Here is a 72,089-nt window from a genome sequence, read left to right as displayed (position 1 = left end):
CTGTCCGAGTCTTTCAGTTTGGTGTGGAAGTTTTTTAGTTGGGTTTTAATCCAGATATTTATTGGGGATATTCCTGTATCATTGTGTATTTGACGATTCCTCATATACCAAGGTGCTTTAAGACAAATCTAAGGAATTTGTTTTGGAGAGTTTGGATTTTTTTAATTTTAGTGTTTGAGGCTGCTGCCCAGACAGGGCAGGCATACGTTATAAGCGGTCTGATTATTGAGGTATATAGGAGGAGTGATGACTTAAGTTGTAGCGTTTATCTATAGTTGACTAGAGGGTAAAGAATTCTCATCCTTGTGTAGCCCTGTACGAGTTTTTTGTTTATGTGAATGTTCCAGCTAAGTTTTTTATCTAGGTGGACACCTAGGTATTTGACTGCGTCGTCTTTGTTATTCCATTGAATGACATGGTTATTTATGTAAATGTTTTTGGGGTTGGTATATCTTTTAAGGGTGAATATTTTTTATAAATCGTAAAATTCATTTTCCAACTGACGTAAATCGAAATTCACATAAAAATTATTTTGGACATAAATTAGGATGAACGTCTTAAATTTTTTTTTATATGTACATGAAAATGTCGTTTTAACATTTTAAGCGAAATATAAGAATGTGATTACGAGTATATCCTAGAACTGTACGACTTTTTTGTTCTTTGAATCGTCATGGATGAAAATATATATTGACGACGGGTGTCTTTGTAGTAGCTGAAATAGAGCTTTTTAGAGTCTTGGACATGACAATTTTTTAGTTTTTTCTTTATGTATTCGACTTTTAGACAAAAGTCAAATATCAAATCAAGCTTAAAGATCAGGAGATTCTAAAAATTATAATTAAAATGTAGGAATTCGGTGTGTACCAGGTTTATACCGATAATTCTGGGTGGTAAATTGCAATTCGATGCATTCGAAATCGTTGGATTCCTACACTTACAATTGGTCGACCGATGTTTCTTTTTCGACATTCAAGTCGAGATCCACAATCTATATTTCACTATAATCATGCGATCTTTGCTGCTGCTGTTTAATATTTGTACATATTACACAACGAGTTGTAACGCAACACGATAATATGCGTTATCGAGACGGAATTATGTGGCGTATACTTCTGCGGCTCCCGATGGAAGAAAAAATCATAATCAGTTGTCTGCTTTTATCGGAAATTGAAACATAGCCATTATTAAATTTCCAGACCGATTAAATTCACACAAACATTTGAAAACCGTCGACGGTGGTCTTGTTTGCTGTTTTCGTTTACTTTTATAACTTTTTTCGCTTTATTCGTAATAACCACACTTATAGTCCTTGACACGACAGTTGTATTGCGTTTATTGAGTTTTTGACGTGTACCAAGTGAACCATTAATATATTGTATACGGTCTGCATTGTTAATTGTTGTCATCATTATTGTCATTATTATTACAGTAATAAATCATGTCGAACGATGACGATAAGTCGTGTTCCGTCTTCACTCTTGTACAGCGGTTCTCAACCTTTTTGTAGTCGCGTACCACCTACACAATTTGAAAATTTTTACGTACCACCTGACCATTTTTTTGCTTATTAATAATGTACCTATACGTTTATGTTATATGTATGTATAGAATTTTATTTCATTAGGAATTACAAAATTCAGATAATATAAAATATATAAATATATAATAAAAAATAAAGTATTTAATTGAGTATTTAATGCACAGAAAGAAAAAAACTTAAAAATATAAAAAAAATTAAATATGTAAAATTATTATAATTATTATGGTTTACTTGTTACTTCAATGAGACGATTGGTGTTGTTTTGAACGGACGATGACGTCAATATCGGGCTCCAAATTGCTAACTTTAAGTCTTAAATTATTTTCTACGTTTAATCTACTTCTATATTTATTTTTTGTGTACAATAAGTGTGTACGCGCCGGGAGCGTAAATTAATATTACGCGCGCCCGGTCGCTAATAATCCGCGTACGCCGCCTTTACGTACGATCGCGGCCGGCACACTGTATGTATGTGTGTGTGTTTATAGATCGGACAGCAGTGGTTGGGGTCGCCGCGCAAGTACTGTCCGACTATGTGGTGTGGTGGGTGTGTATGTGTGTATGTATGTTGTATGCTTAATACTAATGACAATAGGTAACTCAATGATAAATAAACTGGTATAATATAGTAACTATGTTGTTGTATTGTAAAATAAATTATAAGAATCGGCCCTTCTGGCCCAACAATAAATTATAAAATTTAAAATATGGTAATAACAAAAAATAATTCACAGCAACACGTAAATTGTATAAATAATAATAATATATACTCTGGCTATTTGAGCCTAACTAAAATGTCGATTTGGCACAACCAATATAATAAATAATAATAATAATAAATGGCCCTTATGGCACAATAATAATTAAATAATAAAATAAATATATAAAAACTTACGGTTTGTGGAGCGCAGACTGGCCAGCTGCAGCTACCTAAAATCTATACCTTAAAATATAATATAAATAAAAAATACAATAATAATAGTGGCGATTAGCGCACACACAATAATGATATAATAAAATTCACAATATTCAGTGGCGATTCGCGCACACGTAAATGTGTATAAATAAAAAACTACCGGCGATTAGCGCACATAAAAATATTATAATAAAAATACAACAATAATAATACTGGCAATTCGTGCCCATAACAAATTCCGTAAAAGAGAAAAAATGTTCGCAAACGAGCAACGGACAATTCACGACGACGTGCAGAGAGCGACAAAAATTGCAGCGGCCGTGTTAAATTACCCGCACCGGCGACGCAGATAACGCGCCGTTAGCTCATTATCATATGATATAATTCACAATATAATTTAATAAAGATAAATACAAAAATAGCGGCTAATGTACGCGAGTGTTTGTGTATGTGTGCGTGTGTGTCGATAGGCTGTGATATCCTCGGGTCGTCGACCGGCCGCTATTTTACGGCGGCAACAAAGTGAGAAAATGTATTTTCGCACAGATATGTTGATACAAAAGGGATTAGAAACTGTAAAGCTTGTGTGGACAATGCCGAGTATTCTTGTTTCACGTCTAGCCAAAAATTAGTGATATTTTTGGTTTTGAAAGCGGTTTTTAGGGTAGAGTCACTGGTTAAGTCAATAAATAATTCTTTTGCCAAAATACCATTTGGAATGTTTTTAATATAATCATCTTCGAAAGGGTTTATGATCCATTTCATTTCTGAGTTATCCTCTGGAAAATATTGTAAAATATTGGATTTTAGTAATTTTAGGTGTTCCGAAATGTTTGTAATTATATTTGAATTTGGCTGAATTTCGTTATTTTTCCAAAATGTATTTAGTGTCTCGAATGCTGAAAGATCATTCTTAGATACTTGCGAAATAAATAAATCCAACTTTCTCACAAATGCATTAATTTTATCACTAGCATAAAACATGTTTGTGTTTAATCCTTGCAGACTTAAATTTAAAATATTTAAACGGTCAAATATGTCAGCCATGTAAGCTAGTCTTGACAGCTATTCGTCATCACAAAACAATTTGGACTTTTCTTCATCAATATCAGTCAGAAGTAATAAAATTTCTGACCTTAGCTCGAACAGCCTGGTAAGAACTTTTCCTCGTGAAAGCCACCTTACCTCTGTGTGGAGAAGAAGGGATTTATGAGTACTGCCCATTTCGTTACATAATACTGTGAATAATCTTGAATTGAGAGGTCTGGCTTTGATTAGATTTACGATTTTTACAGTACTATCAAGAACTAATTTTAAACTTCTAGGTATGTTTTTAGATGCTAATGCTTGCCGGTGAATCATACAATGCATAGTTTTACATAATGGGGCAACTTTTTTTATTCTTGTTGCAACTCCGCTCAGCCTTCCAGTCATTGCCCTTGCTCCATCAGAACAAAATCCCATACATTTACTCCACGGCAGATTTATTTCAATCAAATATTCATTAATGGTTGTAAAAATAATTTCAGAAGTTGTGTGGGTTTGTAAGGGCTTACAAAACAAAAACTCTTCAATAATTTCATCATTGCGATCAAAACGTATAAATACCATTAATTGAGCCATGTTAGCAATATCAGTACTCTCATCAATTTGTAGAGCAAAGAAATTACAATCTTTCAAATAAAGCAATAATTTATTTTTTATATTTGACGACATATCATCAATTCTTCTTTTGACAGTATCGTTTGAAAGTGACACTTTTTCTATCTCTTTTGCAGCCTTGTCTCCAAGAACACATCACACGATTTCTTTTGCTGCTGGCAACACTAGTGTTTCCCCAATTGTGTGTGGTTTTCCATCTTTAGCAATAATTAAGCTCGCTAAATAAGATGCTTTAACGATATTTTCATTAAAGTTCGTAAAACTAGACATGCATTTCGATTCCTTTCGGAAAGTAGTAACTTTTCTCTGAAAAAAATCAATAGGTTTATTTTCTGTTTCTGGATGCTTCGATAATTGGTGGCGCTTAAGTAGCGATGGCTTCATGCTTTGATTTGAAAGTGTTTCTTGACAAATTACACATTGAGGTAACGGAGTAGAATTTTCAGAACCAAATTTTACAACGAATCCAAATTGTAAGTAACTATCGTCAAATTTGCGATTCGCCTGTGTTTTCTGTTTTTTAGTACTTGAGCTTTCACTTTCTAAAAATCTTTTCATTTTACTTAATTTTATATCAAAATAATGTACGAAAAAACTACATAAAAATATAAAAATTTAATATGAAATACACTTGAACAACACGTATGACACTCGTGAATAAACCGAAGGAACTCACGAAACTAAGGTAAAAACACATTATTGTGAATTAAGAATACGCTTTGTCGGGCTTATCCGATAAAGTTTATCGATTTATATTATATTAAAGAGAATATCGTTATCTTAATTGCTACGATTTCACACGACCTCCACACCATCAAATAAACATTAAATAAACCAAATAATATTTAATGTTAATAATAATTCGTACCAATTTTTTTTATAAAGGAAGATTTTCTTCACGTACCACCTTTGAGCTCTCCGCGTACCACTAGTGGTACGCGTACCACAGGTTGAGAACCGCTGCTCTAGTATATATATATATCTCCGCGTTCACAGATTTCAAGTCCGTTTCACTCACTCTAAGTTGTGAGATAACGATCCTCGGTTAGTGGCGTGAGCACTGTTTATTTGACAAATATGATCAGTAGGATAGGTAATGTATAGGATGTATAGGATGTATCGTAATGCTGATTTTAAGAATTTTTACCATTTCGAAAAAAGGTTTACCAGTCTTGTAGTTAACGAACATTTGTTACGGAACATTCAGCACACGTACATGATTTAAAAGGTCCTTCTCAGGACCAATAAGTAACGACCAATCACAGGCCGTTATTAAATAAACACGGAAAACAATAACTTAAACACAAACCATAATAACAGGGGTGACATCAATGGATAGGGGAGGAAAATACCTATCCGGAGATATTACCAAATTCACCGAGAAAATAAAACACTGTCACCAACAAAAGATGGAAGATATGGGAGAGTCTGTAAGAGAGAAAAGGAGGAAAAGAAGGACAAAGTCGAGAAATGACAAAATCGAGGGTGGGATCATCGGATAGGGGATGAAAATACCTATCCATAGACACTACCCACGATGTAATTAGAACAAGGGAAGAAAAGTTATTAACAGAAACTTAACGCAATCAGACACCGGTTAAAACTAGGATACATAGAAAGTTTATTAGTTGGTACGGCAGTGTGGTTATATACCGGCATTCCGATACCGATTAAAAAACAACTTTTTCCAGTTCAACATCTACTCTCAAGACCTCAATTACACTCTACGACAAGACTGAATTGAATATTGAAAAGGAAGAACACCGAAGAAGACGTACCACCGCAACAATCTTAGAACCATTCAAAAGGACCAATCAAGACACCGGAATCAAAATTGCAACCCGGCATCGACGAGCTACCGTTACGAAATCAAACTATAGCCGTGACGGACGATTGACCACACTCACCGATTCCACGTCAATTGCTAAGACCCAGCACGGACTGCCATGGCAAATGTTCGTGTATATGAACTGCATATACGGTATCCTATGTGGCGCCGTGTCCTGAATTACACCGCTCAGGATTAGTCGGTTACTAAATCTTAATATTTAGCGAACGTCCTCGACGGATAATCAAGGTTTGCGATCCACGAATACGTACGTAACCTTTCGGTGTGGCGTTGGACCGATTCCACGACCAACGACACCAAGTCCGAGACCAGATTCCGGAGGATTGTGCTTCCGACTAAACAGACAAGCAGGAAGCCCAGCCATCAAAGACCGTATGCTGTACGAATAATCGCAATCCGGGAACTTCGCCTACCAGCCGAGAAATCTCCGCAGTCAGACCACTATTCGATCTATAATCCGCCGTAGTTAAAATAGCACTTTTCAGCGCTGACAAATCACAAGGCACTTAATTAAATTGTCCTTCCCGGATTTGATTCACCACCGGAGTACCGCTTAATCAAGCTTGTACCGGTGACGGTCAATCCCTATCCACATATTACTTATACGAACGTATATCTATGATAATCCCATAATGTAAAGTTAGGGTCCGACTAACTACCCAAGCATCACCGACTGCTCCGACTCACTTTTACAAATCTGGTCGGAACAAGCCGACGCTTTACTCGTCCTTTCATATTATGTGTGTATATATATATACGAGTATATATCTAAGTTTTATATCAAAATATAAAAAACGTGAATACCTACAAATTCGAGCGTTTTAATTATTTTACGATTCGGAACTCTGACACTCCGTATCACATTTAAATCGTAATATTAAATTATTAAATGTTTTGTTTGTTGTCCTGTTCGCTACTGCATTTGTATATTTGGATAATAGCTTAGCAAAGTTTCTATATGCATATATTTATATATTCGTATAGGGTTAAATTATTGAAATAAGATAAAAATCTGTTTCTTAATGAAAATATTTTGAATTTAATTATGTCTCATCGTTTAAGGTATTAAATAGTGTCAGACATTACGTAAAGCTATACTGCAACGCTATTTAAATTTACTATCAAATACGGATTTTTTTTTTTTTTTACTATTGAGGACAATCATACTGTTGTACACTTTTGTTTAAAACACTATAAAACCAAAAACAGTTTATACATATAGCAATCATCTTATTCGATCTGTTTACATGCAGGATATTAGCTAATCACCCAATAAGAAATATTTTTTTTTTATATTATTATGCTTACTTGTGTATTTTGAAATTTCGCCATAAAACCCGAAATCTAATGATAACATAATGTATATTCAGATTCTTATCATTCTCTACTTGTACTGTATTACATACAATTATATGAAATATGTAAAACGAGGCGTTATTATAACATTTTACCCTTTCAATAACATAATATATATGTTACGACTTAAGTCCGAAATTGGATTATGTGCACTTTACCGAAATTCGGACTTTAGCTGCGAACAATAACTATTTAGAATACATTATAAAGTGACGGGAATGGTCGTATCCTTCTGCGAATCTTATAATAATATACGATCCGAGATCCATAAAGACATTATTTACGCGTTTGGATAAAAAACCAACGATAGAGTGACGGCTATAATAACAGATTTCATTGGATCGTCGGAGCAATTATGCAACGTAGAATTTTGATAACCCGGACGTCGGTAAGTTGAGTTTTTCGTAACTCAAAATCATTCGCATTGACATATTCAAATTAACTTTATTTTCGATTAATTTTTTTTTGTCGTATTACCGGAGTCCGGCACCAATTGTTTTTCACTGACCCCGACCAATTTTGAACGTAGACGACGTGTGCCACAACACAATGTAGACGGTCTCTGTCCGTTTGGCTTTTGGCGGTCGCGTACGTCGACGTATCTGACGCGAAATCAACACTATAATTACAACAACAACAATAATAATAACAACGTTTTCGCTAGTGCGGAAACCGCGGACGGACGACTGACGATGACGGTGCCGTGGCGCTTCCTTCGTCGTGGGGAGGTACAACGCTCGTGGACAAGTGCCGCTGCCACCGTAACCGCCACTGCCGCCGGTTTTTTTCTCAGTCGCCATTCGCCATTCCTGCGGCACGGTCATATCATATTTCGCATGTACGGTCTCGCGTTCCATCGTCATCGCGATTTCGTTTTCCGTTTGTTTTCCGGTCTTTATCGTATATTTATTTTTTTTATTTTTTTTTTTTTTTGTCTCTGGTTCGTTTTCGAAAACCAACCGTACTACGTTACGTTATTTTGTTTCGGAACGGTCGCAAACGATTGCGCACGCACAAACATGGCATCGTTTTCGTCACGCGAAATGAATTCGACGTGTACTTTTGAACGTCTCTTAAAATGCCGGTAAGTATACACAGGGTACAATATTATTACTATCATCACCGTTTATACGCCTGCGATGACTGCCCGGGCTGACGGAAAAGGCTTGCGATCAAAGATAAACCGCAACGGACCCGCCGTGTCTGCGGATCACGTTCGAACAAACGACTGCCGTTGCATCGTGAATGATGTAGGCGTACTTCCCGGGGGGGGAGGTGTTCGGATACTTCCTCTTCCCTCTGAATGTTGCGAACGGAGCTCTGCGATTCAAGTCTAACAGTAAGGGGCCTGTATTTTAACCGATGTTCTTTAAATATAATTTATTCTAAAGTATTTGGTAAAAAATGAATGACACTTTGTCGTAGAAAAAATGAAACAAAACATTCTAAATTTTCGCGCAAAAACTTATTATAATAATATAATAATTCTTATCGAATACAAAAGTACAAATCGTGAATTGAAGCTGCCTGAAAAAAATATACGAATTTCATGGAAAACATTTTCATTGTTATTTATATACCACAATATTAAATAAAAAATTAAAGTTAGGCTTATGTAATTATTTATACATTATAATTCATTTAGTATACCAACACGTATTGCTATGATAGGACCCTAAATTATTGTACCGTTGAAATACAAGTCTTTGCAGGCCTATGGTGATCGCCGATTATTCGATATCCGTGGTGTCGTTAGGGCCCAAAGATTTGAAAATTACTAAATTATACAAATTATATATCGAGCAACATGGTTATATTGTCTGTATTTATTTAAATTTTTCTTTTTGTCAACGAATACACATCCGAACACCATAGAGATTCACTATCAGATTTAAGTGTTAGAAAGTCAGGTCGCAACTATTGATTGGAGACCCTTTTTAAAAAATTTAAATCAAAATCAATTTGCATGAATTTTATCTATTTCTTCGATCAAGACATTCAAATGAAACAATAATAGAGATATGCATGGTTTCTTAATTTTCTTTAACATTTGTGTACAGTTGGCTGAAGCATTAATCACAATTATATAATAAACGTTTTATTTTATATTTTCGCATCATAATTTATTATTTTACACCGTTAAGATAATTTAGGGCCCGTACCAGTAGCCATTAAAAAAAATCTCAGTCTTGAGACACCATTGCATCCCCACTATCCGTCACCGCTTATGTTCGCTACACATTCCTCTCGTCGTTTTTGATTTTGAAAATCGTTCGTATACTCGCGACCGACAGGTATCGACAAGTATTTTATCTGAAAAAATTTTTCATCGACTTTCTGAACGATTCGTTGTCGGAGGATAAATCGTCTGTGCGATGGAAAATGCGTGCGAACAATGTCACAACGATCGGCGCAGGATTACAAGACTTTCGTGTACAATAATAATATCCGTCATATAAGTGTTTTGATGTTATAAATTGAGTCCGCGAACGGTTCAATCACACACACACACACACACACACACACACACACACACACACACACACCAGGGGCGAATCTAAAATCGGGGAACTATGGGTCAAGCCATTTCAAGAGGCCATTTATCAGGGATGAAACTAAATTAGAAATGAATACCTTGTAAAAAAAAACACAATATGCTCATAAAAGTGTATAAGTATATTTATTTTACATTTTAGAATTAACCATACCACTGATAATGACATATTTATGATTATTAAATAAAATCTAATTTTATCAGCGCAACAAACATACGAAATAAAATTAGATTTACTTAAATTTCTACTAAAACGATACAATTTAAAATATAAATTATAAATTGAAAAATTTTAAATTTTGAATATATATGGCATTCATTTTTTAAGTAACTCCGGTGGGCCAACTGTCCAAGAGTCCAAATCAAGGTCTAAAAAGAGAAAAAAATTTCCAAGAGGCCAATTCTGTCAACAAATATTAACTGTGGGTAAGCTTACCCCCTGACCCCCTAGATCCGCCCCTGATACATATACATGTTGTACACGTTTGTTGTGTGCGCTTATGTAATACGTAAAGTAGATAGGGGTAAGATAACGCACTTTTTTATAAAATGTGTTTAAATAATATAGTATTATATTTTCGGTACAAAAAAAAGTTATTTTTGTATAGCAAATATTCATTTCATTTCATTTTTTCAATCAAAGCTTTAATAGTTTGAACAGATTAGTTTTAAAACGTAGAAAACTTAACATAAATCATATGCGCAATCTTACTCCGACACTGGGGTAAGATTGCGCACATGGTGGGGTAAAAGGGTGCAAGCAAAAGTCTTTATTTTAAATTAATCTTTTTACGGAAAATAAATTCTTAAATATATATTTTACCAATTGTAATAACTATAATTTATTATAAATGTCTATTTTAATTATATTTCCTTATAAAATTAATAATAAGTGAAGACTTTTTAAGACATATTATATAGTTATATTTATATTAAAAATGATAACATGTTAAAACATAACAACACAAATAAAAACTATTGAACAATTTATTGAACTTTATTTAATCATAATATAACAAAAATAACAAAATAAACAAATTTAACAAGTAGATACTATAGTAGGTACTATAGTAGTAGATCTAACCAAACAACAATTATCAATATTTCAGTTCATGTATAAAAATATGTAATACCTTACGTAGTTTCTAAAAATATACACAAGTATTTAGAATATTTAGATTCTCTAATTGTAAATAATATGAATTTTATAATAACTATGTAGGTACTAATACATATAATTATAATTTCAAACATATAAATATGTAGGTGTCAACATCATATGCTGAAATGCGCACTTTTACCCCAAATCGAATACGCCATCTTACCCCAATATACTTTTCATTGTTGAAAAAATTGTATAAAAATAAGCATTCGTGTTATCAGAACATAATAGATGATAAATAATAGCCAATATAGTGTAGAAATGGTAAAAAAAAAAGATTCCTATATAAATAACTTTTCCAGTGTGAATAACTTATTTTATTCTATCTAAATATTACATCAAAAAGTAAAAAATTAAAACTTATCTCATTTCGAGCTGTTGTTCAAGTAAATCTCGTTTTTTTTGTGTTACTGATAAACATAGCTGGTATATTGATAAACACTTAACAGTGTGTCCATAATTAAAAATCTTAATAATTTATTGGTAATAGTTTATCTTACCCCATGCGTCATCTTACCGCAGGTTACTTTACTGATAATACTACATTATCGGAAGGGACCGTCATGGAAATACTATCGGAAACCGGATTTATGTAATGTTATTTACCATGACTTGTTAACCAAAAATTCCATTTGATTAAATATTCAACTCGATCAAAGCAGATTGTACGGATTAATCTAATTTACGTGTACTAATAAACTATAATATAATAACAGTAATCCATTACAGAAATTATTGAAAATGGAAGTATATTGTAAACAAAATATTTAAGAAGGTTTTTGTGTGTTCGTATTCGTTTTTCGTTCGGTTTGTACGAGATATTTTATGATACTACATAATAAGTAAGACTTGAATACATATGCCAAATCGACACAAGACGCCAAGCTACTTCATATTATGATCTATAATCATCTATAACAATTTTTTAATCATCGCGATTAAATTTTCTCGAAAACTGGTAAAATGACTCAATCGTTGAAGTGTAACTATGTGAATCGTTCGACCGATAAATCAATGTTATATTTTTTACATATTATTTGAAATATCATGCACATCATATTAAAATAAAAATCGACTGATACATGGATTCAAAATTCTAGTAAACAACGTGTGGTATGAATTAAAAAAAGAAAATAATTATGAGTTAGTTTTGTTTAAAATAATATTTTCTGGTACACATAAACTCGAATTATGCGGATAAAATTAATTTAAAAATTTGTATTTTATTCGAATGATATGCAAATTGTTCTTATATTAATTATTTATATGATAAAAAATTAGCTTTTTATCTATAAAGGAATTAAAAAAGTGGAATTTATAATTAATCGTATTTAAAAGAAGCTGGCCAATAAATGAAATTGTTCTAATTCCCAATAATGTATTTATTTATTTTATATATTATAAAATAAAACTAGAAAAAGTGCAGTGATTTATTTGACCGTTTATACAACAATTCTAGTTCCTGAAATGTATAATTTTACTGGAAATTTATATAATAATGATTGCATTTTTTTTCCTGTGATTCTTTAATAATTTTTGCTATCAGATTTTAAATTAAACTCGTAGTTCGAGTACTTTTTCATCATTATACGACTGTCTTATACATTCGACTTTGTGAAAATTCTGACAGTAAATATTGCATGAATATAATGAAAAGTTTTTCAAAAAGTGCGAAATACTTTTAAAATGTCATTGTAAATCATTTAATCACCGTTTTTAATTTGTGTTTGAATTATTACAATGGAGTTTAAAACGTCGACAGAGTACTATATAGTTCGAAACATCGAATTTTGTATAAATGAACTCTGCAACACAATTTTGTTAAAAATACTTTCCAGAAGTATTTCAAATAGGTATTTAAATACAAGGTCTTCAATTAAAAGGTATTAAAACATTTATTTAAAAGCCTTTGCTAATAAGAATTTAAATAGAAAAACAAATATATTCAAAAAATATTTCAAATAATTTTAAGTACATTTTTTTAAGCTTTGTTGTTGTCAGATTTTTAATTCTTAAAACATTACGACAAAATTACATTAATATCTAGTGAGTAATTACTAGTGACTAACTTAATAAATTAATTTTAATGATTATTTATAGATAACAAGTGTCGAAGTATGTGAGTATGTGAGATACTGCGATTCGGGATGTCGCCGTATTACGATATTATAACATATAATATAGATATACGATACACGGGAAATATTATTTTCCCCGTAATATTGTTAAATATTTTTTGATGATAACGACATTTATAATCGTCACTTCTTCTCGACGACAATAAGTAATTTTTTAAAAATCAAAAAACCAAACTAAAAATCTTGTTCGAAAATGCTGTATTTAATATTTTTAAATACAAAATATAATAGTTAATATTTAAATGCTAATACTTAAATAATGAACAAGTATGCTACAACAGCACCATGAACCAATCTGTCAATTGTAATATTTAATTCGGACATAACTATAATAAGATATTATTATCTTATATACTCATATAAATTGACATTCTGACGTAAGTATATTTATATTGAATTTAACATAAATTTAACACGTTTCCGAGTTATCATCTGTCATTAAATTTCTGGAGCATGAATCCTTAGTGTAATTTTTTATACGAACTATTAGGATCTTACCGGGTTTTAAACTTGTAGTGATCGTTGTGCAGGACACTACGATCGGTACAACATTAATTATTTAACGACGTAGCACGTTGTATGTTATCTTGAGACGTTGGGTTGAGAGAGATAGGTAGGTGAATAATTAAACACTGGTATATTAAACTTATAAACTTACTGTTTTTATTAATTTATCACAATAAATTAACAAACAGTTAAAAACATAAAAAATTAAAATAACAAGTTATTCTAGGTTAAGAATTATATACTCGCGGCGATGTGGCTGTAACAAAGTCCACGACGAGCAATAATTTATTAATACGGGAAATGGCCAGTATAACACTGTCTATTAGAACTACCTATCTACATCTGATTAATATCAAATTTTCTACCTGTATTTATATCAGTCAAAGTGGTGTAATTCCAATATTATTCCCTTCCACTGATAATGAAATGATTTAACATTATCATGTTAAGAGGTGAAAAACTACTTGTTGTTTTCACCTTTGCCCTGAATTTATTTCGCCTAACATCTTTTTTAATACTTATACTATTTTATATCACATTATTTATGTAATATTTATATAATTTTACATAACATTGTATAAGCAACATATAATATTCATATAATTATTTATACAACATATTTATTAATAGGTTAGCTTACTTCAATACAGATTGAATATTGAATATTGATTATTAAATACGCCTAGCCTTGGGCTTACTACAAACTTTACATATTTTAATAACTTCAATTTTATCCGATATGTAAATATACATTTTTAGATTTATGTCAAATTTTAATTTTTTATAGAAAAAATATATTAATGATAATACATTAATTGATATTTTTAATGTATTGTACACGAAAATGACACCATACGTGCTATATGTGATAAACATTAATAGTTTGACCTGACAGTTTTAACTATTCTACAATCTCAACGATTATTATAATAAGCTGTATTTATTTGTTTTTTTTTTTTTTTTTTATTGTTTGACTGTTAACGCTGGGTACCAGGGGCGTATTTAAGGGGGTGATATGGGTGTTAGAACACCCTCCCACCACCCATCGACCTTATTTTATGGTATTTCATCAAATTGTAAACTTACTTTGATCATTTGAATAAACGTTGTATATAACTTGTAGGTTTTACTTATGCTGTCTTAATCTGTTTAGTCCGAATGCATAAATAATATTGCTTATTATATTGTATATTATACAACGTTAATCGGACTGCTGAAGTAAATCGTATTGAAAATAGCATGAACCATCGAAATCCGGACAGAAAAATTTGAAATTTTAAAGAAGACTATTTCCGATGACAAGAAAATGTATTGTTTGTTATGATTTTTCTGATTAGCCAGAGTAATAGAAAACTTAAAATAAGTGCCGAAATATTTGAGTTGGCGTCAGTTTATGAAGAAAGTCTAAAACCATGATTTGATGTTATTATGTTATTTACGTTCATCGGTGTGTATATTTATTTTTGAATAAAAATATCCATGTTGTGGATTGAGAAAATATTTTTGTGTCCTATTTTTGTCGAAACTCTTCAATAGTGTTCTGACGGAAATGTAAACAAATTTAGCGGTCACTGAAAAATATAAAATCTAAGACAAAATATCAGAAATGTAAAAACTATAGTGACCCGTTATAAGTTTAAAATTTGGGTCTTATGCACAGTATTGCGAATCCAAGTTATACGTATAAGTGCTTAACATCGCTACGCATTAACTGTAATTACACATTGACACGTAACTATAGATATGCGTGTATTTTTTTTATTTTTTAGTATTAACGGCCTCTAGGACCATCTCATCATAGCCTTCCATCCATCCCTGTTAGTTGCACGCATTTTTCAATCTGTTTCTCCTCTTAACTCTTCCATATCATCTTTACTACATCTTCCTCTCTTATTCTCGGTCTTCCAATGTGTATTTTCCCTGTTGGGTTCTTTTCTTTTATAGTAGTTTTTTTTTTATTTTTTCAGAGTAGATATGCGCAATAATTTATTACAATAAATCAACGAAATTTATTATTTATTGCAAAACAAAAGATATATATTGTTACAGATATAAATTAGCATGTAATAAATTAAAAATCGATTACGATTAACAGAGGGGCATTAATTAGACTGTGTGCTGCGTGCGATATTTAATGTCACTTATGTAATTATAGCTATCTTCGAATGTATGTATATGTTTGTGTGTGTAAGCTTTTTGAGAAAGAAGTTGGTCGTTTGTATAAAGTTAAGGTTTATTTTTATTTTACTAACCACGTGACATGATGTATAAACCGAATTCAGTCACACACGGTCCAAACATGTGTTATCGTTAATTCGACGTGTCAAATTTGTTTCGTTATCTACCGAACGGTTATATAAAACAACATTTGAGGATGGGAGAAGGCACACGTAATTTTAAGATTTTTTCGCAGCGAGGACAAAATTACAAATGGGATCTAATATATTAGGCCCTTATCATTATCCGAGCTCGTACACTTCTCTGCGTGCATTCAGTTACGACCCGACTGTCCGGCAAAACGTTCATCTTCGTGGTGTATTTTTCCGCACTACACAACAATACCACTTGTAACGGTGTCGTGGACATGGGATGTACTATACGGAACTTTTCGAGAGATATATGTGCTGAAACGGTGTGCCTATAACTCACAGCACGTTCGCGCCAATCGACCCGAGTACAGGGCCAACCGTTCCAGTGTGGTTAGGTGTACGAGATGGTTTAATAGCGAACGAAAATCCGATCGGCACCTACAGTAATAAAATTCCCATGGGAACTAAAATCAACCTACCTGCGTCTTGGTGTAAATTGTTTGTTTTATAATTAAATTATTTTGTTATAGAATAGGTATTGGGTTTCACTGGAATAGTATGCATTATGTAATTCGATTTCTCTGTACGCCATGTTTTCTATGCAGAAAATGTAAGCATTTCTTCAACAGTAATTATACCTACTGCAGTTTGGCTTACCATATATTCGAATGAGACATTCCCGAAAGCTCTTTCCATATTATACCTACTCATCTTAGTTACAAGCATTGGAATCGTAATGATGTTTTTAAAAATGTATCCAACTAAATTACGTCTTAATGAAGTACAAATACCCCACATGTAACAAGCTAATAAAGAATCATATGAAACGAGAAAATTTATTTTCGATTGTTAAATAATCATTAAATTTCACAGACGTGAGGAGGATCTGCCTTAGTTTGATGTGATTTGTCTTATAATCTAATTTATTGACTAAATTAATAAGATCATATTAGTTTAGGTGAAGGATAGTGTATCTTGTTCTTTTCTAGAATTTTAAAATTTGGTCTTATATATCTATAAATGAAATACTTGTTAATAGTTCTCAATTACAAATAAACATATCTTTATGTGGTATTTGAAAATTGTTGAATTTTTTTTATGCTTAATAACATTTTTACTAAACGCGTATTAGATATAAGTATTTGAATATTTTTTAAGTCAATATTTATTTTTATAACATGTTTTAAATGATTATGACTCAGGGAGTTTTTATCGTCATATTTTATTTCATGAGTTAAATAAAAAGTATTAATTCTACATTATTTTTAGTCGAGTATAATATCCTCAAACTTAGTTGTAAATATAACATTTTTCAATATTTTTCCATTTTTTTTTTGTAATATTTATAAAATTAAAAAATTTAATGTAACTTTAAACTGTTTAATTTTAACTATATTAATAACTATGCATGTATTAAAATAAAAACCAATTAATATTTTAAATAATAAAATAATAAAAAATTAAATAAAAATTAAAAATTATTAAATGGTTAATATTCGTAAATTAATGTTGTATAAAAAAATAAACAAATTGTTTATGTATAGAAATAAATAAATATGTTAATTAATTAAAGCTTAGCCTGGAATATTATTGTATTTGTAATGTACGATCGGTTTGGAGTTATTTCTATTTTTTTTTCAAAACTTACTCTTAAGTATAAAAAGAAAATACTCCAGGCTCAGCTTTTATTTATTTTATTCAATTATTTATGTATAAATATTTTAATTTAAAATTCTGAGTAACCGAGGATTGTATTGGTTTTATAATGATTTGTTTTTTTTTGTGTCTGTACTGGATTACGACTAGTAAAATTTGATCATCAAAATTATGGAAGGTTTCTAATTAGAAATGTTGTCAAATTGATACTTCGAGAGAAGTGCAGATAACGTATGTTAGCTCTAAAATATTTTTGCACAGAGACTTTGTAAAATTGCAATTTAATATATGGTATAGAAATGTATTAACAATGAGCGAATGTCCGTTAAGGGAGCCATTTCGCAGTCTTAACATTGCCGGCACGTATCAACCGGACTCGGGATTCGTTACACCGACACTAATGGTCGTTTTTTATTTTATGCTACATGACGAAAAATCTAGAAGTTGCGTGTCGATAGAACGACGGGGCATCAGTCGTGTGACACTTTGATGAGTGTAAAAAGTATCGTCGGTGAAGATGATTGATACCTATTAATTTTCTGTCCGACCACGAGACTCACGACGAACGACTCAAAAATTTACGGTACTGAGTACTATTTATGGATCAGTACTTCTGTAATCATTACTTATTAACGGTTACATCGAAGAAACTAGTAGAAACAATTAAACTTGATCGTTACATGGTCGTTCCGTCAGTATGACAGTTACAGTATGTACTACCACGTCCTATAAGACTATAGGTACTATTATTTAGGTACCATAGGCAGAGGCTAAACTAAGAGGTGGAATATAGGGATTCATCCCCGGGCGTAAAATTTTAGAGGGTGTAATTTTTGTAACTATTAACAACTAATTTGATATTTTCAACTTTGTTAAATATTGATATTAGGTTAAAACTCAATAAGTATGATTGTATATTAATTATTAGAAAAAATTCTGGAGAAGAGGATTTGATTATTGGTCTATAATAGAGCGTAATTTTAACAATTTCTCAAAAATTTTCCAAAAAATTCCTGGTTCCACCTCTGACTATAGGTACTATAGTATCTAGTGGTTAGAAGGAATGAGCAACGGTAAATTTTTCGTGTGTTTGTGGTCAATATTAGGTAACTACGATAAGGTTACTAAGGTTATAGTAGGTTACTAGGTAACTTACTGATTGCTACTAACTAATCAGCATTCGATGATTTTAGGTTAGTTAGTTAGTTGTTACTTTGAAACGAATACAGCAGTTGATACTGACTACCGACTGTTGTTGACTGGTTATGATTTATCACGATACTATCGGTCGTTGGATATGCAAATAAAAATAAAAATGTACCGAACTTTACCGATGTAACGAGTATTTTAGAATCGGTACTTTATCGTAATTATACCGATTGAGACCACAAAAGGAGTGATAATAATTATACAACATTTCGTGAAAATATGCGATTATCGCACCATAAATCCTTATAACAATTCCTCATGAAAAAATTTTTCCCTACTTTCATGACGTTACGGAATGAACATGACCACGAATCACGCGACGTCGCCGAATAAATACGTGAGTAATTTCCCTTATCTACCATTCCGGTAGATATTAATGTGAATTGTTATTGGATTTGTTTATTAAATTTTTTTCCCCATTTTATAAACCTTCTCCCCTCAAACAACGTCTCGTGATACGTTAAACGTACGGCACTCGTATTACACCACCAACACTTAGGCCATGTGTAGAAATTGCGAAAAAGTCAAATTTGAACATTTTGCATCGAAAAATAAAAAAAAATATTATAATAATAATTGCACGCTTGGACAGATTAATGTGTATGTCTGGGCTTAAGGCGTCTTAATTTCAAACCTCACAAGGAGTTGTTGGTGCGATTTCGCTGACTACGTAAGCCTTAAATAACGATGACTGCTTCCGTTAGATTCTAACGGTTAGAATAACTGACTGCTGAGCTTAACGTTATCATTTGTACCATCGTCAACGTCTGAATAAATATTATTGTTATTATTATTACTATTTATAAGTAGTTTTTATTTTGACACTGAAAGTGATAAAATGTTAAATGATGAATGCTTTTAACAAAAGAGTTGATTCGTTATAATATAATATTATGTTAATTGTTATAAAAAGTAAAAATTATAATTATGATTGTTTTGCCGATATAACTGTGGTTTTGAGAATATACTTGTATATTGCACTTACAAATTATAAAGAAAGAACGTTATTTTTTGGTTTTAAAACGCATAAAAAACTATTTGAGGTTTGAAAATGTATCAATCCAATTAAATGCATCATTTCTTTTAAACACATAAAATTGACCCTTTTAAAGCTAGCATTATTTTCATTTAATTACTGGGCATATTAGTTTAACTATTTAACATTTTAAGTTGATTAACCTTTCCAACAAATGTTTAGTAGATATATGTTTTATGTATTTACGTTTTTACTATAATATAACATAAGCATAAAAAATATATTTTAATGAAATGGGATAATCTAATGAATTTTGCATATACCATGAAAATTGTGATGTTAATCTATAAATATTAATTTCGTAACTCGAAATATTTACTAAATATTTATATTAGTTTTTTATTGACTTTTCATAATTTTTGAAGTATTTTAATGAAATTATATTAATAAGCTCTTGAAATTTTCGATTAAAACTCAAACTTAAAAAATTCGGTGTACTATTATATCAATATTATCGATCTTTTGAAATATAAAGCCTATAACCGATAGCTGACCTATCACTGAAAATTTTTTTTTTTAGAGTAATGGTACCTACATTTTTTAGTATAGAAAACAAATACGGCAATACAGCAATATCATGCAATATCATTTACTTGACCAAGAAGTTTCACTCATTTTTTAATTTGGGAGGGAGCTTCAAAAATAATTTATATATTTTTTTTAGTATTTTAATTATTTTTTGATTCAGTTTAAGTACATTTTTTAGAGTCTCATAAAACTATAAAATCCTTCTTCTTCTTCTATTTCGCTATTCTTCCAACTATTTGGGGTTGACCATCTTTGTCCTTAATCTCCACTTCTCTCGATTTTTTACATCAAACTATAAAATCCTAATTCTATTAATAATCGATCGAATCTTGAGCAATAGTATTTTATAATTTCCTTATATTTTGGCTGGATATTTTCTATTTTTTTAAGGGGCATTTCGAGTTGCTAATTGTAGGAGAATCATATAAAATAATAGTTATTACTATAATTTACTATTAAATAAACTTTTTATATATTTTTTCAAATACATTTTATAATTTTAATATTTGATTGCACATACGTATATAGATGCATCCCATACAAATAGTCTAGTTCATCGATTCCATGGTGAAATAATCTCAAGAGTTCTGCAAGATGTATGTGAATATTGAGAGTAGTAATTGAAACAAACATCAGTCATGAGTTATTTTTAAAATATAAATTTTGGTTTTGGATAATTGATTTTTCAATAAATAACTGAACAATCTAGGATTAAGTTGGAGTTCGTGACATTGAGGTTCCACAAAAAACAATATATTTTCTTAGGGTTCTATTATCGTAAAAGTTTAGGATCCACTGGTCTAGTAAACGAATGAATATATATACGTATGATACGAAATTATGAACAATTTTTTTTTATATTTAATGTATTAACAAAAAAAAAATTGATACTGTTTATTTGAAAATTTGTTTTGTTCGTATAATTTACAATTAAAAAAAGGTTTTAAATATTATAATATTAAATAAAAACAAAAATCGTGCACTGATAAAAACCAAAAACACATTTTCATAATTTAGTTCTTAATTTTATTAATATTATATACATTTTCCAAGTCGTGACTTTGATAATTTTAATTGTTTTATTGACTGGATTTATTTTATTGGATTAAATCTTGTAATGATTTTTGTTGTACGTACTTATAATTTTCCACTTGATTACTGAAAAAAAAACATTTAAAACCCTGAAAATTTCATTTGTAATCATATTATTTATTTACATTTATTATTTAAACTTTGATTGTTAGATAATAAATTAATAATTTGGGTGTATATATATATGTAATCGCAGTTTTAATATAATAATGTTGTTTAATTTTACACAATTATTACATATTTTATATATTTTAAATCGTAATTTAAAATTATTATTATTTGATAGGTATTATAACAATATACGATGTTATGATCACAAATAAATTGAATTATAATATTAATTTAAGATCATGAAAATTAATCCGATTAATCGATGTACATATATTTTCAACCTTAAACTGGTATATGTTTTATGCGCACTAATCCATGTTCTTCTAATTCATTGATTAAGCACTTGTGCGAATAAATGTTAATACTCGTCTTTGTTTTTCGTATCAAATATTATCCACTTGATTCTACAATAAACACTCACCATGAGCTTAGTAGTTGTATTTGAAATTGAACCCTTTTCGTTATTATACTGTACTCAATGAAAGTAAATATTACATAATTCATTGATTACGCTTAGAAATTTTCCCAGTCAGTATTCATATTAAAAAAATTAGAATACTGAAATTTAATAAGTGTTAACCTAAAAATAATAATAGCTAAAATTATGTTTGTGATAGGAGAACAATATTGTAACTGTGTAAAAATAATTAAATGTATATGCTATTTAATGTTTTACATAAAATTGAGAACTTTTATAAATTAATAAACTATTCTAGTTCCGCGCAAGCAGTCCGACAGTGCGCACGCTTTTCGATGTTTCTCTCTCGGATTACGCTCCATTGTACCTGTTACGCATCTGAAAAATCTTACTTTGCTCCATACGATTCTTCTCTTTCTATACTTGCCAACGGTCAATCCACACACTACGGGTAAAGATACATCCCCAAGTACCTACAGTAATAAACTTATTTACTAGTCCTACTTAGTTGTAAGCATCAAAACAAATAATTTTCGTTAAACCACCACACGATTACATAACTATTACGCAAAGCCATGGTCGCCGTATCGCGCAGAGACCTTTGGACCTCGGATAGCAACAAATCTGCGATATGCCTAAGCCAACCGTATCCCCAATCAAGATTGTGAAAAATAAAATTGTCACTAGTAACAATGAAAATAAACGTTCCATTTCATCATCATCCTCCTCTCCATCTCAATCGCCGCACGTCATATCAACTAAGAAAACAAAACTTTTCTTCGCACCAAACCGGTTTGCGTCACTCTCCACTAACGACAACGATACCGCCGCCGACAATGAAGCCGAGATCGACACACAACCAGAGACCTCAAATCAGGGGCAACAGAATACCACCAATGCTACACTTAAAATAATTTTGCCTCCACCTATATTTATTAAAGGCGTCCATGACTACCTTGGACTACGCAACCATCTAACAGAAGTCACCGCCCCTGACAGTTTCTCGTGCAATTCGACCACCAATCACCTTAAAATCCAAGCAGACACTCCCAACAGTTATAGAAACATAATACATTACCTAAAAGAAACCAACGCACAATTTCACACCTATCAACCACAATCTGATAAGCAACTAAGAGTAGTTATCCGAAACCTCCATTTCTCAACTCCAGAGGAAGACATTGCATCTGCAATAGCAGAAATTGGCCACACTGTAAGAAACGTCACTAATGTCAGACACCAATAAACTAAAACACCGCTACCTCTTTTTTTTGTCGATGGTAATACACTCAAAGCGCTAGCAAACATAAAAAAATACAAAATTCACGCCCCTCCCTCTCCAACCTACTGGCCCTCCTCACCCATAAAAAGTCCGGACATCCTTGACATTTTCATAACAAAAATACCAAACAGTCCATATTCTACGGTAACCAACCTAGATGACCTATGTACTGACCACTCTTCTGTCCTTTTCACAATTTATACAGACAGCTCCTCTTCACAAACAAGATAGACCTAGTCTTATCCAAGGCCAAATGGATTGGTGTAAATTCATATCAACCATTGACAGCCAAATCAACCTCAAAATTAGCTTAAAATACATTATCGACATTGACGATGCCGTAAACCATCTCACCAAAACGATACAAGATGCAGCCTGGTAATCCTCTTCTCCAATTCCTCCTAAAGACCATGCTAGGAACCTACTCCTCCATATTAGAGCCCTAATTTCAAAAAAACGAAAAGCTCGCACTACTTGGCAAAGAACAAAATATCCTTCCGATAAACGTAAATTCAACAATCTAAAGAATAAACTAAAAAGAACTTTGGCTTCAATTAGGTCAGAAAACTTTACTAGGCACCTTGTTTCTCTATCCACTACTGACAATTCACTGTGGCAAACTACAAGAAAAATACTTCGTTCCCAACCTCATCTTCCACCCTGAAAAAAACTGATGGATCATGGGCCATCACTGATCTGGAAAAAGCAAATATATTCTCCCACCACCTCGCCTCTACCTATCAACCACACAGCATATGTCCAACCCAAATTGAAACAGTAAGCTACTCACTCTCCTGTGCATTGCCTATGACCCTCCCACCTAAACATATTCGCCCGAGCGAAGTTGAACATGCAATACACCACTCTCCTCGTCGCAAAACCCCAGGTTATGACTTAATCACATCTGAAGTAGCTATAAAACTGCCAAAAATAGCCATACTGATGCTCACGTATATATATAACTCCATGTTGAGGCTCTCGTATTTCCCAGTCCTATGGAAGTTTTCTGTAATCATCATAATTCTCAAACCAGGGAAACCACCTGACTCACCTAAATCATACAGACTAATTAGTCTTCTTCCGCTGTTCTCAAAAATCTTTGAAAAAATTACTCTTAAGCGCATCCTGCCCATCATTGAATCTAATTTACCCAACAACCAATTTGGGTTTCGACATAATTATTCAACTATTCATCATATCCATCGCCTTGTTGATAACACCTCTTATTCTTTGGAAAAAAAGCTAATATGTACAGGTGTATTTTTAGACGTGGCATAAGCCTTTGACATAGTCTGGCATAAAGGTCTCCTCCTTAAACTTAAAACCATTCTCCCTCCTTATTACTATCTAATGTTCAAATCTTACCTTCTAAACAGATACTTCTCTGTCCGTTCAGGATCAGCCATATCTAAAATTTTTCCGATCTGTGCTGGCGTCCCCCAAGGAGCAGTCGCAGCTCCACTACTGTTCAACATATTCATCTCTGACCAACCTACCACTGTCCATACAACTACTGGAGACTTTGCTGATGACAAGGCACTCCTGGCTTTCCATTCAAACCCTGAAACGGCCTCAAACTTTATCCAAAACCACCTTAATATCTTATCAATATGGTATAAAGATTGGGGGATAAAAGTTAATAAAACCAAATCCGTCCTTTGTACGTTCACGCTTCGACAAGCTGTTTGTCCTCCTGTATACTTAAATCATCTCCCGATCCCACCTGCCCAAAATGTTCGCTACCTAGGTCTTTACCTAGACCGCCGGCTAACCTGGGCAACACATATCCACACCAAACGGCTTGCTCTAAACAATCGTTCCCGTCAACTACGTTTTCTCTTAACATCTAAATATCTTAACCTTAAAAATAAACTTTTATTATATAAGTTACTCCTCAAACCAATATGGTCGTACGGCATCCAATTATGGGGTGCCGCCAAACCCTCCAATATTAATAAAATTCAATCTTTTCAATCCAAATGCCTACGACAAATAACCAAAGCTCCATTTTATATCTCAAATGATACTCTCCATAAAGACCTTTCCATTCAAACAGTTAAAAACGTTGCCAAAACTTTTTACAAACGCATGCACCTCAACCTACAGAATCATCGTAATCCCTTGATTTCAAAACTATCTTCTCCCACTATTCCTGGTGACCCCAGAAGACGTCTAAAACGAACATGGTGTCGTGATCTACTTTTAGACTAACCCCCACCACAACATGTCACGAAGTCCCATCAATGGATGGTCTCTTCGCTCAAACCCCCTGTCTGAATAGATGTAAATAGTAGTAATTATTTGACTTGTCTGTTAATTTACCCACTATTTGTTTTTATTCTATATTAACTCCATTATCACTTGTGCTTATTGTAAACCATAATTTTTACAGATTGTACAATTATCTAGCTTAAAAAAAAAAAAAAAAACTATTCTGTTCATCACATTCATAAAAATGTCCAATGATGTGCATATATAATATATATATATATGCAATGGCGTAGTTGTTGGGGATGGGTGGATTGCTCCCCCTCACTTGAAATTTTTTATTAGTGATGTTTTAATCATTACTTAAAGCCTAAATCCTGTATGTAATAAAATAATGTAGTATTTATACACGTGATCGCCCCCCCCTTAATTGAACTCAAACAGCGTCTGTATTAAATCGTTATATAATATAATATAATATAATACTATAATTATTAATTTCAGTTAGCAAAAAGAAAACAAGGGCATTTGGTGTATCGACCGTTCGTATAAATTTCATAATAGCCGTGTATCTGTCTTCCCTATATGTCAATACATTTGTGTTAAAATGGAAGAAACGCTTCAAAAGTGTCATATAACTTTTCTGTCGATTGAAAATTGAATGCTGAGAGTATTTTATGGATGTCAATTGAAGAATTCACCGGCTTCTAGAAATCTGAGAGAAGAGACTTGTGCAACTTCTCTTCTCCTCTTAATCCTACATACGTTTTCTCTCTTATTTTCGTATATCCTTACTGAACTTATCATAAGTACTTATTTACCCGTCTTGTAGACTTTGTATTGCTCGTCCTTAACTGTCGTCAGTTTGATTATCTGTATTATAAATATATATTAATACAATCGATCGATCGAGATAGCTGCGACGGACATACTTACAATAAATAAAATTATATGTATCTACGATTAGTTCGATCAGTTTTCATATCGAATATCAATTATAAGCTGGTAAATACATATTTATAAAACAATTTATAGATTAATCGTGACACATTTAAAGGGCGCTCGCGGCACACCGGTTGGGAACAACTGATCTATAAACAGTGGCGCAACTAGAAAAAAATTTCTGGGGGGAGGGGGTTACAATGTTACATTACTATAATATACATATAAGCTAAAATCCTGCCTGGTTAATAATATTACATAATTAATGTTAATATATACACTGTATACATTTATCAATTAGTATTGTCATATATATAATATTGTTATATATCACAAGAAATAAAACAATAAACGTCGTATTTATAAAAAAAACAAAAAAAAAAAAAAACACTTATAGATTAATATTGAGTCTTAGTTTTGAAGATTTAGCCATTTCATCAGTTATCATCAATGGATCAACATAAATATCCTGGTGTTTATTGAGGACTGCCAATCCATTTAGTCTTATTTGACCAATAGTATTTCTCAGATAATTTTTCAGTCGACGCAAGGAAGAAAAAGACTTCTCTCCAGTAGCTGTTATGACTGGCAGTGTAATTAATATTTGCAATAACTTTGAGATTACAGAAAAAAAATCAGGATTACAATGGAAAAATACTTCAGTTATTGTTAACGACGAATTTGGTGATTTGAATGCGCAACTGTTATACCACAGTTTAAGTTCACCATAACCTACTTCTAGGCTAGTTAAATTGTTGCTGTTACAATATATCAGTATAAAAATTGTACATAATTTTGAAGTCTTCAAAAGTTTCTTCAGATATTTGTTTGCTAGTTTTAGGTAATAAGCAATTGAAACTTTTTAGTTTAGCCCTATGTTCAAAAAATCGTCCATGGAATTGTTCAATAAAGTTATCAAGAAATAGGATGAATATTGAGGCTATAATATTCTGTTGGATTATTATTTATAACATTACTCCTATTTTTTTGTCAGCTTGTTGTTCTTGAAACACTAACAGTTATACCAAAACTAGTACAAACATCTTCAACATTTTTAAATATATTATCAAACTCAACAATAGCATTAACACGGATTTGTTTTATAGTTGATTGAGTCATATCAGCAAATTTTAGGGCAGATTCTAAATCTAAGTTTTCAGTTTGAAGAAATTTGCTCAAAGGAGCAGTTATTGCAAATACTTTTACTAATATCAATAAGGCTACTTGGAACCTTAATTGATGGATGGAGGAACTAATTTGGTTAGCTAAAGCAGAAGTCTCAGTATCTTTCCAAGTAGATATTTCATTAAGTGCATCCACAAATGCAGGTTGAAGTTCATGAAACATAAGTACAGTGTCATGGCGCTTAACCCACCTTGTAGGGCAAAATTTTTTTAGTTTTTTAAATTTTGATTCATGTAATTCATTTTGAATTGATATTTTACGAGTAAGTACATTTTCCCTTTTAGGATAGCCAAAAAAGTTATATATAGATTGCATTGTGCCCATACAGTTTCGAATATCAGTTACATTACAACTAAATGAAATAGCCAAATTTAGGCTATATGCTCTACAGTGGATATATAAAGCCATTGGATATTTATCATTGATATGTTTTTGTGTTGCATTAAATTTCCTGGACATAGCCGCCGCTCCATCGTAGCCTTGTCCAAATAAGTTATTCAATTCGAGTCCCATGATTTCAAGATTTTGAAGTATTGTTTTTGCTAATGCTTTGCTACTTACATCAGTAACTTCCACAAATTGTAAATAATCTTCTCTTATTTTTTTTTTGTTCTAAATTAACATAACGGATACAGATGGTAAGCTTTTCTTTATTGGAGATGTCATTGGTTATGATGGGCAGTGGTGCCAACCACGTTAGACATACTGAAGAGAGGGAGGATGGTTCAACACAGTAATAACTAATAATATAATTTTAATAAGTTCTAAGAAAACATTTTGAATTGAGATCACTGTTGTATTATATAGGTTATATAATACTAAGACTCGGAGAAATTTCGGGGAAGGGCCACAACAGGCGCGGATTCAGGGGAGGGCTATGGGTGCTCGGGCACCCCCTGTCGCCTTGGCCACCAACAAAATAAATTTATATTATAAATTATGTTATTTCTTATTTTTCAAAATAATAATAATAATAATAAATAATATCGGTTATTCCGTTATCGGAATTTAAATAATTTAATATCAGATATCAAAAATAGATTTTTAGGTCACGGACACGAAACGATTATGTATTTACAATATTTAATACCATTTTTCCTACTTGAAGATACAGATATCGAAAAAATTATTAAATCGACCAAATTTTATATCGATGATCTAATTGGCTCGATAGAAGAGGTTAGAGGTGAAGTTACTTTGTGGAAACAATTTTGGAAATCCCAATTAGATAAACCTAAAACTGCTATAGAAGCTTTGACTCATGCATCTGAATTTTATCCTAATATAAAGGAATTGCTAAAAATTATTTGCGTTATACCAGTTACCACTTGCACCGCAGAAAGAATATTTTCCTCACTTCGACAAACAAAAACATATTTAAGATCAACAATAGGAGAGGATAGATTAAATGGACTTATGCTTCTTAATATTCATAGGGATATTAAAATTACTCCAGAGGAAGTTATTGAAGAATTCAATGAAAAACGCCCAAGAAAATTACAGTTACAATATATGTAAGAAATTATTGTTATTTTTAAGTTTATATTTAATAAATACTGATGTATGAAAAAAAAGTTAGCACCAATAAATCAAATAGAAAATATTAATTTAAATAAATAGAAAGGTGTAACAATCTTTTTTTTTTGAGCACTCCCTGTCAAAATTTTCTGGATCCGCGCCTGGGCCACAACTCCTAAACCCCCGCCCCTTGGTTGCGCTACTATTTATAAATATCCATAAATGTTCAGTATATTATATTCTACAATGTTTAATACAAAAGAGATGTTCGGCCATCGTTGTCAAAGGTAATGCAAAAACATCGTAACTTGATGTGTCCTTTCATCACCTGCGCCACTTTGTCGCAATTTAGATGTACCCTTTTTCGTATCGATCGATTTAATGGTTAGAGTAGTATTTCAAAAACATATTCGAGTTCACCACGAGGTCGTGGTGTAACCACAGATAAGGTTTTCTGTGTTCTAGATAGGAATTTTTTTTTACTTAAATTTTGTATTTACTATTAGTTTTGACATTTAAGTAACAAAATACACAAAGGTACAAAGTAAAAAAAAACAGGCATTGTTCATAAAAATATATAGAAGAGATGTACAATTAAATTTAAAACAGATATGGTTAAAAAAAATATGGAATCCTAAGAATATTATTCTTTTATCGGTTTAAAAAAATAAAATATTTTGGATATCATGGGGAATGTTAGAAGAATTGAAAATGGACAAAAGATGGTTGCAATGTTGTGACAATCTGTGGCAAATCAAGATTAAGTAATTAATGTCACAAGCTATCGGATCATTATGGAGTGTGCAGAAAAGGGAATCGTTCAAGGATATTATAAAGGAATGAGAAAGAAGTAGTGTGTGACTAAAGTGGAGACACGAGAATTATATTTTTCCTTGAGATATTTAGGTTGTGAAATCCGGGTAGTGGTAGGATGGTTGGGAATATGTAAGGTACTTCATTAATTTCAAAAAGACAGCGTTGAACCCGATTAAAATCTGTTTTCGAAATACCAATCGCTTCATTAGATCAATCGGTAAGTTAGACGAAGAATTCGTCTGAATAGTATAACTGTGTTGTGGTTCACCTTATTACGCATTTGACCAATTGAGTCATCGAATCACGATACTACAGTCTAATAGTCGTGATATTGTAGTACTACAAGGAAACGTGAAAAATAAAATAAGCTAGCACAACGTAATTGAATTCCCTTTCTTTCAATTTTTTAATTTTGGTTGGCCCTTTCGGTCATTTACTGCAGAACTGTAGATCACCTTCATGTTTTTTTCACCTCATTATTTCACTAATGACCTAATACGATAACTTTTATACTTTCATGCAGTAAACCGCGTTATTTAGATTTCCATGGAATACATTCTTCATCATTTATAAGGAGACCTTAAAATTAAATTACGCTTTCATTTTTTTATTTACATTTTTTTATTGATCAATACCCTTTTTTTATAACTAAAAAACACTTTCGTCTATGGTGTATATAGTATATTTGTATATTTTAAATTATATGTATAGCGCTGTTTGGTCTTGTTAATGGGTGGTTTTCCGGTGTACCGCATATTATTATTATGCAACGTAACGTGCGCACGTTTTTTCCTTTTAATTTATTTTTATTTCAATATTAATGCCAGAGGTGGATTCACGGGGAGAGACGTGGCAATTTCTCTCTTACCTTGAGATTTTCTTCTTAATCATGAATTTATTTAATATTTTTGATATAGCTTATACCTATATCAAAAATATATATACTCGTATATAAATTATTACATTTACAAAAATTTACTATAGAATACTATGTATATCTTTGGAATAGAGTAATATAATAATATTAATAATATTTTTATTCAGTCCCTCCCCCTTTATACAAGTTTCAGATCCACATCTGGTCAATGCGAAATTGATTTTGTGAGGATTCGTTGACCTCCCCATTTACAAATTTTTACTCTGTCTTAAAAATAATATGATGAAATATTCCAAAGAACTGAGAATATTAATCGCCCATTATCGATCAACTAAAGTCTTGTATATCTTCTGTTTTATATTAAAGATGCATTCTGTTATTCGTAAAATTAGAAGATGAGGATAATTCTAAAATCAATTACTGATTTGTTGAATATTTAATGAACCATCCTACTAGAATACAGATTGTGTTTCTGGCAAAATGATAACAGCGTGTTTTTTCTACACTGATATTGTCATCGTAGCTTACGTAAAAAAGAAAGGTAGCTTTTTTTTTATGTAAAAATAATTGAAGGTGTTCCTAACATAAAAAAATGATAGGAACATCTTCAATTATTTTGAAGACATAAAAAGATGATAGTCTCAGTTACTTAAAAGCGTAATAAGTATGGCCTAACGGAGTTGAATAATTGAAAGGATAGCGAGATCAGTGTAGAACAAATAGGAATTTTTCGAACAGAAATGTGGGGGGGGGGGGCAAATTTATTACTTAAACTTTTACCGAGTGCCGTGAACTCAAATGTATAAACACGTGATAGTTGTTGTTGGGTATGAAACATTATAAACCTGATGGATTTGTCGTCTGGACGAAATACGTTTACTAGTAGTGCAAGCTTATGGAAACTAAAAATAATTGATTTCCCGGGCGGGTTTGACGTGTGAAGACGAATACAATTTTTGTCCACGTCCACGACATCGATGTTTCACCAAAATATTATGTATAATATGTAATGATTTTCCATAATTTACTATTGGTCGGGAAAAAATTCTCCGTAGTGATTGATGTCTAACAGTTTACGAGGTTCGATTATTGAAATTGGAGAATTGTAGTTACCTACTCGTATATACTTACAAACTACAAGTAGTAGCAAGAACGTATTTGAAGGGGGACAAAGGGGGCATTCCCCACATAGCTCGTATTTTTTTTTATATAATACATTGATTTATTTAAAAAATGTAATTTTTATTACATTATTTTGCTTTTTTATTTTTTTTTAATTTAAATCGATAAAATTAACATGTATTCAACATTATGTAAATAAAAATACGTGGAAATAGTATATATTTATAAAAAAAAAACCGATTATGATTCAATTTGAAAATTGATAACATACATTTTTATCACTTTTTTTTATCAGTATCCCTTAACCACGGTTAACGAAAAAACTGTGGCGGACACACTGCCACATATTCCCTCACCACGCTCGACGCCATTAGATTGGTCACCCTGCCTTATCGCAGCACGGCCGTTCCGAGGCGACACAGCAATTTTCGCGCGCCGAACTTTCTCTCTTTGCGCTCAACCAACCGACCGATAACACGTTCGTACGCCTGACAGCCTTACGTTTTGTTTTGCATACACACGTGTTTTTCGACCGCCGTCTCTTACGACTCCCGCGAGTCCTCTTACCTCGTATTGTTTATATATTTTTATCAACCACTACCGTGTAAAATACATATAATTGTTTATTATTCAAAACGTAGTGTTTTTATTATTTTTTTATACATCGACGCCATTGCCTCTCATTTGTTTATGGTGCGCGGATAGCATACCGTCGAACCTTATCTACGTGCATCCGCGCGCTTGCTAAAGAACTATTGCATATCATATGGAAATATTTGTGCAACGCAACGAAATTTGTGAAATCAATGAAGTTATTTATCCGACTGTTTATTGAACCGTTATCGCAGCTTATTGAATTGTTTTTATTGATCGTTTGTGCAACCCAGCATAAAAGTGGGTGGTTGATAAACATTTACGAACATAATTGACCTGTTATTAATGTTTATCAGAACTGCTTCGGCTTCCAGACACTCTAAGCTAGTTATAGGCATTTGTTGCTGAATAATTTTATTACGAACTAGTAAAGCTACGCCGCCCATAATATAAACTTGTGTTCTCTGCACCATATATTTTGTAACCGGGGAATTTAATTTTGTCGGTATTTGATAAGGGAGTTTCGGTTATGCAAGCGATATCAATATTATGGTAATTAAGAAATGCTAATAAAGTATTTCTATTATTTTTCAATCCGTTGGAGTTCCAATTTAATACAACTGTACTATAGTTGTACATTTAAATTATTATTAAGGCTGTTTGTAATAATTGGTAGACTTTCTATGATTTTCTGCATTAGTTGGGTTACAAAAGAATTTATTAGTAGTAGAAGTGATTTATGAAAATCGTTATCCGTAGTGATGGTTGATTTAGCAGCTGTTGCGTATTTTTTACGATTTGTATTTGCATAAGCATTTGATAACGGGGGCGTATGTAAATTCCACCGATTGCTACCTTTTTAGACTTTTTTTCATGTAAATTCCATCGGTACGTTTTTTTTACATGAAAAAAAATGTAAATTTCACCGGTAAGTTTTTTTTTTAACTGAAATAAAAGTAACATTATTTAAGCAAAATTTTAATCCAAATCCAAACTGGTTACATAATTTATGTGGGTACAGATTTATTATAATATATTTAGTGTATTTGGATACAATAATTTAAAATTTAAAATTTGGCTGGTTAATGTTTAGATGCAGCTTTGACGAATTGCATAATGGTAATATTGTTTTCTTTGAATTTCGAAATTGTGTTATTTAAATATTTTTGGCGTGATTTTGATTGTGAATTTCTAAGGTTAAGTTCATTTATGCTGTTTAATTTAATGTAAGTGAATAATTGAATATCTATCTAATAGAGCTTTTGTAAAGTGATGTATATTTGGATGTGTGTTCTCAGAGGAGCTTATGTGTTTTCGGTTCAAAAATAAGTACCGGTGGAATTTACAATCGCCCGATAATGGTTTATTTTGAGACTCATAATTTGCTATAAGCTGGGTTGGTTGGTGCATTGTGAATTTATTATTAACGGTTTATTTAGAATTGAAGGTTTTTTATTTTTAGTAATTTCTTTATAATATATACACCCTCTCTAACTGGCTGTACAGTTTTTGTTGTAATTTACACATTTTGGAGGAGAGTCTTTATCCGTAACACATTGGGTAAAATTATGGTCACCGGTGCATTTAACACATCTTGGTGGGAGGTGACAGAATTTTTTGGTGTGCGAAAACTGTTAACAGTTGGTACACTGAGGAATGTTTTTTGAGAGCTTTCTAGGTTCTACCAATACAACACAGTGTAAAATTCAATTTAAAAATGTATTTTTGACGACGCTTTGGACAGCAAAACTGCAACGATGGGAATGGGAAACGATTTTGTAACCGAGTTACAGATGTTATGCTTAAATCCAATTCATTAATATAGTCTCCTCTGAGATTGAAACCGGAAGATTTCTTACAATTAAGGAGAGTTTTTTGTCGAGCGGTAATTGATAAGTGTGATATATTATTTCTGATTGGTCAAATTTTTTGGTAATGGTTCGATAATCGTCGATTGAAGACAAATTTAACTTTAAAGCATTTTTTGTTTGGGTGATGGCAAAATCGTCAGAAGTTGTTGTGGTTAGCGAGTTATGGAAATTGTCGAAATCTATTATATTATGTAAGTAAATAGGTGTTATTTTTTGATTAACCTCGGTTGATAGTGAATCATCTTCATCACTTGAAGTGACTAAATTCATATCATCGTTGGCTTCATTTAGATTGGAGAGTGGCAAATAGCGATTTCTGATTGCACTGGGTGGCGAGAGCGAGTTTGAACTTGCACGCCTCCTTTATTTGAATTTGTGGACGGAATATAACCTAACTAACCTAACCCAGCTCCATTACCAGGGGACATGGGATTTTTTTCGATTTGAACGGCGTAATATTGTAGGCACAGTAGGATGCGATTAAACTTTACGCGGCGGTTACAGATAATCGACTGTGAAGCTTATTAAATCATGTTAAATTGAAATCCATTTTATTTTCTAATACTTATGATGCACGATAAATCGATATTCTAATATAATACACGTTTGAAACGTATAAATATTATGTGCCAATATTAATGCATGTGTACACGTGTATTTTTATAATTTATATAGATGTAATATAGTGCACTCGCGTTCATAATAAAACTAATAGATAAAATATGCAAAAGTGGAAGACTTAACGAAATCTCGAGAAAAAATTGCATTCAGCTAATCCATTAGTTATCGAGTTCGCTATACAAATATTAAGAAATGTATTAACCAATTAAGATTAGACAATTAATTGCATAATAAAAACCAATTAGTAGATTTATTTCGTATATCCTTTTATATAAAAGGTAAACATGTTTTAGAGAATGCGTGCTTAATGGTTAGGTTTTTTCTTTACAACATTATACATCTAAACGTTTTTTAATATTCTAATCGTTCCGTTAGGAGATTAAAAGTGAGAAGCATCGAATTTTTTGTCAAAATGTCTTATTAGTAATACTTTATTACAATTTAATAATAAATTGCAAAAAGTAAAATAAATAAAAGCTTTCAAAAACACCAGGGTTACAATAACCACCTAAAAATTGGACTTTCCTTTAGTTCGCTATTTAGTTACGAATCGTAACAAGGACATTAAAATAATAAGATCTATATTATTATATAATGGCTACTTGTCATATATAAGCTGCTGACTTATTTTTGTTTCTTTTAAGAATCTATAAACGGTTTACCGATACCACTTTTAAATCTTTTTTTAACACTTTAATGTTTTAAAAATAACGCGTTCGAATCGTTCATAATTCTGACACTTTCCGAATAACAGAGCATGCAACGTGACTTAAGTATTACCTACTTATTAAATCTGCAAAAAAAAAAAAATCGATTTTAAGTTTTCAACATTTTTTCACATACATATGCATCGTTAGAAGTTTTTTAATTAATAAGAAACTGTGAATCATCTTAATGAGAAGATAAATGCTTATTATTTCGTAAGTTTCGCAATTAAACCGTAAAACGTTGTTTAAAACGTGACCGATTTAATGGCTTTTTTTGTTTCTTAAAAAAAAAAACAATTCTTACAGTACTATTAATTGTATACTATTTAAATGGATAATTATGATTGAATAATTTTGAAAAAGGAAAAGCTTGCTTATCAGATAAAGTTTTTGTATTGTAAATTAATATTAATCAGATAAAACTTGTATCAGATTTAAATCTCATTACTATTTCTAAATCAGTAAATCGAAAAATACGTCTTAGGACTAAATTTAGTTATCGAGTTGTTTCAAAATTCAGTGCCATCACATAGTACTGATGTCAGTGGCGGTTCTGGCATTAAAATTTTAAGGAGGCGACAATTTTGTTCCTGCCCATCTGGACTTATTAAAGCGAATCGCACAATCCTAAAAACTCATTTATTTTGTTTAAATACAATTTTTCTTTAAAAATCTGTCAGAGAACGGTTTCATTTTCATTATAACACATAATTAAATGCTAACTACTAAGTTACAATTTGGCATTACTGGTAGGTATATTGTATATAAATTATAATTATAATATCAAAATACTATATACATCTATAATTTATACAAAACTGAGACACAAACCCTATAAAGTGTCTCTTTAGTTTTGAGTTACAAATAGTTGAATACTTACAAAATTGATGCAAAAGAAAAATTTCAAAAAAATTTATTGATCTAAATATTAACAATTTTTAGTTTCTAAATTGACTAGTGTCTTCCTTGTAAAAATCAGCATAGCCTAATGTAATCCAAACAGAATTTGACTGACTCAATAAAATGCATGGTCAACAGAATAACCTCTGTAAATAAAAACTTCCACATATCCAAGGATGTTTAGTATAAAAGTTGGAATTGATAGACTTACAAAATACTTTTAAGCCAATTTTGTCTGCAGACAAATACGTCAGAGAAGGAGTTGGTTTACCTTGCCTAAATAAATCGTTTTTGTCACATGTACTCCAACGTCTGTAAGGATGTTCTAAAAGCAATACAATCGGATCATAAATTGGATTCATTTTTAAAAAATATGAAAAAACAACTTGAAACAAAAAAATACTGATCACTTAAATAACTTTAATTTGAAATTAGAATGCTTTATTTTGTTCTCAGAAGTCACAACTCACAGTACGAACTACCTAATCGTCTACCTAAACAAATACAACAGAAAATAAAACAATTGAATAATTATTCTAATCTTTTATATTACAAAACGTTATAATACAAAATAATAAACATATTACAATTGCTATTGATATTTGATAGTAACTCATTTAGTGATAACGTGGAATAAAGTAGGGATTAAATAATCATAATATGATTTAAAGAATAATAATATAACTTGTACACACAAAACATGGAGAACGCCTAAACTCTGTTTGTACCCAAAAGTTAGAATAATAATTATCGGTCAGCCGCTGTGAGTCACAGCCTGTGACGTTTTCTGACGAAGGCAACGGTAGTGTGCAGTCTCCGCGGAGAATCGCGCATGCGCTTTTAACATATTTTATGTGCGTTTGTGTGTGTAAAATTGTATACACATATAACGTATCGATAACTGTGACAGCGATTGCCTCCTGAGAAAGTGGGGAACCGCCGACACGGGATGTATGGAGGGGCAGTCGTAGCCTAGTTTATTGTATAGTAATACAGTATGTCAAATTATTATTATATTACTATAAACAATATTATATTCGCCTGTTATGCACACTGCACGCGGCAGTGCGGTACGCCGCACAGGCACTTGGGCATTCTCTTACCCATGAGTTGATGAGTACCACGGACTTGAAAGATCGAGACCGTGCTCGGTATACTCCATAATCCGTTCAATACATAATTTAAATTTATATTTATATTTATCTTTATTAATTTCCTTTTTATTAACGTGTCTATGCTTGAAATTATAAGCAAAATATATTTAATAATTTAAATAACATTCCTCCCCGGGAAAACTGCCACTGACTGATGTATTACAAAAAACAATTTCGCACTGAAAGAAAAATCCTGATAATATTTAAAAAATAACCGGTTGGTTTGACAATTATCTTGTTGCTATTTAGCCGATAAGATTTTTGTCATCCCAACAAATTTTAAATTGTTAATATAATAAAAATTACTTGAATATTAATCTTATATTATTAGCATTATTAACAATGGTCTTGTTAAATTAATAACTTTTATTTTCAAATGAAAATATAACTCTTGTACCTAACAGTGACTTATCGTCATAATTATAATTAATAATAATTAGCAATCATTTAATTGTTTAAATGATAATGTCAATTATTAAATTAATAACTAAAAATTGTTGAGTCATTGTTAAATTGTATTTAGATATAAAGTTTTTATGATAAATAATCTTATCAAAATGGCAATTATCTAATCAGAATAGTTGATTTATCAATTAAATAATATAAGTTAACATAGGCATATTTTTTAAATATTTAAATTTTATTTATTAGTTATTACATACATTTATCAACATTTCAGCATTAATAAAACTAAACTTTAGTTCCTCGTTCATATATATATATATATAGGTATTTAATTATGTCAAATTTTTAAGCTGTTAGTAAAAAAAATATGTATACTCGTATTAATATCATCTTAATCGGTTAGTAAATATATTTTAAATATTAAGGAAATATTTGAAATCTAATTTATTTTCATTTTAAATAATAAATAAAATACTCAGTTTTGTTTAGTAAAAATTATCATTATAGAAAAAATACGTACTGATAAAAATTTGATATACATAAAAAAATTAATTATTGTTTAAATCAGATAAGATTTGAACTAATTTTGGGTGAGGTTTATCAAATAGATACGTTACACCAAAAAAGTAATTTTGAACGAAAAACAATACAATAGATTACTGAAACGGGTATTGTAAATTAAATAAATGGAAAATTTTAAAGCATACCTTGATAGATCATAGTGTAGAATGCATTTTGTATATGATTGAGTCAAAATACACTGTTATTTCTTTATGAGTAAAAATAGATCCTACAATTAAAATGAATGGTTGAATAGGGTCCCTATGACTTTTAAGATGCTCTTAAGTGTTGCTGTATTATGCCTACGTACTTGCCGTACTCTATGAAGCTGTCATGTGAATCTTTAATTTCATATTTGATAAGTTTCTTTTTTCCCTGTTTATCTCTGGTCATTTTTTTATTTTTAGTATGAGCAAATAAAGCATGCAGTAAATATATCAATGCACCATTTTTGGCATTCATAAATAACTTTTTATGAATAAAAATGCAATATTGTTATTATTAATTTAATAATATATTTTACTATCATTAATATTAATTTCATTTGTGTTTTTTGAGGTATCCAAAATGTTCCGGCTGTTTAAATCTTAGATTTTTCACCTAATAATTTAAAAATTTTATCCGATTTCTCCTTGAAGTTTTTTTTATATATTAATACCAGTAGGAAATACAACATAGTAATCAAAATCGATCTTTTTTTTTTTTTTTTTTTTCCTTTATTATTCGATACACAATCTGTACCCCATCGGCACAACAAGAGTATTAGCTAATATATAATAAAATAACATGAATAGCTTGATAAAAGCAGCCACCCAGTGATGACACTTATAAATTGAGGTTATACATAAGTTTTCTTATAGATACATCTATATAGTATATTTATTTATTGTTTTTTTTTTTTTTTTTTTTTTTTTTTTATTTTTTAATGTTATGATTTTAAGTCAGCATATCTCTGCACCAGTTGCGTTTTAATCGCCTAGGAGGATTTCCCGGAATAACAATTGATGAGAGTGTTTTCACTAAAGGATTTGAATGAGTTGCAAGCCTATTATGAAATCTTTTATAATAAATAGCTGCTTCTTCTTTGACAGTTTTAATTTTTAGATCTGTGTGAAGAGTATGATTAGAAACATAAGGAGGGGCGTTTGTTAATTTTCTTAATGTTATATTTTGAAAAGTCTGAATGCGATTTGTATTTGATTTTTTTGCATTTCCCCACAGTTGGATACCATAGGTCCAAATGGGTTTAATGAGGGATTTGTACATTAGTAGTTTTATATTAAGGTTGGTGTGTTTGTTATTGACTAGTAAAGATTTGAGCATACGGAGTCGGAGATTTAGTTGGATTCTTTTAGCACGTGTATGTTGGGCCCATGTTAGTCTACGGTCAAGGGTTAAGCCAAGATACTTAACTGTTGAAGTGGATGGAATTTGTGTACCATAGAGAGTGACTGGTGGGCAGTGTCCTAGCTTAAGGGTAAAAGTAGTGTGATTAGATTTGGTTTGATTTACCTTAATCCTCCAATTATTGTACCAGGTTTCCATAAGGGAAAGATGATTTTGTAGATTAAGCGATGCTACAATAGGGTTTTCATTTATAGATATGATAAGTTTATCATCTGCGTAATCAGCCACAATGGTGTTAGCGGAGGTTGGTTGATCAGAAGCATATAAGTTATATAGTAATGGAGAAAGGATACCCCCTTGTGGAACACCAGCTCTGATGTTTGCTATGTGAGAGTAAGCAGATTTAAAATGAACTTGAAAATAACGATCAGTTAGATATGATTTAAGTAGCGTGTAGTATGTTGGGGGCAAAAAGGTCTTTACCTTGTAAAGCAGCCCTTCGTGCCATACCCGGTCAAAGGCCTGTTGAATGTCAAGAAATACACAAGAGCAATACATTTTTTTTTCAAGTGCGAAAGAAACCGAGTCAACTAGCCTATGTACTTGATGGATAGTTGAATGGTGTGCGCGAAAACCGAATTGATAGTTAGGTAATATATTTGTTTCACTAATTATGGGAAGTATGCGATTCAGTATTAATCTTTCTAGCACTTTTCCAAAGAAAGGTAATAAACTAATTGGTCTATATGACGTTACCAGGTCGGGGGGCTTGTTTGGTTTTGGGAAAAGTATGATTTTGGAGAACTTCCATAAAAGTGGGAAGTATGACAATCTGAGTATGGCATTATATATATGAGTTAGTAATACAATGGCACGTTTAGGAAGGCATCTGGCTACTTCCGCCGTTATTAGGTCAAAACCCGGAGACTTCCTAAGAGTTTGTTTTTGAATTGCAAATTTAATATCGCTCGGTGAAAAATGTTTAATTGGGGAAGATAGAGGTAAAGGTATATCAAGACTACTAAGAATCGTATCAGAGTTGACAGGTAAAATATCTTGGTGAGGTTGAAAAACATTAAAGAGGTGATTTTTGAAGAGTTCAGCTTTCTCTGTGTCAGACACAGTGAGACTCCCATCAGATTTTTTAATAGGTGGAGTGGTTATTTTGAAATGTAGTGCTTGTTTGGACGCCTTCCAGAGGCTACCATTATTTGTAGATAATTTACTCAGGAAGTTTTCGTAGTTAAGATTTTTGATTTTTGCTAAGACTTTTTTCAGATGATTGCCTAAGTTATTGTATATTTGTTTGTGGGAGGGTAAACGAGTACGTTGATAGAGGGCTCTAGCTCTTCTCTTTTCTGAAATTAGGATACGGATATTAATCGGCAGCGAATTAGAGTTGGTTTTGTGTACATTTTTAACTGTGTTGGCCGCCCAGGCTGCTGATTGAATAACATTCGTTAGGTTATTTACAGCTACGTCTATGTCGTCATTGGATTTCAATCTGACATTTAGTTGAAGGTTCTGGTTTACCAGGTCGTGAAATTTGTATCGATCAGTAGTGGTGTGAAATAATTTTAGTGGTTCCGTATTAATTGAAGGATAGTCGTTAAGTGTGAGAATAACCGACGAGTGATCAGAATTTAAGTCTAGAATATTGTCAATAACATAGTGCACATTTGAAGGGGTTTTTGTTATAAAAATATCTAATATGTCTGGGTTTTTGTGTGGGGATGAAGGCCAATAGGTGGGTCCTGGAGGCGCAAGCACTTTGAATTTTCTTGTATTTACAAAATTAAAGAGAACATTTCCGCGTGGGTTATTCGCTCGACAGCCCCAGCTCTGATGCTTCGCATTATAATCCCCACCTATGATGAAGTTATTGTTTATTGTGCTGAAGTAGTTTGAAAAGTTCTGATAGGAAACATTATGCTTTGGAGGTGAATAAATTGCTGCAACTGTGATTGGAACATTATTAACATAAATTTGAATAGCACAAGATTGAAAAATATCTTCGCAGACGCTTGGAAGAGATTGATATAAGATTGAATATTTAACAAAAATTGCGGCACCCCCATGGGCTGTATTATCGGGATGATTGGCTTTATGGAGCCTATAACCGGGTATATGTACGTGTGAGTATGAGGTACAGTGCGTTTCTGTAATTAAAGCAATATCAATGCGTCTATTATTTAGTACTGATTGTAGTTCCGATAAATGATTTTTTAGTCCATTAGCATTGAATAATAAAACAAGTAGAGATTTATTTGTGGCGGTATTAGTCATTTTTTTTATCCAGTAACGAGGAGATTACTTTAGTAAGTAGTGCTATAAGTGGATTTATCAAAGATTTAAATTCCTCTAGAAAAAGAGTCATTGCATTATTACTGTTAGGTTCAGAGGAAGGAGAAGGATGTGTTGTGCGTTGGCCAGAGGTAGCCTGTGCATATGTCCGAGAATTATTTGGGGGAGCGTCATTTTCTGGGTGGCTAGTTGGTACATTGTATTTCTTAAATCTAGAATTATCCGAGAGAAAAGCATTGTTTGGTGAAGGTTTCTTGCGCCGTTGAATTTCTTTATAAACAGAGCATCCTCTATAGCTGGCTGGATGGTTACCTTGGCAGAGCGCACATTTAGGTGGGGTGTCACGAGAAATGGTGCAGTCGGATGTCTGGTGATAGTCGCCGCACCGCACGCAGCGTGATGAGTAATTACAGTAAGATTTCGTGTGACCGTATTCTTGACAATTTAAGCACTGGCTAATTATCTTGGGTTTATAGGGCTCCTCTACTTTAATTTTAGTGTGGAGCATGGAGGTTAGTTTATATATGTCATTTAATTGAGGGGAAGGTTCAAGGTCAACGAAAAAGAGTGGTAATGGATATTTGTGGACCTTATGAAGAACATTTGTAACGTTACGTACCTCAAATTCTCGATGTTCCAATTCAGATTTGATTAGGCTGGTATTAGTTGATGGGTGTAAATTCCTGATCACTACGCGTGTGGGTTTGTCTTGTTGCAGTTGGTATGTATGATATTGTGCATTTTGATCCTTGAGAAAGTGTATAAGGGTTCTGTATGCTTCCGGAGTACTAGTTTGAATTTTTAGACGATCCGTAGAGGATTTACAGATAAAGTTTTCATCGCCTAGAATCTCAATAAGACTTGTGCAAAGACCTGGAAAATCTTGGACTCCTTTAACAAAAATAGGTGGAGGGGATTTGATGTGCAATTCTGCGTTAGTTTGATCTAAATTGTTTGTGGTATTGGTAGCGTGTTGAATGTCATCATTATTGACTTGTTGGGTGAAAACTTCGAATCTATTTCTAGTCGCGAATAGTTTTTTTTTAATTGGTTGATTTGGTGTTTTAGGTGAGTTTTGAGCTTCTGAAGTCGAGGAGGTTGAGAGATTTCTTTTATTAGTAGACTTGACGATCCATTCACCATTTGGTGAGGTGTCTGAGACATTCGATTGAGATGCTGAGTTGTGAGTAGTTTTGTTAATGATTGTAATTGGTGGCACCGTTTTTTTTGGATTATTGTTTTGGTTTTTGTTGTTACTCATTATTACGTGAGTATATAGATATGCGTGTAAATATATATATATATATATATATATATATATATATATTAATTAGCTTGTTGCGACTACGATAGCGAGAATTGAGAGTCGCGATAAGAAACTATAATAAAAACCAAGGCCGCCGCGGCGACGGCCGAGTTAAGTATACACTGTCAATGACCACTATAATAGAGAATATAGTACACACAAACACATGAGTTGCATTAAAAACATAAGAAATGTTAGGAATCAGAAAAATAAAATAACTGCTATGCAATTAACGCATTTGTGATATTTATTGACAGAGAGCAATAATTAAGACAATTAATAAACACACCGGGAGCGAGTACGTGCGCGCCGGATGACTGCTATCGCAGAACTCAAAATCGATCTAAAAAATATTTTGTAAATATATATATCTTACCAATTTATGGCTGTATGAAAGTATATATGTTTTCAATTTTTTAAAATTTCTTTAGTTGATTTAGAGTTCTTAATATAATTTAATCTATGATATTTAATAGCTTTCTAGTTTGACAATCCACATATATAATAAATCATTTTAAAACTACGATATACCTTATAGTTAAAAATTTAACATAAGCTTACAAATTACACTGTAGAATGTTCAAATTACATTTGTTATAATAACCTGAAACTTAGTTAGCAACTAATATAATGCAACATTAAATATTAATTGAATATTTAATTAATTACCTGTATCAAGTGTATTGATATATGAATGTATAAAATATAGAATATACATATACTCAAGGCTAGGCAAGTTGATGATAATTTTTAACTCAGTTAAGTTAATGCACATGAGAATTACATCAATTAGGTTAAAAATTAAGTTAAAAAAATATCGTTAATTTAACTTTACTTCAATTAATAAGTTAAGTTAATTACAAAAAAAAAATAAATATTTATATTAAGCGCTGATATAAGAGATATATATATTAATAATTTACAACAAATCTTATTTAACATAAACAATAATGAAAACGCAGAAAAATCTTATTAGACTCTAATTAGAGTAGAAAAATATACTTTTCTTTGTTGGGATTGCTTTTAAGTACTCAAATGTCAAATTTATAGTAATTTATGTGGTATCATTTGTTTTTTTTTTTCATGCAGTTCACATATGATAAATATAATTTAAAAAAAGTATTCTTTTTAATGTTCAATAACAGTATGAAAATTAAAAATAATTACTGCAGTTGATCACTATCAGTTTTATAATTTATATATTATATAATTATTATAATTTTATACAACTATAAAATTATACAGGTAATAAATGTATACAGTTGATACAAAACGTTAAAATAAATATATATAATTTAATTTTATTTTATTAAAATCTAAACAAATAAAACAATAAAATGGACAGATTAATTAAAATACCTATTGAATCTCAATAAAAAATTCATCTCAGAATGTTGATCAACTATTTCATTTCTTGCCTTATTCAATCTTATTTAATAATATCATGGATTATGGAATAATTCTAATAATAACAGAGTATAATTATTATTAAGAATTATTTATTCAATGATCAGGGGTGGAGTGGGATTTAATTTCGGGTCTGGAAAATAAATTTTACCGGCCCATTAGTTCGTCAGCTGATTGCTTCAGAGGCTATCTATAGACATACATTTGAAAAAAATTAAACTTTGATCAATCAAATAGTTCATAAAATTCTCAAATACATTTTTTATTTTAATATTTTAATGTTATATTTATATATAAAAACATATACATACTAATGTCATAAATTAGTATACTTTAATAAATATAACTTATAAGAGTAATTTAGAAAATATTTTAGATTTTTCACAAATTTTATTTATTATCATATTACTATCCGAACTACAGAGAATTTTTTTTTCAATGGCCATCAACATGAATGACTCCAAGTATTCATTTGTCATTGAATTTCTCAAATTGTTTTTATATAATTTAAATTAGAAAATGACTTTTCAGAGATCACTTGGGTTACCGGCAAAGTTATTAAGTACTGATAAGCAATGTATAAAGTCAGGTAAGCATTAAAAAGCAACAAATGCTACAGTTTTGTTATATAAATATATGTATATATATATGTATATAAACATATGTTTTACATGGTTTTGATATGTCTTTTTCCTCATTTTCATTTCCTGTGCCACTGTTTAAGTACAAATACAGTTCTTCAGTAAATTTGTCATCTACAGATTTCTTTAAATATTTCCAAGATTTTGAAAAACTTAAAATTTCTTGGGATAGTTTATTTTTTATTTCATTTTCATTTTCTTCGTTCAAATATGGTTTTAATTTTGTAGCTAATTTAATAAAAGCATTTTTAGGCAATCCATTCACAAATGAATCAAAATTAATAGGTGATAATAATGTTAAATCAACAAGTATTTCTTTATTATTTGTTAATCGGTTTTCCATACTTATTATAATTGTATCAAATACTCTGTTATATACATCAATGGTAAACTTTTTTTCAACATTCAAAATAGTATCATCAGGAGCTACTTGATTTGATTCTACTGTATTATTATTGCCTGCAGCTTGATCTATTTTAAATAAAAACAAAATTGACATGAGTACTGGGTAATTTTTAATTTTTATTAAATTATTTTACATGATAAATAATAATTTACTTTCAAGTATTGTGTATGAATGAATCAGTGTATGAATCAGTAGGCAGTTTAGTATCAGTTTTAAGAGATGTTTGATTTGATTTTGCTGTATTATTGCCTGCAGCTTGGTCTATTTTAAATAAAAACAAATTTTACATGAGTATTGTACAATTTTTATTAATTATTTTAAATAATAAACAATAATTTACTTATTACAATATATAACAATTACTTACTTATTTATTTATTTTTATTTTAATTATCCAATAGAAAAAATATTAACTACTTACCGGCTGCATGAAATAATGAATAAATCTTTCTGCAATTTTGAGCAGATTTAGAAATAATATTTTTTTAGTTCTTTTTCTGCGCCTCCTTTTTTTTTTTTCATCGTGTATGAATTATTTATGATGGAAAAATAAATTGTAGAAATAGGTTTGTGCGTCGTCATGTATAAAAAAAAAGTTAAACAAGTAACAATGGATATTTTGGAAAACGGCGCTTGTAACGATATAAGAATTGTGGTATTTCAAAGTTCTTAACTAACCGTTTATCGTAACAACTGAAATTCTTATAATGTAAGTACATATTAACAACTTAGAAATATACGATTCAATTCTATAGTTAGAATTTAAAATTGACGCGATAGATAAAAACAAGCGTAAATCGAACACTCCCTATTCGAGTGTACGAAAAAGTGGAAATTTCACACATGAAAATAATAATTATTGACATTCAATATTTTATCTTCATGTTTTCATGATATCTAATCATCTAAATCCCTGATGCTAATTTATTAATATTTATAAATCATCATACTAATAAATTAATACAATAACATCACGTACTTTAAGATTATAACAAGAAGTTTTATTTGTAAAAATTCATTAAATATTATTGGAAATGTTGAACAATTTATCGCCAATTATACATTGTTATTTAAAATTTGTTTTTAATTATTAATTGTTGTCGCATTCCGGCTTATAAAATTCCCTGACAGTACCGGCCCATCTGGAAAATTCTAGATTTCCAGTTGGGCCACTCCACCCCTGTTAATGATAATAAGTACCTATTTTTGTAATATAGATTTATGACCACTTTTCATGGCAACGGTATTGTAATTCATGGGTGGCATGACTATATTTACTCAATAGTCTGAAGTGGGACCCCTATTAATAGTTAATAACCAGATAAATACTATGATTTCATCTAAAAATTCTTCGAAATTTTATTTTTATATTTTTATAAATTCTATGAACTTGTTATGGAATGCGGTATTTTACAAAAATATTGTTTTGATCTTGAAAATCAAAATTAACTTAATTGGGATAAATGAAAAAATAATACATTAATTTCAAGTTAATGTGTAAGGAAATGAGTTAAGTTAATTTATCAGTAATGAAATAAATTAAGTTAATAAGTGAAATTAACTTAACTTTTAACTTATTTACTCGTTAATGCTCAGACTTGCATATACCGTTTGGAGTGGGATTAATTTGTAGAAATCTCTACCAATTATAAGTTGATATTTTATAAAAAAATTGAAATAAAATAACATTATGTTAATTAAAAAAGAGAACTAAGAAACAGAAAAGTAATATCGACTTACAATATAATAACTGCAGGACGCAAAATTTTCAAGTACTTTCAAATAACTTTGTTATTCCTTATTATTTACTTTTTAGTTTTATATTTTAATAATTATATTTCACTGTGCAAACTCATACAGACGCATTAAAGGAGGGGCAAAAGGGGCATTTGCCCCAGGCGGAAGTTTTTTGGGGTGGTAAATGTTTTGTAATTTTTTTTTGATTGTGTTTATACAACAAATTATTTCATAGTATATTGACATTTATGTAATAATATATAATACATTAATACATCATACATGTATGATATATACAGTCATATAAATAATAATTATCAAATATTATATTATAACATACCTATTACATAAATATAATTATTATATTTAAATATATTATGATAGTGTGTACGTGTGCCCTGTGGTTGTGGTAATTTCCAATAGTATTTTAATAGATATCTCTAGCCTTCATGGTATTAATAATTGTTAGTTTTTACCACAGATACATAAAATAACAATAATAATAAAGTTATTGTATATACTAGTGCTGAACACCAAATCCAAATTAATCCATATCCGAATTATTTTATAAAAATTAAATTGAAAATTTACTGTATACATATAAATAACACTTATATAAACATTTGGTCAAAATTTCAAGTGTTTAATCTTGTTATCTTCATGGGTTATTCTATTATCGCATGTATTGTTATTGTTCAGAAGTGCTATGAATAAATATTGTGTTGCGTTCTACGCAGTGTTGCCAGACGTGGAGATAAATCGCCAAAGTGGTGATATTTCACATCTATATGGCGTACAAATTTTTAATTTGGTGTACCAGACCATCCACCTCGTTTCATATTGTTAAAATTCTTATGTGATGGCGATTCAACCTCACAGAAAAATCCGGGACGAGTAACCCGAAGGCGTTCATCGTATTAAATTGAAAAGCGTATTATTATTTTTTTGATTAATATATATATTTTTTTTTCTTTTCTTTTAATTTTAGATGAGGTTTTTTGATCGCTCGATTTTTTGCCTCATAGTAACATAAAATATTATCTTAAAATAAAACCTCATATTAATTATTCAACTTTAAAAAATTGTCTTTTTCTTGTGTGCCCAGTTTTCAACGGAGTCACGAATTTTTTTATATGTTCTTATCAAAAATTTTTAGTAATTAAGGTACGGGCAACGGTATCCTCAACGACCATCCCACATGTTATATAATCGAATGTTATGCGGTAATGAAGCAACACCACGGTTATACAACTATTCAAATATAACAAATTTTAATTATTACAAGCAAAAAAAAAAAATGTCAAGTTAACTTCAGTGATTAACGCGGTATTTTTCTAAAAAAAAAAATCCTATTGTGGTCCGACCTCATGGTCTGGCCCAATAGGTTGGCGACCCTATTTTTTTATATTTCCTTATGAAACGCCATGTAAGTTACAACCAGGTCCATTGCGTCTAGTCATATTTATATTTATTATTCTGATAGTTGTAACCTTACAATCTAATAATCATTAAACCTATTTTACAAGAATTAAACTGTTTAAACTTGACTTTTCAAAAAGATTTTGTTGATCTTGGAAAGTCGTATGACGATATCTGTTATTTATTTATTTATTTAGCAAAAAAAATTATGAAAGCAGTTGAGGTTTCTAAAGGAAATTAATATATATTTTATAATATTAATAATGATTCTGTATACCATTACTGGAATAATTGTGATTATGGAATAGGGTATAACCAATCGATTGTAAATATTAATTTATCTCAAGGAAAAAGGTCTAATGTACTGGCAAAAGCTTTTAATTTTATTAAAGAATTTTTTTATTTATTTTTTTTTTTTTTTTTAGAACCTTTAGTTATTAACTATTACAGTTCAACAATTACAGATAGTGATTACATAAACCAATTAAGATTAAAGAATTTTATTATACGAAATAAAAAAAGGTTGCCCGACAATATAGAGTTTTTCAAGAAACTGAAATTATTTTCACCTTCACTATGTTTAAGCCAGTTGAATGGAAAATTTATAGATTTGCCATTTGTTAATTTATTTTGTAAACCTTCTGAACTTGCGTTGTTAGATACACAGTGGAATAAATTAACAACAGTTACTTGGAAAATGTACCTAAATGAAAGCCAATTAAACCATACTAACCTATTATGGTCACAAGTATATAATTATAAAAATGCTGGTAGAAATTTTGCATTTAGGGAATTGTCAGAATTTGTTCTCAAATGTCTATCACTGCCTTCAAGTAATGCTGTAGTGGAAAGAGTTTTTTCAATAATGAACACGGTTAAAACCAAGTCTCGAATTCGTATCCTGGCAAAAATGTTGGATGCATTGTTGAGAATAAAATGTAAATTTATTGCTACAAAAACATATTGGACTAAATTTATACCAACAAAGTCAATGTATGATAAGTTTAAAGCAGACATAATGTATAAACATGAATTAGATGGAAATTTAGTCAATGATATTGAATCACTAGAAAATGGTTCTACTTTAAATGACGAATTAATTAATATACTGAATGAAATAAGTATACCAGATTTTTATGAAACATAATTTACTTTTAAATATAATATAAAGTATTAAGATTTTGTATAATTTTTTAAGAAAAAAGGAAAAAAATGCATTATTATAATATTAATTTTGTTATTAATTGTTTATCTTATTATATTGAATGATTTGTAATTTTATTTGTTTGTTGTTTAAAGTATTATATTTCACTATGTTCTATATGATATTATATTTATAAAAGTTCATATTAAAAAAAATCAGAAAATTACTACTTTGTTTACAGTAGTGGTTTTTACAAAGTAAAAGAAAAAAATTATATTTTAATAATAATTATTTTTGTTTTTGATTGTTTATCATATTTTATTGTTATATTGAAAGATTTATCATTTTATTTGTTTGTTGTTTAAAGTAGGTTTTAGATTTTACCTTGTTTTATACCTATGAAATTATACTTATAACCAAAAGTTAATAATAAAAAAATTTAGAAAATTTCTACTTTTTTTTATTAGTTAAATGGTTTGTATTTACCTGTTGAGAAATTTTTTTAAAAAGAATTTATCCATATGTATGTTCCACTGAATATATTATAGTCTATTCTATAATCAAATGTATTTATAATGAAATACAACTATGTTATATGTTACCATACATAATTCGTTCATAATTGTGTTAGCCGAATAAAAATTAAACAACAAAGTGGTGTCAAATATAAATTTTTTTATGATTTTTGCTATATATTTTTTTATATTTGGCGATAATTTTTTTATATTTGGCGGTAGATAGCGATAATTTTTAATTTTAATTTTTGCGGTAGATGGCGTTATTATCAAAACAAATTGACGATTGACAGAGTGATAAGTCTGGTAACATTGTAACTGTTATTAGTAGGGCTCGGAACTTAATGCACTTAAAAAGTTCTAAATATGCATGTACTTATGCACTAAATAAGTACAAATATGTGCTTAAAAATTTGGTAAGTAAAATAATGGTGGAGGATGTTCGTCTTTCGTCTATTCGGTCCTTGGACATTTTTTTTTTTAATAAACAATTGAAAATACGTTCTATCTGTATCAAAAGTTTCATTATGATTGAATAAACTATTTTTTTTAATCAACATTCAAAGTTAAAAATTGATGAAAAACAGTCTATTCAATAAAAATCATAATAATAATTTATTTAAACGTTTATAAAAAAATTATAAAGTCACTATTTTTAAAATTTTGTCAGTATCGTTAGTTTAGTATATGAGTTAAGTCATATTACATTTTCAGAACTTTTCATCAAATATTATAAATTTTATTACAAAATACTTTCAATAAATTAGGTAATTTCATATATGTAATATTAGTATCTAAAATTAAAAATAACTATATTAGTTTTTTTAAAGAGATTTTAATTATAATTTTATTCAATGTTGAATATAAAAAAACATGTGTATAATTTGATAAAGAAATATAAGAAATATGTGCACAGATTTATTCTAAAGTACATTTTAGTTACTACATACCACTTAATTTAGTGTTATATTATTATATATTTAAATTATTAATTTGGTAATATTGAACTAGGTATTTCAATAGCATTTTAAATTATTTTCACTATACTTTGAAATAAATGTTGAACAGAAAACTCAAAGTTTAATCTTTTTGCCACAAATTTAGAAAATGTGGAAAATGAAAAAAACTTGTTATTGCCTAGCTGTGAACCTACTATTAGCACAAATACAGATGATAATTGGGTAAGTAAACACTAAATAGTCAAAACTTCTATATATAGAGAATGAACAGTTTTTTGCTATCAGATTTTGAACATGTTAATTTGGTATTATTTGGAAATAAGTTCTGATAAACATGCAATAAATTAATATTTACCTAATTATAATCATTCAATAACATAACTACTAAAAAAAAACATATTTTAAATATATAATAAGAATAATTTGTTGAATAAAGCACAATTTAGCAGAGACAGTGTTAATAAATACCTAATTTATAGATATATAACACTAATAAATTAACGAATAAATTAATTAATAAATATTACTTTTGATATATTAATTTGTTGTATTATTAGTAATTTTAATTACTTTAACAGAAAACCCGGATTTCTAATACAATTACTGATACAGCAAACTATTCACAAAATATTTCACTGCCTGGCTCCTGTAAAAAAAATAATGAAAGCTCTTAATACATTGATGATAGTTTTGTGAGTTTTCAATTTTCATTATGTTAGTATATTTTTATTTTTATTTTTTCATTGTTTTTTAGAAAGAATCTGCTGTTCTGCCTAACTTGGACCCTGCCTAATGGAAAATTAATTCAAATTTAATAAACTATTTTATTTTGAATCAACCAATTCAAGATGTTAAAAAAATTAATTTTAATAAAACTGAATGAAAATGTGGAAAATATTTCCGAAAACTACCTTGTAGTATCTTTATTAGGTCCTTGCATAATGGGCAAACTACTAATACAGAGTGGTTTTTATACTCTTTGTTAGTAAATGCATTATTTTGTTTCCAGCGCCTTCTTTTTTCTAACAGAAAAATTAATCTTGGAAATTTAAAATATGGATTGAATAAAAGAGGTAAATGCGAAAAAAAAGTAAAATGCCACGAAGAGGGCTAAGTTCAATTAGAATTTGGTTTTCAATGACACAAAAAAATGCTAATTCAATTGATAAAGTGTTACACGAAGAAATGGAATCAAAACTAGTATATTTCACTAATTTTCTCCATCGAGTTATTGCGACAATTAATTTTTTGGCTGAAAGAGGACTACCATTCCGTGGTAAAAACAATGAATTAGGCTCAGTACATAATGGAAATTATATGGGATGTTTAGAATTTATAGCTAAATTTGATCCTTTTTTGTCAGAACATATTTCTAAGTACGGTAACAAAGGGAAAAACAATGTCTCGTATCTATCCTCGATAATATGTGAAGATTTTTTAACTTTAATGAACAATTTGGTTCGAAAAAAATTGTTACAGAAATTATTGAAGCCAAGTACTTTTCAATCATAGAAGATTCTACTCTAGATATTAGTAAACAAGACCAATTAACTGTTGTGATTCGGTATATAAAACCAAATAGAAATTCTGAAGAAAGTTTTTTAACATTTTTATCCTCTGCAGGACATAAGGGACAGCAAATGGAAGAACCGTTAATTGATAAATTTAAGAAATTGGACATAGACATAAAATATTGCAGGGGACAATCGTACAAAAACGCATCAAATATGTCTGAAAAATATAATGACTTACAAGCACATAATGAAAAATATTCTAAAAATGCTAATTTTGTACCATGTGCCGCACACTTACTAAATCTTATTGGGTTAAATGCAGCAGAGATTACCAAAGAAGGAACTCGATTTTTTTATGATTGTCAAATGGTTTACACTTTTTTTTCATTATCCACATATAGATGGAATCTGTATAAACAATCAACCAAATCTGTCCTTAAGAACTTATGCACAACAAGATGGTCATTACGTTATGAAGTGTGTAAAGCTCTATCAGTTGGTTACAAAAACATATTACAAGTTCTTCAAGTTTTGTTAGAAGATAAAATGCAACAACCATCAAAAAGATATGAGGCTACATTAATAAAAAAATATATATAAAAACTAGAATTTGTTTTTATGTTAAAAGTGTGGACACCAGTATTAAATAGGTTTGATTCTACGAGCAAAATATTGTAGTCTTCCAATATTGATTTATCTATCGTTGTTAAATTGTACGAATCTTTGGAAAAATATATACTAGATCTTCGAGAAATGTTCAATAACTCTTTAAAATATTCCCAAGACCTTTGCGGAAAGACTGTATTTTCGTGGGAAGAAACAAGAATAAAAAAGAACAGCATTTTATGATGTTTTTAATTCTAACAATACTGTTCACATTGCAAAAAAATAAAATGAAAAAAGATATTTTTTAAGTCATAATTGATACATTATATTCAAATTTAAATGAACGTAATACAGATTATTTAGATATTAATAAAAACTTTGGTTTTCTATTTGACCTGAATCGTTTGGATAGATACTTTAAGTGTACGTTGTAAATACATATACTGACGATTTGAATACATAATTTATTGAAGAAGTTATTCAATTTAATAAAATTACTGAATCATTTGATAATAATGATTTATCTATTAATGGGCTATTAAAAAAATTATCTAATTCTCCATTAAAAGCTACTTTCCCTAATGTTCTTATCATTTAAAAAATATTTGCTTGCATGCCTTGCACCAATGCTAGTGGCGAACGATCATTTTCAGTGCTTTGACCCGTTAAAAATTATTTAAGATCCACCTTATCTCAAGATAAAACATCTTCCCTTTCATTATTATCAATAGAAAATGAGATGCTTAGAAGTTTTGACGGTTCAAATATTATACAAGAGTTTGAAAAAAAAAAAAATAAGGAAAAAACAATTTTAATTACTTTTATTCAATATTAGTCATTTAAATAGTTTTATGTATATATAATATTAATATATACTATATAGTATACATAATATGTAATAATTTTTATTTTTAATAGAGATACATTTAGTATTACAAATCAATGATTAATACATAGGTACTTCATAAATAGGAGTTCCTACATAAAAATATAGAAGTATTTGCTATTTATTAGTTAATGAAAAATAATCATTTTACAAAATAAATATTAAAATTTTCAGTACTATAAAAAAAAAGACCATTGTATGAAATAGATAATTACTAGGTAATTAGTATAAGAAAAAGATTTTTATGTAGTTATAATAATTGTATGAAACGTAAATGATTAATTATAAAACCGAGTGTAGCGAGGAAATTTTTTTTTTAAGATTTCATATACTTTCTTATTTATTCATAAAATACACCAGAGGTGCAAAATAATTCCCCCCCCCCCATATATTAACCCTTAATACACTTCTGCAAACATAACTATACAAATATCACAATATGTACGTAGACGTAGTAGGTACTTTAATGTACTCGTATTATAATGACAATGAGAAAAGCCGCTGCATCAACTTCGGTACACCGGCAACAACATTATAGCTTACTGTGTAAACCGTGTATATCATCGCATGAAAACCAAACTTATATTTGATAACATAACAATATTCTTGTTACGATGATAACGGTTATTAGATTTTGGTAAAATCCCAGTTATACCTATATAGCTATAATTTATTATAGTTATTACGATTACATTTATAGTTTATAAAATGTAAACGAATGTTATAAGTTTGACAATTATTGAAGTGTTATTTTAATAATGTATTATACATTTTATGTTTATTTGATTTGTTAAATTAACAAATATATTGTTTAACCAATCATTCATTGTCATGGTGACATATTTTCAGTTTAATAAGACTACTAGTATACCAATTGCGAAAATTCGCAGTAGATAATTTATTTGTATAATAAAAAGTATAGGTGCAATCGAATCAATACATAAGCACATTTTAACAATCAATAAATGAGTATAATATCGAAAATTGAAGACATATCGAAATGACAGAGAGTGTTTATTAAAATATATGTTCCGCAGCATTAGGATTAGTGATGGGATAATCGAATGATTGTAATAATCGAATGATTAGTAATCGAAAAAAAATAATCGAATAATCGAATGATTAGTAGTAAAAAAAAAAAAATCGAATAATCAAATGATTAATAAACTAATAACCTAACCATTTTATTCGAATGAATTATTATTAACATTTACAATTTACATTGCTAGAACCGATTATAATGCTTGTCGCTTATATAAATAATCAAATGATAATCTATAAGTGAAAAATACTGAAATATAAAATATGCAACATTCAAAACTATTTATAGCTTCCGTGTATTAACTAATGTTAGTTATAATTAATAATTTTTAATGTCTCAAGCCCGGTTTACACACAACGACTTATTGCATATTTTGCTGGACATATAAAATGAACAATAAGACGTACGTTTTATTAAGTGTCTACACGTTCCAACTTTTACTCAGTTTTCCATCCCAGAATCAACTGTATTTCTGTTCATTCTCCAATAGTGTTCAGTTATTTAAGTGATGTTTGACGATACGGAAGAAACACTATTGTGGTTTACCATAATGTTCCTAATACGTGTGCAACAGAATTTCGTAGATCAGACATGTTCGCAAGAAAACAAAAAATACCATGCAAATCAAATTTTATATTATAGGTTAATATACCTACTAATAGTAGGTCTTACTATAATATATTATAATTATTAAAAACAAAAAAATGAAATTAAGTTGTTAAAACCATTAAGTGAAGGAGAAAATTAAACCTAAAAAGGACGAAAAGTTGTACTATACATCAATTTTGTATTTACATGTGACGACATGTCGTTCAACTTCGCGTAAAATGAATCAGCACCCATCAGTCTTTCAATCCAATCTTGGATTTCATTCCCATTCGATAAAACGTGCGATTTACTGTATACACGCTCCGTTTTACTTGATACGATTAGTCGTGTTCGATAAAATGTACAATAAGTCGTTGCGTGTAAACCGGCCTTTACATGATAGTAATACACGGTAATTCCTAATTTAGTACCCATCGACTGGAATCTAAATGTAAAACATATTAAAATAAACAAACAAATATATTCTTAGTATTATCTGTTATTATTTAATATTTATTATTTAATCGTGAATTTGATAGGCATTGAGTTACACGTTTGTAGTTTGTACTTTGTAGTATTGAATTTATGACAACACTAACTGCACATTTTGATCCACTTTTTAAACTTTAATTGTTTTTAATTTAAGTATTATAACTTATAAGCTTATACCTAATGGCACCTAGTAAAAGGTCTATAGTGTGGGAACATTTTAAGAAAACTTCTGACAAGTGTGTTATTCGCCAAATATGTAAAAGAGAATTTAAATACCACGGAAATACTATTAATTTAAAAGGTACTATTTAAAAAATTTTTTAGAGTTATTAGTTTTATTATTTATACGTTATTATTTTTAATTATACACATAGTTCAGCTTCAGATATTAAGGTAGTTTTGGGAGGGCATAATTGAAATAACAAATTTTTAATTTTTACAAAATTCGTCAAAAATCACATTTGCCAACTATTATATAGAAAAAAATGTACAAAATGGGCAACTTTTATAGCTGAAGCTTCGTGAATATTTTTTATAATTTTATTAAATTCCTTAGATTTTTTTGTTTTATCTAAAGAACATTTAAAATAAATTCATCCAGCACACATTACACCTGTTTTAAATAATGAAGAAGAATTAGATTTGAATCTATCAGCCGGACCATCTACTTCATTTTCTAATAATTCCAACAATATACAACAAACTGAACCCTGCTTTTTTTCTGCACCTAAACGTTGTCGCCAATTAAAATTATATGGTCCGACTGAAGGTAACAATTTAACTGATGAAGTAAAAAATTCTATAGATGAAAGTTTAATTAAGATGATTGTTACTGACTACCAACCTCTATCGTTAGTTGAGAACAGTTGGTTTTATAGAATATTCTAAAAAATTGTAACATTTACATAAAGTTCCCAGTAGGAAAACATTAACTACAAAATTATTGCTAAATAAATACAATAAGATTATTACAATATTAAAAAAAAATGTTGGAAAATGTAGCTAATTTGTCAATTATAACTGATATATAGATTTCTGACAATAATATAGCTTATTTAATAGTTATTTTTCATTTTATATTTGATGATCGTCTATATTCACCTATCATGGCAACTAGATAAGTGCGTGAATCTCATACTGGCGTCAACATAGCTAATTTGCTTTCAGATATTTTAAATAAATGGGACATTAAAGATAAAATGGTGATTATAATCTCGGACAACGGATCTAATATAAAAAAAACACTATAAATGTACACCTTTGTAAACACCACCATCCACGTGTCGCACACACACTCAATTTAAGTATAAACGAAGCAATTATGTCGAATAAAGATTTCCTGGATGTTTTAAAAAAATGACGCACATTGGTAGGACATTTTAAACATAGTGTTTTTGCATCTGAAAAACTAAAAGAACTGCAAACACAAATGGAATTTCCTGTATTAAAAATAATACAAGATGTATCAGATGGAATTCGAGCGTTCATATGTGAGATAGACTTGTACAAATTAAAGCACCTTTGTCGGCGGCTATGACATTTTTTCCCCGTGCACCAGACCTTTTAACTGCACTAGATCGGGAATTAATAACTGATTGTCTACCTATATTAAAACCATTTGATGACATAATAGTTATTTGTTGAAATATATCCAACACTTTGTTCAGTCATTCTATTAGTAAGGGGCCTTCAACATACGTTAAAAGTATAATAACTAATACAACTGCTGGAAATTCACTTCAAAAAATTGTAATTTATGTCATCGGTAGATGATTAGGTATACTAGAATGTGATAAAATAGTTGCTAAATCAACTTTTTTAGACCCTAGGTTTAAAAAAGCAGGGTTTGGGTTAATTTAAAATGCAAATAGTATCGAAAAACTGCTTATCAAAGAACTTTCTTATATATTAAATAATAAACACCAGGAAGATACATGTAGTGTATAATTGTTCGATTAATCGAATGATTTTAAAATAATCGAATTAAATCGATTTTTCAAATAATCGAATGATTCGATTATTTCATTTGATTATTCCTATCACTAATTAGAATATGAATACATGTGACTATGAACGAGAGGGTGTAATTATTACATAAAATCATTTTACAGTGCTACTTCCAAACAATATTAGCGTATATAAGTAATAATATTAGTATTGTTTGAGAGTTGTTTGTTGTTATTTCACTTGGTAAGAGCCAATGAGAATGCAGTATTTGGAAAAAATTTAAAGTGAAGTTGATTGTGTACACATTACTTTCCTCAAACTCAACGAATTTAAGAAATTAGTAGCTCAAAAGAAAGAGCTTGATCCACTGAGTGTTCTGAGAGTGAAACGATCAAGATCCATTCATTAGAAGAGCAGCTATGAAAATTCGAATTGCTTGAGTGAATGTGTCCTTAAGAAATGTACAGGGAAGAATCGCGTTGGTGGGAGTTAAGTAAATTGCAATGATTGATGACATAATCTGTGTCTAAATATCTTTCATTTAAAAAAAAAATGAAGGTAATCGGTCGGATAGAACGCCAGACTATAGTTTTCTTAAATTTTTTTTAATATATAAGATAAATTATACTATACTAACATTATCACAGGTAGTTTTTTTTTAGTGCAGTGGGCAACATGAAAGTTGAACATTATTTCCTCGGTTATTGTTTATTAAAATATTAATTGCTTTTAACCCTTCGTTAGGCGCGTGGCCTATAATTGTAGACCAGCTATAAATATTAACGGTTTTAGTATTTATAAAAAAATTGTAGTACCTTGTACTTTATTGTAGCTGTTTATCTATACTACTGTGTGATCAGTATTATCGTGACCGTTGACGAGCGTTGTGTAACAAAACATATCAACAATATTTCGAGTGGTCTACAACTTAAAGCCACGCGACTTACTGTTATATTTTTTTATAAATTTACAAAATTCAAATTTATTTTTTTAATTGGATACAGTTGTATAATATGTTATTATTATAATTATACCTATTAGATCATGACATGTTGTTTCATATAAACTATAAAATTTGTTAATTATACTTTATGTCAATATTATGAAATTTAGTTTACAAGAGGAAATGATTACTAAGAAAAATAAGCACCAAAACGAGTCACCGTCATAATCGCGAATCCAAAAAAGCGAATGTCAAAATAGCGACGGCAAAATGAATAATTATTTTAAGATTTGATGCACTTGTGAGATTGCCTTGAATTACATTTGATGACGCCATTATTACAATGTCACAAATAATTTTACTTGAATTGTGTTGAGTAGTTAAAGCACTTTTTTTCATTATTTCAGTTAATTGTTTTACTTCGATTTTAGCTGGATTGAGAACATATACATGTTTAAAAGAAGAATCTTTAATAACCAAATCATTTCTAATGTTAATTCTACCACGAAATTTTTCAACTTGATTCGAAACTGATTGTTATTATCTGCATCTTTATAACGTAATACCATTGATTAAATATACATATAATGTATCTATAAAGATACATATTTAATCAATGGTAATACTATTACTACAGATAAATAATAAGAGTAATAATTTTAAAATAGTATACTTTAGCGTTTTTGAACATTCGCTATTATGGCTTTTAGCTATTTTATACCTAGCTATTTTGCCGTCGCTATTTTGACATTCGCTTTTTTTGATTCGCGGTTATGACGGGTTACCCACCAAAACTCATATACACTATAATTTCCTATAAAGAAATTACAGTTATAATACCTATATTTATTCGATGAAAACTGGTAAAAAAAAATATAAAAATATATTTTAATTTTGTTTTGGGTCTTTTGTAAACATGTCGATTTCAAATATTATAGTTTCAGGCCGATTGGAAGATAATTGAGTAACTAGTTTTAAAAATAAAAATGTCACGAATGAAATTATTATAATTTTACTACTATAAGATAATTGTATTTTCTTCGAATATTTATGGATTATTTCTGATATTTCAATGCTCATACGATTCTTTATATGCATATAAATCCTTAACATTTTTACTATAAACAAAAACAATTAAAATTAATTTTATCTCTCGTAAATTTAAATGGTCTACAAGTGTAAACCTTGCACCTAAATAAAAAACAATATACCTCGTGCCTAACGAAGGGTTAACGATAGTTATTTCTGGTCCATACGAGCCGTAATCGTCCATAAACTGTAAGCAAAATACGAATGGTGGGTGGACACAATAATAATGTGGTAAGATTTCGTTTACAGAAATATCAAGCCCACTTGGGGGTAAATAATTTATTGACGAACACATATCCTAACAGAAAGTGCTTACAAGTCAGCTTTTTCTGACTGCGAAATTGTTGTAATCGCGTGGAATCGATTATTTTCGGTTTGTTCTGTTCACACTCGTACCCGAGTAAGCCTGGAACCATTGACTTGTATTGGCGTTTGACAAGGATAAGATATAACGGCGTGAAAGCGAACTCATCGTATCAGTAATGCAATGAAAAATGAAAGGAAAAATCTCTGTCGTATTCGTTCCGACGGACATCACGGCTAATATGTGTTCGCTATTAACGTGGAAACTATTTGACACGATATGATCAGTCATATATATATTAAACGTGCGATCGCTATCATATAATTTGTGCAAGTGCTAAGTTACAGCCTAAAATTCTGTTTGACACATAATTATGTTGATTAGCACGAATACGTGTCTACATGTCGTGTTAAAGACGCATTATGCGTTTTTATTTTTTCGATAAATTATTTCAATAATTTTTTATAGCTCAATAAAAAATTAATATTTAATATATGCTTTCGTTTAAATAACTTTCAATCCATTTTATTAAAAAAAAACAAAAATGCATCACAGATAATGTTATTTTCGTTAAAACAAAAACAAAAAACAACCTTTACTATCAGTAAACACTGAGAGGTTTTGTCCCATGTACCACGTATTTTTGAATTTAAATTACTGGTGAATAAAGTTCTCTTATGGTGAATATTCAGAGCTAATACAAAAATTATGCCAATGTATAACACTTTTATGGGAACTTCGAGAAATTATTAGTTTATGGTTAGAATAAATGTGAACACAATAGTAATTAAATCTTTAATACAATCGTTGTAATTAATACGTTTAAGCATGTAGTGAAAAATCTAAAGTTAATAAAAAAAAAAAAATGTGATCGTTAACTTCTGAAATCGTTAGTATATGTATATTTTAACACCATATGAATTAGTTAATTATAGGTGTGATTATATTACTGTTCGCTGAATTTAAAAAAAATGTATAAAATACTTCAATATTATACAGAGTGTGGTAAAAATTACTCCTTGATTAAGGAAACTAATAAAAACCAAACCAAGTCAAGTATCAATAATAACAAATTTATTTATAAATCGTACATTTAATGCCATTTTATATTAATTATTTTTAAAAATAATATCACTTAAATGGCGGCCCTCATTTTCGATACACTGATTGAGCCTTTCTCGATAATTATCTATGACTCTACGGATCATTTCGGGCGGGATAGCAGCAACTATTACTATGTAGTATGTACTATTTAATATGTAATGTATAATGTTTATATAATATATGTATTATTTAAATTATTAGTTTTTAAATATTTTTAATCTCCACAGAATAATTATATAAATGAGTTTGTAAAAAACTGGATTTACTGCATATGCCGGTGTTCACTTCGTAGCTTTGTAAATAAAATATATTGACCGGTTAAGCACAGTGACTAGGAGCTGTGCGCATCATATTCTCGATTTCATCACATCAACGATAGTCAGTGGATTATTAAAATCTGTCACATTTAAAACATCACAAACAAAACATGATTTTGAAGTGAGATGTATTATTAATATGGTAAAAATCCCATATCGCAAAAGATTCAAAAAAAGCTTGCGAATAAGTTTTCAGAATTAAGCGGATAATGCGATTTAAAAATAGATCAAATAATTGCGTTGCCGTACGGTTATTGATTCTTTTCATCAGATGGATGTACAACAAAAGTTAACGATGAATATTTTTCCAACAGCCATTTAAAACAAAAAACATCTACGTATAATATAACAGTGAATATAAGGGCTACGAACTCGTTTGGTACTTGTTGTACATGTATTTTAGTCCGTTCGATCAACACAATTTGTGTAGAACCTTAAAGACCCGAAAATTATCATTTCCACATGTGGATAAGCGTTATTTATAATGGAATATAATATAAGTACTATACTTGTGTGTGAATAAAATAGTTGTTGAAAGTGAATTATGAATAGAATAACAAGGTCGGTAATACGAATTCAAGCCACGTCGCCGATTAACCATACCAATAAAATTTAATACACTACGCACACCAGTTTTTATTTTCTGCGATACGATAAACGTTAGAAAATTAAAATATTAGCACTTACATCTATACGAAAATATAACAAACACTATGCGCCATAATACGAATACAGTAAAACGCCATGGCAGAAAGTGTATAATACTCGTAATACGCGATGCGATGTTCAACATACTTTAATTTCAGTTTAACACAAGCAGTTAGACGACTGGTTAAAGAGGGACTGAAGGTAGAATAAATGTAATAAATTTTTCTACGTAGTTGTCGTACGATAGAGTATTATAATTTGATAAAATATTGACTTGTTGTAATCATATATCAAAAAAAAAAAAAAATCGGAAACTATCCTATAAAAAAACTCGATCTGACTTATATTACTTGTATCGATAACACATTGAAATCAAACGAATGGTTTTCTTGGCTAGTTGAAAAAAAAAATTACTTCAAAAAGTATTTTTTATAAGAATATTTATTTTATAGAATTTGAGTGGGTGATAAATTATGTAAATTTTATGTAACATATTGTTTATCAAATTTTTACAATATGGATTTTAATTAAAACGGTGAATAGTGACAATATCATAATATATAGTTACTTCCACTTTTGACTTTGAAAACTATTCATTTCATAATAGTTTTTATAATTTATTTTATTTTTAATTAATAATGAATACTGCTGGTATACAATGGCGGATTGGGGGGCAGGCTAAAAGGCTTATAGCCTAAGGCGGCTTATTTGGACGGGAGGTTTTTTTTTATAGAATTAAGTGTTATCATTAACTTATTAGGTATATTTATTTTAATATATTTTTTTTATATTTGTCATATAAACACGAATAAAAATAATTTTAAAAAGTTATAATTGTATATTAATATGTACATTGTATGATGCGTACCTATAGGCTATAGTAAGAATATTACAAGTATTATTACAATTTGAAAATATTTCATTTGTAATAAAATAATTACAGTTAATTACTAGTAATTATTAATAACTTATTGAGAACATCTGACTATCCAATATAGGTATTTTCATATCTGGCTATTTATATTTCCGTTATGTGACTGTATAAGCATTGTTTATTTGTACTGGTACTAATGGTAACTGAAGTAAAATAATAAACATGAAATATTTTATTTTTAGAAGTTTTCTATTTTAATGATTTTATATTTAATATTTTTTTTTTATAAAAAAAAACTGAATAAAATTTGAAGAGAAGGGTTTAAACCAAATATTGTTGGTTCCTTAGTAGAGTGATAGGGGAGAGGGGCAGAGTGATTAAGCCTAGGGGCGCCAAAACGCTAAATCCGCCACTGCTGGTACATGGTTTGCGCGTACACTTAGATTTTTTATGTACGATAAAAAAGGTACAAATAAGCTAAAAATTAACTTTTTTAGTTATATTATACACAATAATAACACGTTATGTTTAATAATTATGTCAGTCGTTCGGTAAAGTAATATTATTAATTTAGCCAACTAATTTGTTTCCAGCGATACAATATATTTAACCATGGTTCGCACATCATTAATCTAATATCAGCACCCATCAAACGTGTTTAAGAAAATATTTACTATTGAACTTTGTATAATAATATTTTTGTTCAATCTTCCCGTATACAGTAAATCGAATACGACAGACTTTGAGAGCTATTGTGAACTATCAAGTTCATATAAGGCTAGTTTGACAAAAGAAATAAAAAAATGATGAAAACGAATTTTTTTACCGGACTAGTAAATTAATTTGATAAATAAAAAGAAATTTCACGTGATGATTTTATTAAGGTAGGTATTGTTTCAAAAACGAACATTTTTTAATCATACAAATTATTCAATTTATAGATAAAATATAATTTGTGCATGCAAATTGACAATATATGACCGATTATATGTTAGATATATATCATATATTTTTATTATAATTATTATTGTCATTAATTTTAAACATTTTAATTATTTAAAATTTTTAATTCAATAAAGCTCGTGCAGAAATTATCTCTACATCTGTGTAAAAAATTATCTTCTTTTGCAGGAGTTTACCATTTTCCACACGCACGGAATTCTGCAAAAAAAAAAAAAAAAACCAGAAGTACAATTTACAAAATATTTAGTATTAGTATAGCCGCGATAGATTGTCTGTTTTATAATATTTTATATTATATCACCTATATATTATATATATTTATATCACCTATTATTTTACTTGATGGTAATATTTGACTTCCGAATCTTTGTTTTAATATTTTATTTATTCCTTCCGTAAAGTTATATTGTTTAGCTATTTTTGATATTATATGTGTTTCTAATACATTTTTATTCATAATTAATTGTATTTCCGTCTTTTCCAAAAAATTTGAATATTTTTTATCTTTTTTTTTTATTTCATATTCATCGGCGTTAGTAAAAGTTAATTTATCTCCCTCTAAATGAAATACTTTGAAATACTGTTCACATATAGATTGTTTTTATTCATTATTCATATATTCATTACTAATTACATTTTTTATCTGTCTTATTCGGGTTGACGAGTCATATCGTATCAATTTTGAATAAATTGTAATCTGAAGATTCATCATGCAATATTTTATTTAAATTGTTTGATTTAATCTTTTGCGCTTTTTCCGATATGTTTAAAATGCTTACTTACTATTATTTTACCATTTTTTACTTTTCCTATCACATTATTATAAAATACGTCTTTAATTATTTCTTGTTTTTGTATAATTATATTTTTATCTTCGACATTAGGTTCGGCTATCGGTAATTCTACAATAGTCTCAGTTCTCGAATTTAATGAAAAATATTCTTCATCATTTTTTAACATATTACATTTATTTTTGTTATTAATCAAAATTATATTATTACATATATCGATTACAACTTTATTATTAGTTAAGAAAGGTCGTCTTAATATATCATCTTTTAATATAGGTAAATCGTCTTTTACAAGGTTAAATTCTACATTCATTTTTTCATTATTAATTTCAATTATTATATATACTGTTCCAATTGTTTAGATTATTTTTTTCATTTATTCCCCTTAGTTTTATTCTTTTATTTTCGTTTGCCATTAATTCTCCTATTAAATTATTAATTTGCATTACATTTATTTTGCTACCTGTTAACCTGTTTTTATTAATAATTCTAAATTTTTAGTTTCTCTGAAATCTGAATTGCGTTTTATTTGATTTGATTTTAATTCGGTTGTGATGTAAAAACATCTGCGGAAGTTATTTGATTTATTGAACATGTACCGCTGACCATATCTGATATTTGTGCGTTTCTCGAATTATTATTATTTTGATTATTTCCATCATTATATTAATAGTTAATTACATTATTAGTAATAAGTAAGTAACATATTTGTAGTAATAAGTAATAAGTTATTACATATGATAATATGTAAACATAATAATATAATTTAATAATAGGACACCACCAAAACACGAAGTTTTCAAATTTTATTTAGTTAAATTTTATTTCAATACTTTAAATTAAAATAAAAGTAAAAAATGTTAAATATTTTTTTAATTAATAAATTCGTTTCCTAGACCATCATGCTTTATCAGATCGTCTTCAACAATAGATGCTATTTTTATCACTACAACATTCGAAAATTATATCGATTCAATTGTTATGCAATTATTTAACGTCGATAACTGGAGTTTCCAGTTAATTTATATTAATTCGTTATTTTGCTTAAAATAATAATTGTGAATTATACTTAATTCTACACACAGTGGCGTAACCAGAACTTTTAATGCCCGTGGCAAAATAATCCAATCGAGCCCTTAGTTTTATAAATTTGGAAGAACGAGATATGAGGAATATCCTTCAAAAACTAACCACCTATACAATTCTACCCTTTAAGGCTACAAACAATAAAAAACATGTTAGTGTAATATTATTTTTATAGTAAAATTTTACAAAACATTTTTTGGTTTGAAAAATATATACAAAGCAATACAAAATTTAAATATTCAAAATTTCTTGCTTTTGCTTCGGCAAACATATCGATTAAATCTTCAAAGTCAACTTCTCGGGCTGTTTCTTATTCGATTGAAATTAATGCCAGGCCACTTAAACGATCTTGTATCATTTTACTCTTTAAATATCTTTTAATAATTTTTAGTTTCCAAAATGACCGTTCCGCGCTTGCACATGTAACAGGAATTGTCAAAAATAATAAAAGAGTAGTACATACTTCTAGGAAACTGGCTGTTAAAGAATGATTTTTCACCATTAAAAGTTGAGCAAGATCTCTAGTTGAATTAAGTTGATTTATTTGATTTTTAAGAGTTGATCTTACAGCTAAAATTTCACTTGTAAATGTTTTTGATATGCCTTTATCATATTTGTTTACCAACTTTGTAGCTTCATTTAAAAGCTCTAAAGCTGTTGCTGATGTGAGAAAAGATGGTTGTATACATGTGAAATTTAGCATTAATTCATGAAAACTTGAAAAACGTTAAATATTCAGATGGCATACAACACGGCGAACAGCACAAACATGGACACTAAATAAATTAATAAATAAATATTGTACTTCTCTGTGATGAGTACCTTCATTATTTTCATCGATTAAAATATGCGTGATTGTTAACATATCATGTATTATTGTATTTACATCGTGTCTGTAATTTCGTTTTTCTACACCACATATAGTGTTATACACTTTTATTCAATATTTTTTGAAGTATTTTATTATATATTTTTTTGTTTAACTATTTTATTTAGTATTTGCATGAATAGAGTTGAACAAAAATTAATTAAAAATTAAATTAAAAAATTAAGGTATTTTTTCAACATTTTAAACTGCATAGACAATGAAAATATGTTTAAATTAATTGAAAATAATCAAATACTACAAATTGTACATACATGTGATTTAAAGTCTAATGAGTTTTTAAATCCAGATTTACGAAGTACATCCGGAAAACAAGTTTCATTTTGTGATAAAAAAAACAACTACAGATACAGTAAAGAAATTGATTTCACAAATATCTACAACCCTTACACCGTTTTTCAACATATCTTCCGTTATTTTACAGGCGTGTGTCATAGCGTGATACAAGTTTTTGTATAACTTCTTTATAGAATTGGGCCGCCTGTGCTATTAACAATGTGGTAACATGTCCTTTCAGTTTTTCATCATTGTTGAAGCACTACCGCCTAGGAAAGACATTAGTCGCAGAAACAGATAAAAGTTGCCAGGAGAGCGATCGGGGCTATACGGTCGATGGCCAAAAACGTCCCAGCTAAAGTCCCGTAGAAGTGTTTTTGTCACATTCGCAGTGTATGGTTGAGCATTGCCATGAATTAAAACTACTCCTTTTTTTTGTATTCCTTAGCCCAGTTTTTAAGATACGTGTAACTTGTGGAAATACAAGTGAAAGAGCATTAATTGTAAGTTTACGGTTTTCTTTAATATTCTCGTCAACTGCACAAAGTACTTCATCATTGAAAACAGATAGACAGTAACTTCATTCTTCATCGTGAAATTGATAATGCCCTTCTTTGAACTGTCGAACCCATCATTCCTCCATTGAATTGCTTGTTCAATTTTTGCCTTAGACCTTGCAGATTTGTCGATAAATGTCAATTGGTATCACGTTTCTCGTATTCAAAAAATATATCGCATATCTAATTTCATAAGCGGCGAGATTTTTGATTAATTCATCCATTATGAACAAGCGTTACGGAGCAAATACAACCAATAGTGAGCTCAAAATGGCGTAATCTTGTTTTGCTTGACACAAAATAATATTGCTGCGGGGCAAATGGAAACGGAACTTAATTTCCAAAAGTACCTCATATTAAGTAACATAACAAATATGTATCAACCATATAATAATAATGACTTCGTGGGATCGTTAACAAAATCAATGATTAATTGGGAAATAAATCTCTATTTTTAAATGCTTCGAAGTATTTTAACGTTAATCAACAAATATTAAGTTAAGATGAAGCGTTCACCAATTTTAAAAAAAATATTTTAATTTTTTATGCCATAGATCCTATGGTATAAACGATGGTAATCCTTGTATCCTCAACTAGTACTTAAAATAGTTTTAACTATGCGATATATTAAAACTTACACGAGAGCTACAATGCAAAGTCCAAGATTAAGTAACATAGTTTTACTATTTATAAGTAAAGAGAACTCTAAAAAACTATTTAAAAATACAATGATGGTTCTAGAAATGAAAAAATGAAAAATGGAAGATTGCAATTTCAAATTCAATATATGATCTCTAATTCTTAATTATGAATATATTTGTAATAAATAATAAAACTATCGTGTATGTTTAGTAAACATTGTTTACGTTTTATATTAAACCACATTTTATTTAAAAAATAAAGAAAATCTGCCTGTACATTAATTACACTTAAATTTAAATTGAGTGTTCATTTTAATTTTGTATTAAGTTTAAGGATTAAGGCTTGTCAGCTATAAAAAAAAAATGAAACATGGTTACTTGAAAAAGAAAGAAAGCGTGGAAATTGATCATTAGAATGAGATCAGAAATAATGAACTGTTAGAACATAGCAATACCATTGTATAATAAAGTAAGTTATTTATATATATATATAAAAAAAATGATTTATGTTCATATATGTGTTTTTGACTGCATTTTTTTACATTTATATACACATTTACAAATGTTTCTATGCAAGTATAGCATTTTAAAATACGAATTTAAATTACTGTTATTACATTTTTATCGATAGATCAATGTGGGCGAATAAATAAACATATATATGTACTTATTTACATGTATATTGAGGTTTGATGAAATTACATAACCCAGATGTATGTTTATAAAAGTTATTGTTATCGTTTTTTTGTAACATTAAAGCGAAACTACTGCTTGAATTGAAATGTGATACAGCTCTTATAATATATGTGTCTTTATATTCAAGATTTAAATTAACTACTATATCACAAAAATTATATTCCGTGTTTTATATCATACTGTATGCTTTAATTTTACAATTGATCGGTCGGGATTTTCACTTATTGATTTCAATAAGAATTGCAAATCTGTTTACGGTAATTAGTTAAATTGATGTAGTTAATACTATACATTGCGATTAATCATTAAATAAGTAATTTATAATATATATATATATATATATATATATATATATATATATATATATATATACTATTGTATATTGTAGTTACAGAACATTGATTGTTTTCCGTTACATTTGTTATTTTCAATCTTTAAATATAAAAGAAAAATTATTTTGATCGTATTTCAATTCATTGTTGAAATAAAACTAGGTTTGTTGTATTTGCTCTATTTAATTTAATGAGTAACTTGAGTGGCTTATACAATTTAAATTATTCACGAAAAACTTTAAATAATTATTTGAAATCTTACTCAAATTGTATGTTTAGGGTTTATCATTTATCTCAAAGTTTACGAATGAAATACATTTTCGACCGTAGAATATCCATAGATTTTATTTTAAATTCTTAAAAATCATTATTACCAAAAAATTAAAAGTACTGCCTGTGCAATACATCAATAAATTTGAGAATTCAGTAAAAATATCCATGAAACAATGACAAATGAAGTAAAAATATCGGTGTACAAAAATGTCTTAATACCATTTTGATAGGATGAAAATAAAATTATACACAAATGAAAATGAGTTTAATTTGCTTTATTCATTGAAATAATTACTATAAAAAAATTAATAATTGTTTTACTATTTCACTGTTCTTTCCTCACATGAATTATTATTATAAGTTTATTTTTAATGATCAGTAAAAAAAAAAAAAACAAAAAAAAAAAAGAATATTAAAATCGTATTTAATTTTATACGTGCATTTGTACGTTGTAAAAGAGACGAAGTTCATAATGAAACGCGTCCTAGTGGCTTACCCATCGTATAAAGTGTTTACCGGACAAGGTTCAATCAAACATACAGTTTGAGGTAAAAAAAATAGACACACCTAGATAAAACATTTTCAAATCTTGACTAGAAGTCGACGACGATGACATGAAGTCGATCTGTTGCGTAAATACGTATATTGGAATGGTACTTACTAAAATTTCGTTTAATTTATCGGCGAGTACGGTACATAATAAATGTGCATGCACGCGTTATTAAACCACCATGTGTGGTCTTATAACTCACTAATTTAAATTAGAGCATATTAATCGTTTATAATGGTGATGCTAATGCGAACAGATAATAATAATAATGTATTGTATACACGTAGCATATCATAGTCTTACTTACTACACTGACGCTCATCTGGTCGTAAAGCCCGTGCGCCTCACATTGCCGCCAGCTCTGAGAGTCAATCTTTATTATTCTCGGGCAGAGCTTAAATACTCTATCCTCACACTTTCACTTATAAATTACTATCTTATTTGTATTAACTACATATTATATATATTTTATTTTATTTATTATTATACTGTAATGAATACAAAAGTAAAAGCATTAAAAAAACGTAGACTGTTATTATTATAATAAAAAAAGTATTCTAGGAGAAAAATAACAAATTTATATTTTCATAAATAAATGAAGATTTCTAGTTAAAATAAAGTGAGAAACAAATGAGATAAAATTATGAGAAATTAAAAAAATATCAATTTTAATTAATTAATTTTATTTTA

The 72,089-nt window shown here is 29.5% G+C and overlaps 3 protein-coding genes across 3 annotated transcripts; 2 read left to right on the top strand and 1 right to left on the bottom strand.

Moving 5' to 3' along the window:
- Positions 1–3,524: 3,524 nt before the first annotated feature.
- Positions 3,525–3,893, bottom strand: LOC112687341 (zinc finger BED domain-containing protein 5-like). The gene has a single exon (XM_025559988.1). The coding sequence runs from the start codon at positions 3,891–3,893 to the stop codon at positions 3,525–3,527; it is 369 nt and encodes a 122-aa protein (XP_025415773.1).
- Positions 3,894–28,731: 24,838 nt separating this feature from the next.
- LOC112687340 (52 kDa repressor of the inhibitor of the protein kinase-like) lies at positions 28,732–29,181 on the top strand. The gene has a single exon (XM_025559987.1). The coding sequence runs from the start codon at positions 28,732–28,734 to the stop codon at positions 29,179–29,181; it is 450 nt and encodes a 149-aa protein (XP_025415772.1).
- A 23,908-nt stretch (positions 29,182–53,089) lies between these two features.
- LOC112687339 lies at positions 53,090–54,108 on the top strand. Its single transcript, XM_025559986.1, has 2 exons — positions 53,090–53,375; positions 53,474–54,108. Exons 1-2 carry the CDS (start codon positions 53,090–53,092, stop codon positions 54,106–54,108), a joined length of 921 nt encoding a protein of 306 aa, XP_025415771.1.
- The last annotated feature ends 17,981 nt before the right edge of the window (positions 54,109–72,089 follow it).

This window comes from Sipha flava, unplaced genomic scaffold (assembly GCF_003268045.1).
Source record: "Sipha flava isolate LNK unplaced genomic scaffold, YSA_version1 342_pilon_pilon, whole genome shotgun sequence".
In the NCBI taxonomy this organism is placed as follows: Eukaryota; Metazoa; Arthropoda; class Insecta; order Hemiptera; family Aphididae; genus Sipha; species Sipha flava.
This window is presented reverse-complemented; position numbering and strand designations above follow the sequence as displayed.

Bases quoted from the DNA above. Each gene is read 5' to 3' on its own strand.
- LOC112687339 (XM_025559986.1), top strand. From the start codon at position 53,090: ATGCCACGAAGAGGGCTAAGTTCAATTAGAATTTGGTTTTCAATGACA. The intron at 53,376-53,473 runs GTAACAAAGGGA...AAATTGTTACAG, and splicing joins AGAACATATTTCTAAGTACG to AAATTATTGAAGCCAAGTAC.
- LOC112687341 (XM_025559988.1), bottom strand. From the start codon at position 3,893: ATGACTGGAAGGCTGAGCGGAGTTGCAACAAGAATAAAAAAAGTTGCC.
- LOC112687340 (XM_025559987.1), top strand. From the start codon at position 28,732: ATGTATTTACAATATTTAATACCATTTTTCCTACTTGAAGATACAGAT.